This window comes from Salminus brasiliensis, chromosome 14 (assembly GCF_030463535.1).
Source record: "Salminus brasiliensis chromosome 14, fSalBra1.hap2, whole genome shotgun sequence".
NCBI lineage: Eukaryota > Metazoa > Chordata > Actinopteri > Characiformes > Bryconidae > Salminus > Salminus brasiliensis.
In genome coordinates this window covers 1,757,296-1,814,795 of record NC_132891.1, presented here as the reverse complement: position 1 = coordinate 1,814,795, position 57,500 = coordinate 1,757,296, and the positions used below count along the sequence as shown (strand labels likewise).

The 57,500-nt window shown below is 39.1% G+C and overlaps 2 protein-coding genes across 2 annotated transcripts in view; both read right to left on the bottom strand.

The window, feature by feature from the left end:
- LOC140577441 (cadherin-like protein 26) overlaps nt 1-9,506 on the bottom strand; it is a 16,353-nt gene extending 6,847 nt beyond the window's left edge. Inside the window, exons 1-6 of the mRNA XM_072697425.1 lie at nt 9,495-9,506; nt 4,512-4,610; nt 3,321-3,470; nt 2,449-2,587; nt 1,816-1,988; nt 1,566-1,697 (exon numbers count right to left, since the gene is read on the bottom strand). Coding sequence (XP_072553526.1) covers nt 1,566-1,697; nt 1,816-1,988; nt 2,449-2,587; nt 3,321-3,470; nt 4,512-4,610; nt 9,495-9,506 — 705 coding nt within the window. The remainder of the gene's footprint in view (nt 1-1,565; nt 1,698-1,815; nt 1,989-2,448; nt 2,588-3,320; nt 3,471-4,511; nt 4,611-9,494) is intronic.
- An 11,641-nt stretch (nt 9,507-21,147) lies between these two features.
- cdh26.2 (cadherin 26, tandem duplicate 2) lies at nt 21,148-47,417 on the bottom strand. Its single transcript, XM_072697424.1, has 18 exons — nt 47,334-47,417; nt 46,995-47,051; nt 40,918-41,034; nt 36,739-36,885; nt 34,708-34,852; nt 34,440-34,618; nt 34,217-34,348; nt 32,665-32,847; nt 29,243-29,562; nt 28,145-28,287; nt 26,848-27,072; nt 26,244-26,465; nt 25,636-25,757; nt 24,769-24,876; nt 22,984-23,046; nt 22,855-22,896; nt 22,633-22,713; nt 21,148-21,846 (listed from the first exon to the last, which is right to left on the bottom strand). The coding sequence occupies exons 1-18, from the start codon at nt 47,415-47,417 to the stop codon at nt 21,643-21,645; spliced, it is 2,574 nt and encodes an 857-aa protein (XP_072553525.1). The 3' UTR covers nt 21,148-21,642.
- Nucleotides 47,418-57,500: the final 10,083 nt, after the last annotated feature.

Below are 57,500 nucleotides of genomic sequence, written 5' to 3'. Positions count from 1 at the left end.
TTGTTAATTTGTTTATAAACAGCTTAATCATCATTAATAAGCAGTTATAACACAAATATATATAAAATATATAAAAGTGATCTGGCTTTTACTAGACAGTCATCTCTACTGTTAAAGCTCAGATGTTTGCTGGTTCTTCTCTATCGGTCAGTGTTAAACCTCTGAGCTTCAGCAGAACTTTCTGAATAGGTTTCTACCATAAAACCTCAACCATGGTCAACCATGGTAACAAATGGTCTTTGACCATTTATTAATGCCGTAATAACACTCACAAACACATGAAAGCGTCTTATCATAAACTGCTAAACACATTTGCATTTATTAATAGGTTATTCATGCCTCTAAACACCTACAGGGGTCTCAATGTAAAGCCTAAACAATAATTAGCAGTTATTAAAGAGCTATAACAAACTTTAAACACCAAGAATGGACTTTTTGTAAAATGTCACTTTAGCATTTATTAAAACACATGTGTATAATAAACCACATCAGCATTTATGAATAAGTTATTAACACTTATAAACACCAAACGTGGTAAAATGCATCAATATTTATTGAGTCTATTAGTGCATATAAACACTAACACTGTAAATAGTAAATAAATGTATCTGCATTTATTAATAGATTATTCATTTTAAATAAAAAACAAACAAAAAAGGTCTTGTTGTAAAGTGTAAAAAGTTATTAACACTTATTAACCCCAGCAATGTTTTTATTGTAAGATCAGCATTTCTTAACAATTTATTAATATTTATAAACACTGGAGTGATTCTTAATGTTAAGTGTAAATCACCTCAGTATTTATTGAATTTGTTAATGTTTATAAACAACTGATTTAAAGGCTCGTTTAAAGACTCATCAGCGTTAGTTAATGAGCTCCAAACATGAAGATCAGCACTGCTGAAACAGTGAGGCTCAGCAGTATCTCTCAGAGCTCAGACTGTGAGAGTAGTTTTTTCATATGTTAATGAGCTGATCAGATGATCATTAGTGAGTAATTGAAGCTCCTGTTGGGGTTCAGCTGTAGTCAGGTATTAACAGAGCTCTGCTGAAGCTGACAGCTGGAACACTGACTGATGGAGAACCCACAGTAGATCAGGAACCTGCAGCTTCTGAGCTTCAACAGTATGGAGGAACATCCATAGATCACTGTTGTCCTTTTATTGATGTGGTAGAACTGAGTATTAATGATTTTAATCATTAAAGATTTTTAACCATTAGTAACATTCATATTTTTGAAACCATTTATAAGCTGTGTATAAGCTGTGTATAAGCCGTGTATAAGCTGTTTATAAGCTGTGTATAAGCTGTGTATAAGCTGTTTATAAGCTGTTTATAAGCTGTGTATAAGCTGTTTATAAGCTGTGTATAAGCTGTTTATAAGCTGTGTATAAGCTGTGTATAAGCTGTTTATAAGCTGTTTATAAACTGTGTATAAGCTGTTTATAAGCTGTGTATAAGCTGTTTATAAACTGTGTATAAGCTGTTTATAAGCTGTGTATAAGCTGTTTATAAGTTATTATATATGTTATAAGTGGTGTTCTGGACTATGTAATTGGACTCACCGGTCTAACAGACAGCTCTGGTTTGTGGTCATTGTTGTCAATAATGTTGACTATGACTGTAGCTGTGCTGGACAGCTGCACGCTTTCCCCATGATCCTTTGCTTCCACCAGTATAGTGTAACTCTGGGCCTCCTTCATTGAAATGATAAAAATGGCATAAATAAATAAATGTATAAATGTATTTAATTACACACATGAACACAATCTTTACTATATGAAACAAAGTGAAAAGGTCAGACTCTGAACTGACCTCATAGTCCAGACACCCCCTGAATGAGATGCGTCCAGTGTTGCTCTGCTGTTGGATGAAGAAGTCCAGGTTTGACGTGGGTGGAGAAACAGAAGTAATGGTGAAGGTGAAGAGTCCGTTTCTTGTGCCGATGTCGTCCTGATCCACAGCACGCACTGTCAGCAAGTCTGTACCTGCAGAAAACACATAAACTATGTGTGGAAAGACAATCTCCAGATCAGCAGCTTCACAGGACGAGGAAAACCTTTTGAACTTTCGATGGAAGCCAAAATAAAAAGATTTTATTTATAAGAGTCATGTTGGAGCATTTCTATTGGTCCGTTCATCAGGAAATTCTAAACAACTGCAGATTCACATTATGGAGAAAAGAGAAAAACAGCAGAAATGGAGATAGAAGGTTTTTGTTAGACAGCAGTGAAATGCCAGCTTGTTTGGCCATAAGATTTGAACTCCACATTTCAAAGCGGTGTTACTCAATTTCACTCGATTTGTTCATTTATTTAAAGAAAAGATGTTTTCAGTAGAAAGAACATTTTAGAGATAGAAGCTTTCGCTTGACGCGTAAATCGGTTCTGACAGGATATTAGAAATTCACACTCTGAGGTTCTCAGGGTAAAACTGTGGGTTCTTTACCTTGTGGTGTTGATTCTTTGACGCTGGTCTCGTATTTCTCTTGATCAAACTCAGGAACGTTATCATTAATATCCAGAACCTGAATTTCCACTCCCAGTCTCGTGTGCACGTTATCAGAGCTGAAGCAGTCCAGTCTGAGCTACAAATACACACACACACACACACACACACACACACACACACACACACACACACACACACACAAATGCTGACATTTGTATTTTTGAGCATTTACTCTTTTTTAAATCTGTTAAGTAAACTTATTTAAACTTTACTAAAACTTTCATTTTGTTAATCAACTTTATATATAAACTGATACCATATACATTTTTTATATTATCATCCAAACAATAGAATGTATTTCAGATGATTCCAACAAAATCATATATCAGATGGTGTGCAATGTATAAAAATGTTGATGTATATTTATCAGGATGTTTGTTATGTGATCACAATTTCTTAAATCATAAAGCAGTGTAGAAATGATTTTTTATTATTACAAATAACATTTTGGAATAAATCACTAGATAATAAAAAGTATATATTTGCAAAAAATGTTTATTTTTGTCATTGAAAATAGTGAATATGTTTAGTTTTAATTTAAGTTAATTTAAAGATGTGATTTACAGACGCACAGAGATAGGAATAAATTCTATATAAAATGATTCTATAGTATTTTTGATGAGCATTTTTTAATGGTCAAAGTATCTGTTCTGTTTAGAACCCATTTAGAACCCTTTATTACAGAACCTTTGAAGAACCCATGAGGCTTTAATAAGGGTCTAATGACTTAACTGCTCACTTAATTAAGTTTAATAGAGAATTCTTAAATGTGAACGGTTTTGAAACAGAGGATCATCAGAAAGCTTTACCATAAAGTTCTTGTACTCCTCGTAGTCCACTTTCTCATTGACCTCGATAAGTGCTCGGTTCTTGTCAATGTGAAAAACTCCCACTGGCTCTTTATCGATGCCAGGTCCGGAGGCAGTGCATCCAAGAAGGGATTCCTTCTCCATGTTTAGCTGAGAACCAAAAAAACACAGAAGAACATTATTCTCCACAGAGTTCTTAAAGCTATCCCACATGAGAACCACATTTGATTCCCTAAAGAACCTCCCAGTGTATATTTCTCAGTGATGTGTGTGAATGTAAAGAGCCTTCAAACTGGTAAAGAACCTTTTTATCAAATGACAGGTTCTGTTTGTCGAATTGTCCCCTGTTTCTTTCAATTTGGTACTACCAATTAACCCACCCGCTCTTAGCTCCCCCTAGCACTAGCAAAATACAAAAAGGAGTGACTGCATTTGGGCGTGGCCAAAGACCCCAGTGTGAAGGAAGGAGCTGAGTCTGCAGGTGGATGGAAGCAGACGGTCATACAGGTCTACCAGCAGTGGCAGAAACCCCAGCCTATAGGAAGTCCTCTTCAGGATTCAGACAGGTACCGGCGGCGGGTTTCACAGCTTGTGAATGAAGATCGATTCACTTCCAGATGAGAACTGCTTCTAGAGGTCAGAGCAGGTTCTTCACCTCCAACATCTGAAAGAGCTCTCCACAGAGAATTGCAGACCATCAATACAAGCAAGAGGCCTTCGCTCACTTCTGCTCGAGAATGAGGAGAACGTCCTGTAGGCTGGGGTTTCTGCTACTGCTGGTAGACCCGTATGACCGTCTGCTTCCATCCACCTGCAGACTCAGCTCCTTCCTTCACACTGGGGTCTTTGGCCATCGCTCCTTTTAGCCAATCAGTAACTGCATCTGCTTTGTGATCCATTTCCACACACTTATACACGCACTTATGTCCACTCTCTGACCAGCTTATGACATTTACATATTTACACACAGAAACACAAATATATCAGACTGGTAAAAATATATATATACTTCAAAAATTCAAGTGTCTGAGGTCTACATGAAAAAGTAGGGACTTAAAACTACTCCTGAAAGTGTAAGTAAGTAAAAAAACACAAAACATGTAATTTAATTGCTTACAAAGTACAAATCTTCCAAAATAACACTTAAGGACAGTAGGGAGGTAATGTCCAGCCCTGGAGAAGCTAACCTACCTGTGCCAGAGTGTGGGGGAGGGCCCCGCTGTACTCCTCCTCCAGAGTAAAGTTCATGGGGTAAAAATCCACTATCCAGCCTGCATCTGCAGTCCACACCTGCTGGACAAACACCACCACACTCAGAGCTCAGTACACCACGCATTAACTTTATTTAAATATTTAAGTAAACCACATCTGTTTACCCAGTAATAAAGATGTGGAGGACTGTGAACACATTGAATATCCTTATAGTATTCATAAACAGCTTTTTGCAGGGGTGGCTTAGCGGTTAGAGCTCCGGCCTATTGATGACAGGGTTGTGGGTTCGATATCCGGGCTCGGCAAGCTGCCACTGTTGATACGTGCACCTTTACTTGTACTATTTACAGAATAAATCAATGCTTTAATTAGATTGAATTGACAAGATTGAATTTTTGTATTGTATTGTAAACTATTGGAAAATTTACATGTGATTACATATGACATATTATATGTTTATAAAAATATAGATGTGAATGCATTAAAAAATAATCTTATGGTGATTTTTTCTGAATTTGTCCCGAATCTAAGGAAAGGCTCACCCTTCAGCTGAGTCTCCGTCTCTCTGTCTACAGTAAAGCACTGTTTTTATCGAGACCAGGAACGGTTTGAATGTATTGTGACACAGTTGGCACCAATAATAAACACGTGCCACCCACAATGCATCTGGCATAGGGGTGACGGATACTAATAAGGGTGGTTTTGATTTCAGGTAGAATGTGCTGTTCCGTCACATATCATACATATTATTTTTATTTTAGTTTCCAAGTATTAATTCAACACAAATAATTACTATAAGTATTATTACTATTATTGCTATTATTATTATTAGTTATTAGTATTACTGTTTACTAATATTTCTTATTGATATTACCATTATTACTACATTATTTCTGCTCATTGTATTGTTACTACTATTTATTTTACTACTACTACTATTATTCCAATTATTATTATTATTATTATTATTATTATTATTATTATTATTATTATTATGACCACTAATACCTTTACTGTTAGTATTATAAAATGTACTTTTAGTAGTATAACTATTATTACTACTGAGATTATTGCTAATTCTAGTGTTACTACTATTTACTCTTTTACTACTATTATTATTATTATTATTATTATTATTATTATTATTATTATTACTGCCTTAACTGTTACCATTAAAACATTTATGTTTAGCATTATTACTATTATTACTATGAATACCATTACTATTGTTATTACTATTACTATTATGAGTGCTATTACTGTTACATTTACTACTTTTACCATTACTATAAATGTTACTATTACTGTAGCATTACTAATACTATTAATAATAATAAAATAAAATAACATAAAAAATAATAAAATAAAATAAAATAAAATAATAATATAAACTATATGCAAATTACATTGTGAGAGTTTAAGAAAAGTTAATCTTGAAAAAATACACATTTGGAAAACTCTGGACAGACTTTTAAAAATGCCCAGGTATGTGATTTAATCACTGGTATATTTCATTACATTTAAAGCAATGATTATAGCAATCCCAAAGTTTAATGGGGTCAGTTTTAAAGAATATCCAGAGTCCAGCATTTCTGAATGTATGTTTATGTTCTAAATAACTTATATACAGTCTGCAGAGTACTTTATTAAAATATTAATGACTTGGGGAACAAAATCTGCAATACAAGAACTTTGTAGCTTTATACACAGAAACTGTGTATAAAATGTGCAGAAAATAGGTTCATGATGTTGAGTCCTATTCTATTGGCAGTACTTCTGTTCTACAGGGACTAGACAATCTGTGTGTGTGCATTTGTACATCTGTGTCAGCAGTGGGTGCAGCTTAAAGTAGCTGAATGCATTTATTAAAAGAAGTGTCCACAGACATTTGGACATATAGTGTATATATAATATTATTAATTGGAAATAAAAATACTGTAGTTTCAGTAGGTATGACATCAAACAAGCAACGATGTTTACAAATGGGATAAATTATTCTATAATATTCATATCATTTTTAAATAGACGTATGAAAAATACTAAATAAGCTGAATTGACTTTTCTAAATACTTCATTGGTCTGATTTGTATTGGGAATGAGTCACAGAATTCATAAAGGTTGATAATCATGCTCATGCAACTGATGCAGAGCGTGAACATGAAGCGGGTTTGAGTTGAGTGAACACTAAACTGCAATAAAGCGCTGCAGTATGAAATGCTACGGTATGTTTGTGTTATAAATGTAAGTGTTATATATATATGTATGTGTTATATATATATATATATATGTTATATATGTATGTATTATATATATATATATATATATATATATATATATATATATATATATATATATATATATATATATATGTATGTGTTATATATACGGGATAAGAGGTCTATACTCACAGTTAGAATGAAGACGATGATGCAGATATTAGTCTTCCTCATTCTGGAGTCGTCGGTGTATCTCTAGTCCTGTAGCTCCTGTTGTGATTTGATGCCAGACTCCAGACTCGCAGCCTTTAAGGTAGTGGGCGGGAGGTTTAAGGAATTTTTTCAGATGAAATCCAGCAGAACAGATTCATTCCATTCCCTCAGACATGATCTCTTAAAGACGAGAGTGGGAGGTACGATTGTGTTGGTTTCTGTTTCTCAGGTATTGTGTCTTCTCATGTTGCACGATATGTTTTGAGTAAAACAATATACATTTAAGCTGGAATTTAGTGTTTATTTAAAGTTTAGTTTAATTTTTAATTAAGAGTTTGAATCTGCCATAGAACATTTTCCGTAAAAAATGTAACATGCACACCCAAGGATAAGGATCTGTGCAGAAAAGTATTTGCCTTCCTTATGTTTTGCATATTTGTCTGTAAATGGCTTCAGAAGCTCATTAACCCTTTAAAAAACTCATGTCCCGCCGGTGGGCTGAAAATGTTATTACAAACCTCTGCTACCAAGAAATAGCTCCACCAATTTGTAAAGAAGTCCCTGTAGTTACTGAGTAATACACCTTAGAGTGTAATAAGGTGCTAGAAATTAAGGAGCTAGAAATGTACTATAAACTAAAAAAAAAACATCAGAGAACCCAAAACAGAACATTGAAAGTATTGAAGTTGATAAACAGCAAAATAACTAGACCATATTTAGCAGTAGCAACAATTGCAACCAGATGTTCCCTACAACTATTTAGCTCCAAAAAGGAGATTTTGGCCCACTTTTCTAAGTGGAATTGAATTCCACCACAATTTAAGGCTTTTGAAATGAAGTACCAGCTTAAAGTTCAGTATCTCAAAGGCATTCAAATCAGCACTTTGAGAAGACCACTGCAAAACCTTCGTCCTGTTCATTGTAAGCCGTTCAGATGGTAGGCTTGCTCTGAATGTGCTCTGGATCATCGTCCTGCTGCCTAACCCAACTACATTTGAGCTTGAAGATTAAATTCACAAACACAAACATCCACAAAATAATTCACTCCAGAGTGTAGCGCTCCATGCACACTGGCTGAATCCCAAATTGCCTTTTTCTCAGACATGTACTATATGTCCAAATGTTTACAGACATCTCTTCTAATAAATGCATTCAGCTACTTCAAGTTGCACATAGTGCTGACATAGTTGTGCAAATGCATACACAGATTGTCTAGTCCCTGTAGGGAGGAGAAAGACTGCCAATAGAATTGGACTCTCTGGAGCAGATATATATCATGAAGCTATTGACGCCATGCTGCCTAATGCCAGGCGTGGGCTAGATAGGTATAGAGCATCCCAGCATCAAGCTGTGGAGCAGTGGAAGAGCTGTGTTCTCTGGAATGATGGTGGAGGAGCTCCATCCAGTACTTTTAGGATGAGACCAAAATCTAGTAGAAAGCCTTCTTCTCTGGACAGTAGAGACAGTTACTCCATTAAAAGCAGAGTAAACTCTTTTTAATAGTCTTGATTTCAGAAGAAACTATGAAGGAGGCATGGAAACAGTTTTACTGATCCGTGTGTAATCTGTAGCTGTTGGGGAAATATGTGTGCGCCTCATAAAGTTGAGAGCTGGTATGAGGAAACGGGTGAGGTTGTTTCTGTGTGGGCCTGAATTCTGTTTAAGGATTAAAGTCCATTAATGGCAGTGCAGGATTTCAGAGAATGGCTTCCAGTGTAACAGTAAAGTTATCCTGGAGTGGCACCTTCCTTAACCCTTTACACCAAAGCAAGAAGCAGGAGGATGTCTCAGAATAATTCGGAAAAGTATTCGGACACAGGCGGTCATCAGCTGTCTGCTCTATTAGGCTGACTGAAGTTCCCCCACTACATGTAGCCCATACAGACCACTCACTGCCCAGCACAGACCCCACCACTACATGTAGCCCATACAGACCACTCACTGCACAGCACAGACCCCACCACTACATGTAGCCCATACAGACCACTCACTGCACAGCAGTGTACTGTCCTGTGGAAAAGTGCAACTAGATGTGACCCAGGTGAGAACAGGTCAAGTTCTAATGGACAGGCTTAGCGCTGTTTGGAGCAGATTATCTTCACAACAACTTTTCCAGACACCCTACTCCCTACATAGTGCACTGCAATGGTATCTTCTGTAGCCAAACCGTGCATTATACACCCTAAACAAAAGTATTCAGACACCTGCTCATTCATTTTGTCTAAAGATTCCTCTCTAGACACACATATACCCTAATTCCATCATCACTCTAACCCCTGTCTCTCAGCAGTGAGAGGGTTCTACAGTAGAAGCTCCAGATCTGATCAGAACAGATAAAGCAGCTGAACATGAATCCAGTAAAAAGGAGAAACAAGAGCTTCTCATTCTGAAGAAAGAAAGTAGTGAGATCTTGTCGGTGAGCTAGTCTGAAGAACAGAGCTCGGTTCCTCCAGGGTTCTCCTGGACGCCCCCCAGTCCAGCCAGCACAGCGTGGAGGATGTGTTCACCTCCATCAGCAGCAGCAGCAGCTCACCTGATTTACCATCACTCTAACTCTAAATAAAACAATTAGTCACATTCTCCACAGAGACACAGTTCTAAACGTTTAATACATAATTACTGTTTATTTACTGAATTTAACAGCTTGTGGGATGTGCAAAAGCAGCAGCACATTAAATACATTATGTTTATTAAAATAATGGAGCGGATTTTTACTTTCTGGACCTGGATTTTCCATCTCTACACATAGGCACAGTACACCAGACTGTATGTGTCTATGTCTTAAAAGAAGACACTTACAGAGCTGAACAATAGGTGGTGCTCTAACTCTCTGAACCCACCAGAGTTTCAGGTTTAGGTCATTTTGCACACAAATCACAATCCCAAAATGAATGAACTTTAATTGCCATCCGTTCACAAGAAAGGATCCAACAAACAAAGCTGACCTCTGCACCTTTCACTCTGTGGACAGTGGAGAGGTGAGAGTACAGGGGGTGGAGGACTGCAGGGAGCTGCTCTGTAAAACAGGTCTGGTGAGTTCTTCAGAAGCTGGACCATCTGATCTTCATTTCACTGGAAGAAAGTGGAGAAAGCAGAGATCATCTTAACTCCAGTAGAGCTGACGCTTATCACAGCCTGCAGGGCCAGTGATTAGATCCTCCAGCAAAAGTGTTGATCCTGCTGTAGAATAATGACTGCAGGAAAGCTGAGCTCTGTCCTTCTCTGTTTGGATCTTCTCTGTTAGTGGGAAAATGATACCCTGCAGCTCCAGAGTGAGAGCAAAAATTCAATCCAGGAGCTGAACCAACACATCACACCCAACGTAAACCTAGAAAAGAGAATCAGGAGGTAAAAAATACTGTCACTGATAGATCTCAGTAGAAGTAGTTAGACATTTACATTTACTGCGTTTAGCAGAAGCTCTTCTCCAGATCGACTTACAGAAGAGCTTCACTGTTTACTGAAGAAAAACCTCAGCTAGTTTAAACAGACTAAAATTCAGATCCTCTAATCTTAGACTCTACTAAACACAAGTCAATATGCAGACCATAGTACTCTTCTCTTCGCCTGAGTCCTCTCAGAAGAGGAGGGTCTTCAGTCTGGGTTTGAAGACAGCAAGCGTTGGACTCTGCTGTTCGGACACCCAGGGGAAGACCTAATGCTGGGTGGTATGACACCATTCATTCAATGCACTGTTTCTTACATCCCATAATACTGTTAGCATTGTGTTGCTAGTGACAGCAGACCAGAACAGGACCCCCGGGCTGTTTTCATGTCCACCTGATTTAAAGTAAACCCCCTCGCTTCTGCCGGCAAACTCACAATTAACAGAGGAGAGACAGACCTTAGAGGTCGTCAACCAGCAGAGTCTGAGAGGGATTCTCACTACAAAGTACGCCTGGTTCGGATTGCTGTACCCAGTAGTTCTGACTGGGCCAGTACAAACCCCGGAAAACGGGAGGGAGCTGTACAGTCATTCTGCAACTGGAACAGCAGCGTGGTGTGTAATGGGTAATGCATTCTGGGATATTTGGCTGTGTCAAGTCCACACAAGTCACATCGTGATGCATCCTCGATAACACGGGAAGAACCAGAACACATACGGGCATTCGGACTGTGCGTGGTGTACTGCACCAGGCTGCAACTGATGATGTTTCACAGGAACTCAAGAACAGACAAGTCCAGACAAGAAGGCCTGTGAGACACCTCAGCTACAATCACTCTTTCCACACACACACACACACACACACACACACGCACACACACACACACACGCACACACGCACACTTACTTACGTATGAAGTTATGCAAATGCTACAGTAATGTTGAGGAACTAAAGTAAAACTGAACTTTGACCAAATTTCTTTAATTCTGTAATTTTTGGGGATTAGTACGACCCAACAAATATAAAAACTAAATCTAGTCTTTGTACAGGAAGTCGTTTTTGCAAAAAAAACTAAACAAAACAAAAAACACCTGACTGAAACTGACAAAGTATAAAACTGTTTATTCAAACTGTAAACATGAGGATACAAACATAAATGTAAACTGTTGATTTCCAGCCCTAAACATGGCTATACAATTCTGCAAATATTACTTTGATTGCAAAGTTATAAGTAAATAACTGACGAATAAATGTTTTCATTGGAAAAAATATAATATTTATTTAATATTTATATAATATCTAAAATGCATCAAAGTAGAGGTAGAAAGTATGATAAAGTCAAATGAAAGCACAAATAAATAAATAACTTGACAAACTGTACCCAAGTTAAACACACCACATCACATATGAAACCAAAAATGCACAAAAACACGTATCTACAATTACATTGAGCATTTGTTCTGCTTTTGACGTTGAAACTCTGCCTGTAATTATAAAAAGAAGCACAACCAGTGACGTAATATAATCCCAGTGTCCTCAAACCAGCACTTTGTCTTCATAGATGTTGTAGCTTCTTATCATTGCTAAAATTAGTCATAAATCAAGTTTAAGATTAAAAAGTTTATTGTCATATGCACAGCAGAAACAAGCACTTCCTCCATTTCCCCACATAATCTTATAAATGTCAATATAAACAGAGAGAAACAGAATAAGTATAATGACAAATATATATATAAACACAATAAATGTATGTTATATGAAGCTAGAGATATTAATATTGTACATAAATTAACTGGTTTCAAACATAAGACCTAAGAATTTGACCTGGCCCAGGCTTCTGTCTGGACTAGCTGTAGAAACGTTTGATTCCTGACATCTTGTTTACAATCAATTAAGTGTAACATAGTCATGTGACCACTAGATGGTACGGGCAGTTTCTCAATATGAGGCCAAAGTTTTAAAAAAGGAAGTATGATGGTGCAGAGAAGCAGACATGTAATGTCCCACTATGAGGACGCAGGGTCTCGAGAGGTTAAGCGTTTTTATTTCTTGAAGTTCGGCTCATAAATTTTCATCAGATGTGTTGTGAAGAGAGCAGCAATGACAGGTTATTATTTAGCTCTGAAACGTCTGATACACACTTTAGTTGTTATATATGTGTATTAGTAGAAAATGAAGACCCATATTATCCTGTATAGATAGACCTACTGTTTCTTAAAGGATTCAAGTTTTTTTTTCAAGTTTAGTCAATTTAACTGACAAAAAGAAATATAATATGAATAAATTAAAATACCACGAAACCATATGAAATAAAAAAAATATATAATAATAATAAAATAAAATAATTGTGATATACATTTTTGGACGTACCACCCAGCCCTAGTTAGAAGAGTTACAAATAGAACAGTTTCACTCTGTAAACAATAAAAAATAAGAATAAAAATAAAAATAAAAACATAATTTTGTAACAACTAATTTAACTGAGCTTATAAACTCGACACTAACAATAACAACCACATAAAACACAACAAAAAACAACAATAATACAAGAACAACAACAATTACAACATTAAAAACAATAAAAGAAAAAACAAACAACCAAAAAAGCAACAGTTCTGCTACAACTGCTATATTTTATTATAAGACTTTAGAAGAATTTTTATTATAGATAAACTAGGTCAAATATAGATAAAATAGAATTATAGATAAAATAGAATTATATAATAGATTCTATAATAGTATATAGTTACTATATAAAACAAATAGTTAATTATATAAAACATTTATAGAATTTAGTAATAATATATATGATATATATAGAATATTATTATTTTACACTCAATCTCACTTTAGAAATAAATTAGAATAAATTTCTCTTCAGGCCTTTGAATCACAGATCTTCACTGTATTTATTACAATGGCTCTCCCTCCTGGTCTGATAGAGTACTGCACAGGGACAAAGTGTATATACTGTATGTACTTCTTTTTACTGTGCTACTACACACTAAGACCCCGCCCCCTGTCCCAGCTGGCTACAGTATTCTCTCTCTCTACTGTATTAGATTAGCGTTAAACCTGTTCTGTGATTAAATATCAAGCTTTTGTTTACAGCAATGTTCCAGATTTAGTCTTGAACAGGTAAGACTAACAGCGAGAAGATCAGATCTGTATCCACCTGCAGTTTTAATGAAGCTGCTCCCTGAACGACGGCGGGGTGCAAGTTCAGTGCACCTGAAAGAGAGGCCCTTCAGGTGTGGTCTTCTATGGAAACACAGGTGAATGGCTGAGGCTTGTTTTTGGTCGCTATCAGGTTTCGTGTGTTTCACATAATGCTGGTATTGTTGTGTAGCATGCTGGGTATGCAAAGCAGCAGTGTGGGCGTGGTCTGGAGGCTTTGTTGTGGTTGTGTTTGAAGGTTGTTGACAACATTTCTGCTCAAATCTTCATGTGTTGGCATTCAGTCGCTGTCACGCAAAACCTTCCATCTCCATTTTTTCTGTTTCCACTTTTTGACACAGTGTCAATCTGGATTTGTATCAGAATTGTATCAGAATGTCATGGTGAACAGACCAATAGAAATGCTCCTAAATGACGTGGAATAAACATTTCAATTGACAGTTAAGAATGTTTTTTTCAGCCTCCAGTAAAGCTGCTGTTTTGGAGATATGAGGTTTTTATGTGTACACAGAACCTAAAGTTATACTAACTTAAAAAACGCACACGACAGAGGAATGACGGTTTGACGTTTGTAGATAAAAATCAAAGTAAAAGTTGCAGGTTTGTTTATTTTAGTGCATTAAAATGACAATTACAGGTAAATTTTATGAAATATTCAGACATTAGACCAATTCTTCCTCTTTACCCACAAGGACACACTAACAAGAGTGCTGCTTTATGTTCTCACATACCTTTAACATTTCATATGTCATCAGCTTGATTGCCACTATAGACAGAATCACCAGAGATGACAGTAAGTAATGGCAGTACTGCCCAGCTCCAGCTGTCCCATCCTGGTCCCGCCTGACCCGGCTCTTCACTACTCTCCTGCCCGCTGTCCTGCTCTGGGGCCTCTGGGGCATTGATTCATCCTCACCTCACTGCAGGACTTCTGACTGTTTACCTGCCGGACTTTTATTATTCTGACCCGGTGTGGACCTGAGGAGGACCAGTTCCTCTTCTAAATCTTGGTTCTTCTTAGGGTTCCTTCCTCTCGAGGAAGTTTTCCCTGCCACTAGCTGCTCAAAAGAGGCTTGAACCCAGATCTCTGTAAAGCTGCTTTGTAACAACACTTGTTGGAAAAAGTCTCTAGAAATAAAACTGAATGGAATTGAGTAAGTGGTGTCGCTAAGCTAAATTAAAAAGCAGAATTAAATTATATATATACAGTGGGGAAAAAAAGTATTTAGTCAGTCACCAATTGTGCAAGTTCTCCCACTTAAAAAGATGAGAGAGGCTGTAATTGACATCATAGGTAGACCTCAACATCTCAACAAACTGAGAAAAATAAATTCTGAAAATCACATTTTTAAAGAATTTATTTGTAAATAATGGTGGAAAATAAGTATTTGGTCAATAACAAAAGTTCATCTCAATACTTTGTTATATATCCTTTGTTGGCAATGACAGAGGTCAAACGTTTTCTGTAAGTCTTCACAAGGTTGGCTCACACCGTTGCTGGTATGTTGGCCCATTCCTCCATGCAGATCTCCTCTAGAGCAGTGATGTTTTGGGGCTGTCGGCGGGCAACACAGACCTTCAACTCCCTCCAAAGGTTTTCTATGGGGTTGAGATCTGGAGACTGGCTAGGCCACCCCAGGACCTTGAAACGCTTCTTAGGAAGTCACTCCTTTGTTGCCCTGGCAGTCATGCTGAAAGACCCAGCCACGTTTCATCTTTAATGCCCTTGCTGATGGAAGGAGGTTTGCACTCAAAATCTCACAATACACGGCCCCATTCATTCTTACTGATGCCTTGCCTATTGCAGATTCAGTCTTTGGGCCCCATGAAAAGATATATCACTCCAGCAATTCTGCCAAAATACTCAATTAATGCATTTTTAGGGCCCCTGTTACTCACAGGCCCTTATAACCACCCTAAACACCACCCCAGCCCCCTGTCCAGACCCTGGCTATAGCAAAACAGGGCGGTGACATCAAAAGAACTTTAAAATAAATAAATTAGACTGTTTTTTTAGACTGAATAAACTCATAAAGAGGGTCGGCTCTGTCCTGGGAAGCTTCTTAGACCCAGTGCAGGTGGTGGGAGACAGGAGGATGACAGCCATGCTGGAGAACAGCTCCCACCCCATGCATGAGACTCTGGCAGCACTGGGCAGCTCCTCTAGTGACCGGCTGCTTCACCCCAAGTGTGTGAAGGAGGGGTATCACAGGTCCTTCCTTCCTGCTGCCGTCAGACTCCACAACCAGCACTGCTCCCACAGACCACATACACACACACTTAAACTACACACACACACACACTTAAACTACATACACACACACTTAAACTACACACACAGACACTTAAACTACACACATACACACACACACACTTAACTACACACACACACACTTAAACTACACACACACACACACTTAACTACACACACACACACTTAAACTACACACATACACACACACTTAAACTACACACACACTTAAACTACACACATACACACACACTTAAACTACACACACACACTTAACTACACACACACACTTAAACTACACACACACACTTAAACTACACACATACACACACACTTAAACTACACACACACACACACTTAAACTACACACATACACACACACTTAACTACACACACATGTTCAGGGAACAGAGGTCCCTCAATGTAAAAATACTATGTGCAGTACCCCCCCCATTACCTGCAAATAATCTGTAAATAATACTGTTATTGCTTTTTTACTTCTATTATTTATATTGTGTTTATGTTGGTAATTTATCTACGTTTTTGCATCTGAGTGTTTTACTGTCCCTTTTTGCTGACACTGAGAATTTCCTCACTGTGGGACTAATAAAAGATTATCTTATCTTATCTTATCTTATATCTGCTCCTGTTTCTAGTTAAGGACGTTACGGGTAGGGATAGAGAATTATAAATATTATACATCTTTTAAAATTCAGTTTTAAATGATGTTGGTTGATTAAAAGAAGTATTGAAGAAATGACCATTACCATTTTCTATGATTTTATAGAACATTTTAAAATATAAATAATCAGTTTACTCTTCTAAATAATAATAATAATAATAATAATAATAATAATAATAATAATAATAATAATAAAGATAATAAAAATAGTTTACAAAAATAATTTAAAAAAGCAACACAGTGAATATATACAAATTGCACTCAAGTATTTGTCATTTTTGTATGAGGCCCAATACAGAGCAGCCAATCAGAACAGGCCTAATGTAAATATACTGGACCTAAAGGCACAGTAATAAAAATGAGTTCTACAGGAAATTGAATAGTGACTGTTTTTGAAGCTCAGCTTTGGAAATTAAATACTATCAAATTCCTGATGTAAATCAAATGAGGCACTAGATGTGCAGTTCTGAGTTCTCTGGAGATAACGTCAAAACGAGCCTGTGTGGAAAGTCTCGGGGTATGACAGGATTACAGTGAAACAGTGTGAGAGGGTTCTACAGGTCTGCCCTGAGGAAAACCCTCAGGGAGCTACGGTGGCTTTGCTGAGAGATGGGCTTCAAACTGTCTGAACACAGACGTTCCCACCCTGCCCTCACTGCAGCCGCACTGAGCTGAGCTGGAACACGACCATATAATAACAGCTGAACAGCTTCAAATTAGACCCAGAACACTTACAATGCATGGCCAAATGTTTGTGGACACCCCTTCTAATGAAAGCATTCAGCTACTTTAAGCGGCACCACCCACAGACGTGCAAAAGCACACACACAGCTTGTCTAGTCCCTGTAGGTTCAGCTCACACTTTAAACCCAGAGTTTTGTCTGCCGGTCTGTCTGCCGGTCTGTCTACCTGTCTACCTGCGTGCCTCCGTGAGTACTGTCTGCCCCTCTACAAGGGTGCAGCACTGAACCACTCTTTGGGGTAGCTCTAATGCAGAGCCCAGCAGGTGTGATCAGCAGTAATCAGAACTGGGGCTTCTGGGAAATGGAGTTTCTCCCAGCTGCTCCCAGCTGCTTTATTTCTAAACAGCCTTGGGCTCCTTGACCAGCAGTGTGGATTGAACCCTTCGAGTATGTTTTGCAACAATAAGGTTGTGAAGGTCTTCAGAGAGCTCACTGGTTTCACCCATCATGAGATGTTTCTTGTGTGGCACCTTGGTAATGAGGCACCTTTATTTAGGTCATGGTCTTTAAGTCATACTGATCAAAAGTAAAACAATGAAATAGATCTCTTTATGTGTAATTAATGTCAAATATATGATTGGTGATTGGACCAGCTGCATACCCTCCTACCACTGCTACCTGTTTAATGACCATGTTAAACCTAAATGGACTCTTAACTATCTGCACTATTAATATTATTACCATTATTAACTATCTGTCGTATCTGGTTTGGTATTTTATCAATAATTTATAAATAGTTCTGATCAGAGGAGGATGGGTCGGGTTCCTCTTGTGAGTCTTGGTTCCTCCCAAGGTTTCTTCCTCCAGCTCTGAGGGAGGTTTCTTCTTGTCACTGTCACTGTTGGTTTGCTCACTGGGGGTCTTTGATCCTTCATGTCTTACGTTATTTCTCTAATTATGTAAAGCTCCTTTGTGACAATAACAGTTGTAAAAAGCTACACAAATATATTTTACTTGATTTAATATGAGCAGTTTCTCAGAGAGCTAAACCACAAACCAACAGCAAGCCGACCAGTGATCAAGTTTATTGATAAGTCCACTTTTCTACATTACCCACAAACACATGCCACATATATACACTTTATAATCCCAAAGCTTCAGCAGTCCAGCAGTCTGTCCATACTTCAGTCTGAGCTGGACTTTGATGAAAAAAAAAAACACTATTCGCACTGGTTGTAGACGCAAGTTTGTAGAAGAATCTCAAGACGCTCAGAAGCTCAGAAATGTAGAAGGCTTTCTTTCAGCACAGCAGGACTCTGGAATAGTTCCTTATACATTTTCACAAATACAGTCTCAACACAAAACAATCACCCGTACACACACTACTGACCTTACAGCTCTACTCAACCCACTGCCCCCATAGCAACCCATCACACAACTCTACACACTTAAAAAAAAAAACAACAGTCATGAAAGGGTTCTTTACCCAACGGCCTAGATAACATCACGTCTGGTACCTAAAAAACAGCCAGATGTGTGAGTGTGAAGAACAGTCTTAGTATTTAAAGCTTCTAAACTCAGTGTGGAGGTTCTTGGATGGTCTCTGGAGTCTCTACATCACGTACAATTCTTTAAATTACCAATCGTTATTCACACTCAGCCCTTTTTATCTATCTATTTACACTATATGCACAAAGTATTGAGACACATTCACTATTGGATTCACTATTGAATTGGGTGCAGCTGAAAGTAGCTGAATGCATTCATTAGATGAGGTGTCCACAAACTTTTAATTCACGTATAGTGCAGATCTGTCTGTATGGATGTTTTTTTGGAATGTTCTTCATTCAGATATTGTCCACATGAATGAAATATTCCTATATTACATATTAAATCACACCAACATGAGTCTGTCTTTTAGTTCACATACTTATGGTAATAGTACAATCAACATGTGGTTTCTAACCCCCCCCCCCCCCCCCCCCCCCGAGAGACCAGCTTCTCACAACTCCAACCCAAATAAAACGCCCCATTCAGCCAATCGAGCACTTCTGAAGGACGTGACTAGTTGGATCTAGTGGAGTGGATTATGCCTGGATCCAAACCTAGTGGTTTGGAAGGGAGCTCTCCAGGTGCAAGGCTGGAAGCCAGCGATCTAAATGTAGCCTCAAACGTAAAACATAGTCCCTGAGTTCCGGTAATGTACCTTAAAAGTTTGTTGTACTCAATGGCTACGATAAAAGATATAGTACAGTTATATTCCCTAACTAAAGACCCCTGAGGGTTTCACACCACTGACAGTGTGGTACCTTTTTCTCTGGAAGGGAATCATGGTGGAAATCATGAACACACCTGAGTCAAATTGAATCTATTATTTTTTTCAGTTCGTCTATTTACATGATTTGAGAAAGCTAAACTGAGGTATCCGTCCAACAATCAGTACATCCAATCAGGATAGCCGCTGTATTCCAGTCTACCGCAAGCTCACAGCAAACATCTAGGCTGCTCACACAGAGGAAAAGAAGGAGATGAAACTGCCGGTACAACTTAATTACTCAAATTCAATTAACACCCCACCCTAATTCACCCTTCCACATACATCCACATTTACAACACCTCAACACCACCTTCTCAGGTCATTCTCAGCCACAGTGAGACCGTCCTCCAGGAGTATTGGCATTCTTGGTCAACATAAGGTCTTAAAACAAATATTTAATTACCCTGCCTTCCAAAATTCAGAGGGGAGGATGGATTTAGAGACAGGCTGTTCTTAAAAATTTACTTTAAAACTACATTCTTAAAAATAAAAGTGCATGAATTTGTCGCGGTATTAGATACAGTGAAATGTGTCCTTCACATTTGACCCCTCTATGGTGGTGAACACACACACTAGTAAACTTGGGGCAGTAAGCACACACACACACTCCCGGGTATCAAACCCACAACCCTGTCATCAATAGCCCTTAGCTCAGACCGTTGAGCCAGCAATATCCACAATAAATTGGTTATTTGAGTGAAGTCAGAAAAGAGACACTTTTGGTTCTATAAAGATGTCAAGAACATTTTGACTGTTTAAAGAAGTGTATATAAAGGTTCTTTAAGCCATTTTTGACAAAAGTCTTCTAAAAGCCTGAGGTTTTCCTCTGAAAGTTTGACTTAATTTCGCATGATAGAGGCAAAGCAAAGAGGAAAGAGGCCAGTCTCCCTGTTTGATTGACAAAAGAAGGTAAGACAGAAAGTAAACTTTAAACACACTTTAAATAATAATATACAGTAGTATATGTTTTATATATTTAATAATTACATAAATACTGTTGTTTTCTTTTAGTGAAAATGTATTTAAATTTAATTTTATATATCAAATAGTTTTGTGTAGTTTTGCAAAGTGTATTAAAACAACTTCTACAGCAATGCATTCCTAGAAGTAAGTATTCCTAGAAATGTGTTATTTTGGTAAGATAGGAACTAGCAGTATATTTCAGATCAGATATATAAATATATTTAATGTGTAATTTTAGTACATTTCTAATATACTCTGTGTATAATCGTTCTGTAGTTGTGATACTTATTATGTATTATGTATTTTTTTTATTTCACTGTTCACAGTTGTGAAAGTGAAGTGGGCCAATATAGTGTTGGGAGTCTTGCCCAGGGATGGGCAATGTTGGTGTAGCGCAGCACCGTCACCCAGAGTGGGAATTGAACCCTAGTCTCCAACATGGTGTGGTAGCTCAGTGGCAGGTAGAGGTGTTATCTGTTGCACCACACCAATCACCAACTCCAAGTGCATTGATTATTGGTGTAGCTACAATTATGTACACTTTAGTGCATCATTGAGTCTAATTTTTTATTAGGGGTAGCTAATCTTATAAACTGCACATGGCTTGTATTGTAAGACTAAAGTTGTTAAACTTAATAATGGATCCAGATACAAGCTCAGACACTTCTTGGACCTTAGACTTGAAGCATCCATCATTTCAGTGTATCTTAGGTGACCTTTGAAAATGCTAAAGTTCAGACCTGTATTAACAATGCCAATAACTGTGGAGGACAGTGTACCTGTAACAGTTCTTCTGTCTTTCTACACTTAGATTGCTTTTCTGTCTTATTTAAATTCTTTGCTATTCAATATAAAAAAAGATTAAAACACTCTTTTTGTGCAACTTTACCGATAGTTGCAGGTCAGAGTTACTGAATATACAACATTCAGTCTCTGGCTTCATATTAATGCCATTACCAGTGCCTACGACTGAAACTATGACACATAGACACTCCTCAAAACCTCCTGCCTCCACAAAAAACAGGTTTTTCGGCATCTGTATTATTAGCTCAGAGACTAGAAATACTAATAGAAAATTGCAGATGAGACAACCATGTCCTCTTTATGCAACATCCTGTAGTGCTTTCTCAATTCCAGGAACATCTCTGTGTCATTCCCATTAAAATGAAACACAATTACGTGACATTTTTTTAAGCTTTAAGATGGCCTGTTTTCAGTGAAACTATGACCGTAAGTCAGGCCTGCATATGGTCGCCAGTTTGTTGAATCGTATATCCAGGTTTGTGAGAAGGTCTGGGTGGAATTCGTTCTCAGTAATGGAGATGGCATCCAGTTGAGGATCAAGCATGGGTTCTCCTTCATACGCATAGCAACGGGGCTCATAATCACCTAACTCTTCTCCTGCGGCCTGGAGTCGGAGCAGCTTCTGTAGAGGAAGAAAATAGAGTCAAGCTCAGGCTTTGAGAAACACTCAGAGCTTTCTAGACTGTCTCTGCTGTCCAGGGAGGAAGGCTTTCTACAAGAGTTTGGAGGCGCATTGCTGTGAGGATTTGACTGCATTTAGAGAGAGAGCATTGGTGAGGTCAGGGTGTTTGATTATCACTACCCCTGGCCCCCCAACTCATCCCAATCAAAAGTACTGGATGGAGGTCCACCACCATCATTCCAGAGAACACAGTTCTTCCACTGCTCCACAGCTCCTCAATGCTGGGGGGCTTTATACCCCTCTAGCCCACGCCTGGCATTATTAGGCAGCATGGAACCAATAGGGTCATGATGTTGATCTGCTCCAGAGGGTCCTAGTCTATTGAACCAGCGAAGCAATTTGTAGGCAAGGAGTGTGCTTTACATAAATAGGAAAATACAATAGTATACAATATATATATATATATATATATATATATATATATATATATATATATATATATATATATATATATTATAATAATTATACAGCAACATCTCATGGCCCAGTTCCCAATTGGGATGCTTGTTCTATCATATATCGATAAAGTAGTTCTTGGCTGGCCCAACAGTTTTACGCAGCACTGTATCTGATCAAACCACAGCTATGTCAATTATTAAATAATAAATCAATGAAATTGTAGACTTTATTAATGTGAATGTTACACTTGATATGGACCTGTTATAAAATGCTACTCCTGCTTTTCATGAGATAAAGCGGTTCTTATTAGAGTAAGAGCAGGACTACCTGACTGATCTGAGTCAGCAGGCCTTGTCTGAGTTGAAAGTCATCCACAGTGTAAGAGGAGTAGTTTCTGTCCATTGACTCCTGCAGAGCACAGACAAAAACAGTCAGCTTCAGACTGGACTAAACTATAAGATCTGGATGATCAAAGACTTGTAAAGCATATCTGAATCAGGTGGTAAACCAATAAACCAACACCAGACACATTCAGATGTGGAGGCTCACCGTCACTGTGCGGTGACTCCTTTGCGAGCGTCTTGTGGAGTTCTGAAATGCGGATGCAAGAGAAACAGGTGGTCAGTAAAAAAACCCAAACTTCCAGAGAAACAGAGATTCAGAAGATGTAATATTCACCCGGTGCAGAGATCTCCTCAGCATCTGCTCCCTGTAGAAGGAGCTGTCTTGAACAGTCATGGTCTGCAGAAGAGAATTCAATTCAATTCAATTTAATTCAATTCAATTCAATTCAATTCAATTCAATTCAATTCAATTCAATTCAATTCAATTTAATTTGATTTATTTTGGCTTTTTACAACAAATGTCACAAAGCAGCTTCACAGAGATCCAGATCCAAGCCTCTTTTGAGCAAGCAAGGAACAACTCCCTCGGGTCGAGAGGAAGAAACCTTGAGAGCAACCAAGACTATCTAGCTCCACAGACTTTCTAGGAGTACCGTAGATGTTAATAATGCTCAACATTCTCTGCTCTCCATTAAATCCTCTCAGAACTAACTCTCTCTCTTTTTACCTTCTCCCAGTAAATGGCCACCCAGCCCGACCTGCTGGAAGACTGCCCGCTGAGGTCCCCTCTACCTGCGTCAGACCAGCTGGCCCCCCAACCACCACCACCTATACCAGACCAGCTGCACACCCTCCTACCACTGCTACCTGTCTAATGACCATGTCCAAACCTAAATGGACTCGTAACTATCTGCACTATTAATATCACCACTATTACCTATCTACACCATGATTATTATATTATGATTATGATCAGAGCAGTTCAACAGTTTAGATGGTTTGGTAACTTTTATCAATAATCTATAAATAGTTCTGATCAGAGGAGGATGGGTTGGGTCCCCCTTGTGAGTCTTGGTTCCTCTCAAGGTTTCTTCCTCCAGCTCTGAGGGAGGTTCTCCTTGCCACTGTAGCCTTTGGTGCTCACTGGGGGTCTTTGATCCTTCATGTCTTATGTTATTTCTTTATTTTCTGTCTTTTATTAATTACTAATTATGTAAAGCTGCTTTGTGACGACAACAGTTGTAAAAAGCTACACAAATAAATTTGACTTGACTTGACTAATAATGCTGCATTCAGTTTGAACTGGAATGTCAGAGTAGGAAATTTTAACTGGAAGGCCCCAACAAGTCAGGGTTCCTACTCGCCTCACCAAACCCTGAGGCCCCAAAATTCACACAGTACTGTTCAACTCCTATCTGTGGACATGTTTCCATGACATGACCTGAGACAATGCTTACTATGCTAACCTGGGACATAAAAAGTTGATCATATTTTGTTTCAGTTTTCCACAAAACACCAGTAAAGGACTGTCAAACCAGTTGCAATCAACTCAAAAGTCTTTAGCCTGTTTTTTGGAAATGTTTTGAAATTGAAATGGGAGTGTGACATCATTCCCAGCTCCGACATCAGATTTCCGAGGTAAATGGAACACTGCAAAAGTCATGTCCTCTACAGAGACGCACTTCTGTACATTTCTGTTCCACTGTTTCACAGCTCATAGGTTCAGGATGTTGATCTGCTCCAGAGAGTCCTATTCTATTGGCAGTACTTCTTCTCTACAGGGACTAGACAAGCTGTGTGTGTGCATTTGCACATCTGTGTCAGCAATGGGTGCAGCTTAAAGTAGCTGAATGCATCATTAGAAGGGGTGTCCACAAACATTTGGACATATAGAGTATGGCATTAAATTCTAACTGTCTGTTGAGCTATAATATATTAGCTTTTTCTGTCAATTTCTTGGATCTACTCTTTAGGAAGGCATTCTCTAACATCTCCACCCTGGTTTCAGTTCTCAGTGACGTAGAATACTACGGACTAAGGACTGAAGCTACTGAGGACTGGTAAAAATAATGAAAATCTGTGGATCTGTGAAATGGTCATGAGGAGTATCATCACATACGCTTTGTTGTTGCATGAGGTTCTGCTTAGTAACTCCACTGTATTCTGCGTAGTGGGAGATGCCGTTTATGGCCTGGTTGCCGTCCACTTGGCTTAATTTGGCCGGAACCTTTATAAAGCAATAATAAACAAAGCATATTATTAATCTGACTTTTTCTAACCAAGGACAGTAAAATCTTATTGGTATGGTTAGTCATAATGTGATCACTGTGTTATTGTTACATTTCTCCATTTATATAATAATAAAATAAATATTATGCAAATAAAAAACCCAAATAAAATAAATAAAATACAGATAAAATGTGTATAGCATATTTGTGTTTGTATAGCTGATCTTCACATAAATCTAGTAATGAGATGAGATGTCTGTTATAACTGTGTACTTACACATCACCACTACATACAATAACAATGTAATTATTGGAGAGATAATCACTAATAAATAAGAATTACAATACTACGGCTTCCATAATTACATGTGTATCAACTTCAGTTTTTATTTTTTTTATTTTTTTGCAATTACACAAGTGTATCTACCGAATTATATATTTATAATTATACTTATAGCTCTAATTAAGTAATATAAATAATTAGTCTTTATATACACGTATATAACCATATAAAACTATTACTAATAATACGAAGAATATTCCAGTCAAAACTGGAGATACGTAAACTGTGCTGCTTTAATTCCGATAGAATTCAATATAACAGTTATTATATGGTTATTATTATGTTACTACACAGTTAGATGAATAAATTATTATAACTGTTTTTTTTATAAACACAATGTCAAGCTTTCCCTAAGCAGATATGTCTGCTCTTTGCTGGTAACAGGTACCAGGCTGTATAATGAGTGTTTTATTACCTTGCAGTCAGTTCCTGGCGTCTCGATATTGGATTCGAGGAGACGCCAGCCAGGGCCATCATCTGTCAGGATCATTTTCCTCTCTTGTTTGCAGGAGATCAGAAAAGCCATGAGAAGGATAGCTGTATAAAAAGGACATAGGTAGAATGGTCAGTCCCAGAATCAGTAAAGTTAAAATACAGAAGAAACTGAACATAAACTGTAAGGTTGACCTCATTTTTGTGCAGTTTATCACCAGCCTGTGTCATTACAGAACACTAGTATACCAAAATTACATTTATTTATATTTTATTTATTTGTTTTGATGTAAATGTCTAATATATAGATTATTCTGCTCGATGCAGAGTGAATAAATAAATATTTATTTTACAGAGACTATTCATATTCCCATAATAATGAACTATCTGGTCTTATGAACCTCTTGAGTTTCTAAGTTAAAGTGAGGAAATCCTCAATATAAAACCTAAATATAAAACATTAAAGAAATAAGTAAGTAAATTGTAAAATTCTGCAAGTTTAAGAGCTTTTTTCTGTCAAATTGAAATAAAATAACTTTACAGTAAAGCTGCAGTGACTAATCAAGCACAGGGTCTACATCTGAGTCATACCTAGCAGCAGGAGGAGTGCAAAGATTATAATCCCAATGGCACTGCTGCCCACCTGGGCAGTGGAGGTCCTTTTTAGATGGCAGTTGGGCATGGCGACACAATCACAGACAGTGACCGACAGGTTCTGGGTCAAGCTGAGGCCCTGGCTGTCAGATACTTTGACCAGGAGCTCATGGTAGCCCGAATGGACAATGCTCTCTTTCACCAGGTTTACAGTGATTCCTTTAGAAAGATCAAAGGGATACAGGGACACAATTTTCATTCTGATTTTTTATTGACATATTTTTACTTTTGCTATTTTACAAAATATCTATAAATAAATTTCATGTTCATGTCTTTTTTTTTTATAGCACAGGTCATGGACTTAATTTTTTTTTTAAGTTGCAGGATGTGGTTCTAAACCACATTCATACTGAGTTCAATAAAATAATATAAAGTAAAATAAACTTTACATTTTAATTTAAAAATCATAATTAATCATAATTTTCTTTGTTTCATTTTTGATCTGACCAGTCAGGCCCTAGATAAGCTCACTCAAAGTTCATAATAACTGTCGGGATTTTGTATTAATGTACAGAAATGTATATCATTAGATCAACTCTACCGTGGGAAGGATCAATCCTCCACTTCCCCTTCACGTCCCCCAGGAGTTCGTAGGTGAAGGGGCCGCTGAAAGGAGGCAGATCCAGATCTTCAGCAGTGATGTTGGTCATGGTGGGCTTGTCAGACAAACACATTCCCAATGAATTCACTGTAAGTATGGGCTGGTTATCATTCTGGTCCCCAACTTGGATGATCAGGGTTCCCGTACCCGTCATTGGAGGCGCACCTGGACATTAGAACAGCATAAGTGAAGTTAGAATGAAACAAAGCAGTAAAAAAAGACTTCACATTTATTTCTGTAAATCCCTAAAGACTACAGACACTGTACATTCATTAGTCAGAAGCCGATCTGCACCAAGAGCCCTTCCAGCTTCAAGTAGGGCTCGGCTCGACCCGCCATCCTTTAAGATCCACAGAAGACGAGCGTCCAGACTTTTTACTGTCCTGCACCGAAGTGGTGGAACGAACTTCCCCTGGGTGTCTGAACAGCAGAGTCCAACGCTCGCTGTCCTCAAACCCAGACTGAAGACCCTCCTCTTCTGAGAGTACTCAGGCGAAGAGAAGAGTACTATGGTCACCTTATTGACTTTAGTTTGGTAGAGTCTAAGATTAGAGGAGCTTTGAATTCTAGTCTATTTAAACTAGCTGAGATTCTTCATGAGTAAATAGTGAACTTTTATAAGTCGCTCTGGAGCGTCTGCTCAATGCCTTAAATGTAAATGTAAATTCATACTGGATTAAAATCACTCCACAGTTACTACTGTCAGACTGTAAAACTACACACACTGCAGATTCATACTGGATTAAAAGCACTCCACATGTCTTGCTTTTAGACAATAAAAACTACACACAGTCCAGATTCATACATAAATATGCCCATCAGACTGTAAAATAACAGACACTGCAGATTCATACTGGATTTAAAATGACTTCATAAATGTGCCCATCAGACTGTAAAGACTACAGACACTGCAGATTCATACTGGATTTAAAATGACTTCATAAATATGCCCATCAGACTGTAAAACTACAGAAACTGCAGATTCATACTGGATTTAAATATGCCCATCAGACTGTAAAGACTACAGACACTGCAGATTCATACTGGATTAAAAGTGACTTCATAAATATGCCCATCAGACTGTAAAGACTACAGACACTGCAGATTCATACTGGATTAAAAGTGACTTCATAAATGTGCCCATCAGACTGTAAAGACTACAGACACTGCAGATTCATACTGGATTAAAATCACAGACCTTGTTAATCTCAGGTTAGAATGATGCAGCTCCGCTTACCATTATCCATAACATAGAGAATCACAGGGTAGGAACTGTTCTTCACATGAGATGATTCTCTGTCTATAACATTTGCTGTGAACACTTCACCCGTATTCGGGTCTACGGTAATCCAGTTTTCTACATCTTCTCCTTTGAAAAACCTGATAGAGCAAGAGTGAGAGAGAGTCAAATGAGGGCTGTATTCAATCATACATACACCAAACGTACATATAACACAAACTACATTGATCACCTTTTACAGGCCCCAGGAAATTACTGTTACATTTAGTTAAATACACTGTATGGACAAAAGTATTGGGACACCTCCACATTCCATGAACAGGAGATAGTAAAATTTCACAAGACGTCCCATTCTAATCCACATGCCGTATTAATAAGGAGCTGGTCCTCCTCTGCAGCTCTACCAGCAGCAGCAGCAGGTCTGGAGCTCTGCTGCAGTTAGTTGGAGGCTTTTCTGCACTCTGCTCTGAGCTCAGCACTCGGCCCTGACCCCGCTCTGTAACTTTACGTGGTCTGACAGACACTCGGTGGCTGAGCTGCTCTCTGTGAGCTGTTCCTCCTAAACTCTTCCACTGTTCAATAATAACACCACTCACAGCTGATGGAGGAAGATCTAGGAGGGAGGAAATTTCACCAGCTGACTTGTTGTTGGTGGTGCAGCGGTGTCTCCTATTACATACAGAACCACGCTGGAGTTCAGTGAGCTCTTCAGAACCTCCCGTTCTTTCACTGATGTGTGGAGGAAAGACAGACTGCAGGACTAGAAGCTGGATTTGAGACACCTGTGGTAATTGGACTGAATCAGACACCTGGATTTAATCATTAAGAGGTGACCCAATACTTTTGTCCATATGATGTAATTGCTCCAGAGAGCCCTATTCTATTAACACTTCTACTTCTCTAAAGGCACTACAAATGCTGTGCATTTGCACATCTGTGTCAGCAATGGGTGTGACTTAATGTATCCGAATGCATTCATTAGAAGGGGTGTCCACAAACATTTGGACAGTGTAACTTTTAAGAATCCCAAATCGTGCAACTCTTATCTCACGTACACCTGTCCCTCAGAGTGGAGAGTAACATGGTGCCTCTTACCGAAAAGTGCTGGCGAACGTCTTATCAGGGTCCACAGCTTTCAGAGTGCACAGGTGGGTTCCTAGCTTCGTGTTCTCCATGATCCCCTCTTTCCTGACAGGCGGTACGAACTCAGGAGGGTCGTTCACATCCTCCACACCAACGGTGACCGGATACAACTTGGGGGAGTTTGCCAGACTCCCGTAGGACCCTTCAGTAGCTGTCTTAACATTCCATAGCCCTTGTTTAGGACGTCCCGTGACCTCACAGGAGAAGTAGGGTGCTATGTTTTCCACGCTGACTGAGATGTTCCTCGACGTTTGCTCCTCATAATCCATCGCCTGTGTGTTTGGGAAGAAACATATGGAAAAAATAAGTTCATGAACATGAAGTTCATCATTCAGTGATTTCTTTAAGATGTTTTTTTTTCTATGAACTAATCTTGGGATGTGCAGTTGTTTAGAAAGACTAAACTTCCTGACTTCCTGACTTCAATTATTGTAGTATCATCCTTCTCAGATCTGCTCCGAGCTTCTTGGACTTTTCCATTGTACTTTGTGTTGGTCAATCCAACCCTTTTCTGTTGCACACAGAAGCTGCCAGCTGTAGTCCATCATCGTCTCTGGACTCCATGTACCACGGTGCCTTGAGGTTTGTTATAGGCCGCAAAGCCTTCACTCGCCACTGCACCGTACATGGCAGAGTTGACCCTCATTGGCTGCACGTCGCCTTTCGCACTGGTATACATCAATATTAATGTGATTTTATCTCAAGAACCTAGAGTACTTATTCGGCAAGCGTTCCTTTGTGCATTTCACACCTGCGACTTTCACGGAATTCACTGCAGAGCTCTCTGAATCTGGAGGAGCTCGTTTCTCTTGGAACATTCAGAAATCTTATAAGGAATCTGGAATCAGTCTCTTATCGCTCCTGCTTTCACTATTGATTAACTAGGTTGTGTTTTGTAGGCTTTACTGTTGTTTGTATGTTTTGCTGTCTGTTTTAAATGTTGAAACTGATGTTTTAGGCTGCTGTCTTGGCCAGGCTTCCTCTGGAAAAGAGATCACTGTATCTCAACGGGACCGACTTGGTTAAATAATAAATTTGTCAGGTTAAAGGACACATTGCTAATGAGTCTAAGTGACTGTTGTCAGGTCTGCGTCATCACGCCCGCCCCCGGGGCGGACTTCAGCCGTGGCCCGCAGGCTCCCTTAAAGACTTTTGTTGAGTTTCAGTTGTAGTTTGATTCAATGTGTCGGTTCAGTGTTCTGTTCATGTTCATATGTTTGGTTCAGTTCAGGTGTTGTCTCACATGTTTCTGGTTTTGTTAAGTATGTCATGTCTTGTTTTGTTAATGTGTTTTACCTGAGGCTGGGGGTACTTAAGGAGTTCGGATACTAGCAGTTCAGGTCCACTAGCGGACCTTGCTTCTTTCGTCGAGTTTTGCGAGTTGCTTTCGCTCGCTCCCTGGATCTATCCGTGACTCTCGCTCCAGCTAGGCAAGAGTTGGCCTAGCCGTTTATGGTTCTGCGGCTGGTTCCCCAGCTCTCTCCCCCCAGTTTGTGTAATCTCTGTGTGGTTCACGCTTGTCCTTAGATTCCCCTGAAATCTTCCCAGTCACTGCCTGGTAGGTAGTTATGTGTTGTTTAAAGTTCTCCCTCTCCAGCTCACCCAGCTCAGTTCCCAGAGGTCCCCCGGCCTCAGGTGTGCTTTTGTGTTCGCCCGTTTTAGTTGTCAAGTTTACGTTGTTTTACTATTCAGTCACTTTAGTTGCTGCATTGCTTGCTTTCGTTTACCTTCTGTGTTGCACCCCTTTTCTGTTAATAAAGTGCTTGCATTGGCTCCATCTCTGCAAGTGTTTGTCCCTCTGTGTCTGGCCTAACCAGCCATGACAACTGTATGAATATTTTTGACCTATTTTGACCCTGTTCTGATTCACAAAACCAATGAAAACCAAGTAAATATTGTGCACCAAATTCATGTTTTTGTCTAATAAGGATGTATGTTGTCAGTCATATCATTTAAAACTCAATACTGTCATGATGAGTGCATGCAAACTTCCCACCACAAATCTATATACAAATTTGCATAAGCTGCAAGCAGAACGAAGGCCTCGCAGGTATGCACAACATTGACGGTGCCATGCTCAACAGCTTCAACATGCGTACCAGTGCTGCCAGGCTGGCTACAAGTCTTAGAGGATGAATCAGAGGACAAAGTTGATCTGCACCAAGAGCCCTTCCAGCTTCAAGTACGGCTCGGCTCGACCCTTCATCCTTTAAGATCCACGGAAGAGCGTCCAGACTTTTTTCTGTCCTGCACCGAAGTGGTGGAACGAACTTCCCCTGGGTGTCCGAACGCTCACTGTCTTCAAACCCAGACTGAAGACCCTCCTCTTCTGAGAGTACTCAGGCGAAGAGAAGAGTATTATTGTCTCCATATTGACTTGTGTTTAGTAGAGTCTAAGATTAGAGGATCTTCTGGATTCTAGCCTATAGAAATTAGCTAAGGAGTGAACAGTGAAGTACTTCTTTAAGCCGCTCTGGAGAAGAGCGTCTGCTAAATGCTCTAAATGTAAATGTATATACAAATTAGAGTATATACTATTGTTTTAGGATAAATAATAAACATATATGTCATTATGCTGGCTCTTATTTAACCACAGTGTGATCATCCTGATTAAATGAAGGATAGAAATATATTAAATTTAATAACCGTCATCCCAAGAAGTCATAGCTTCATTACACAACTCTTAAATAAGCTCTTGTACCGGTTGGGGTTATGTACAGACAGATGGTTTTAATAACTTGAGCTGATCTTGGCCTGACTCTGAAGCTCTGGCTTATTAGAAGTGTACAGCCTCAGGAGGCAACCAGTCCATTTGGCCTCAGTTTAGAGATGACTCACAAGTATGTCTAATGGGTGTCTAATGGGTGTCATCTATAAAAACATCCATATTGAACATGTGGGATGTGTAACTACACGACTGTGTGATGTAGATGGAATTTGTCTTTAAACTATCCATGCAGTGATGCACACACACACACACACATGCCATTGCTGCAACGCTTAGGTAGTAGTGAGGGTGAAGGGCCTTGCTCAAGAACCCAACAGTGGCAGCTTGCCAAGCCCAGGTATCGAACCCACAACCCTGTCATTAACAGCCTGGAGCTCTAACCGCTGCTGATCCACCACTGCTCCACTTAATTATTAATAATTCACTGTAATGACCAAATAATCTATAGCAGTTAATGAATAACTGTTTTATTATTTATGAACTAATTATTTATTCATTATTCATTATCCCAATTAAAACTCAGATATACACCTTGTGACTTTGTCTTCAGGTTGAGTAAACTCAAAAAATACAAAAGTTGGTAACTGAGCTTATGTTTATTAATTTATTTTTTAAATAAAAAAAAGAAATGTGAAAATTTAAATACCTTTATGACTGTCAGTATTCCTTCATTCGTCTTCGGGTCCGTCTCTATTTTAAAATACTTTTCTTTATCGCCGTGAATTTTGTATTTAGCTTTCCAGGCGTCTGAACCCGGGCTGTCTTTATCCATTACTTGCAATCGCAGGACTTCTACATTACTCTCCCGCTCCTTTATCTTTCCAGGGCCCTGAAGAAACAATCATCCATCAACAATCAGGTATTAATAATGGTAGTCCATAGTAGAGCTACAGTCTCTCATTAGACTGAATATTAATAACGCTCTAAATATAGATATTGTGATATACACTGAGGAGGCGGAGCTACAGTCTCTCATTAGACTGAATATTAATAACGCTCTAAATATAGATATTGTGAAATACACTGAGGAGGTGGAGCTACAGTCTCTCATTAGGGTGAATATTAATAACGCTCTAAATGTAGGTATTGTGATATACACTGAGGAGGAGGAGCTACAGTCTCTCATTAGGGTGAATATTAATAACGCTCTAAATGTAGGTATTGGGATATACACTGAGGAGGAGGAGCTACAGTCTCTCATTAGGGTGAATATTAATAACGCTCTAAATGTAGGTATTGTGATATACACTGAGGAGTTGGAGCTACAGTCTCTCATTAGGGTAAATATTAATAACGCTCTAAATGTAGGTATTGGGATATACACTGAGGAGGAGGAGCTACAGTCTCTCATTAGGGTGAATATTAATAACGCTCTAAATGTAGGTATTGGGATATACACTGAGGAGGAGGCGGAGCTACAGTCTCTCATTAGGGTGAATATTAATAACACTCTAAATGTAGGTATTGTGATATACACTGAGGAGGAGGAGCTACAGTCTCTCATTAGGGTGAATATTAATAACGCTCTAAATGTAGGTATTGTGATATACACTGAGGAGGAGGAGCTACAGTCTCTCATTAGGGTGAATATTAATAACGCTCTAAATGTAGGTATTGTGATATACACTGAGGAGGCGGAGCTACAGTCTCTCATTAGGGTGAATATTAATAACGCTCTAAATGTAGGTATTGTGATATACACTGAGAAGTTGGAGCTACAGTCTCTCATTAGGGTGAATATTAATAACCCTCTAAATGTAGGTATTGGGATATACACTGAGGAGGCGGAGCTACAGTCTCTCATTAGGGTGAATATTAATAACGCTCTAAATGTAGGTATTGTGATATACACTGAGGAGTTGGAGCTACAGTCTCTCATTAGGGTGAATATTAATAACGCTCTAAATGTAGGTATTGGGATATACACTGAGGAGGCGGAGCTACAGTCTCTCATTAGGGTGAATATTAATAACGCTCTAAATGTAAGTATTGTGATATACACTGAGGAGGAGGCGGAGCTACAGTCTCTCATTAGGGTGAATATTAATAACACTCTAAATGTAGGTATTGTGATATACACTGAGGAGTTGGAGCTACAGTCTCTCATTAGGGTGAATATTAATAAAGCTCTAAATGTAGGCATTGTGATATACACTGAGGAGGCGGAGCTACAGTCTCTGAACTGTTCTAGTACTCACTGTTTGACCAGTGATCACTGGGAGGTGATTGTTTTTGTCGTTGATGTCGATGGTTACGGTGCTCGTGCTGGAGAGCTGGACTTTATCTCCGTTGTCTTTGGCTTCAACCAGGATGGTGTATTTCTTTGCTTTCTGGACAAACAAATATAGAACTTTGTAAGACGTACAGTAGAAAGAAGTGCGTCAGTGAGGTCGTACATCTTAACAGATGAAGCACATTTACCTCATAGTCCAAACAGCCCCGGAAAAATATATTTCCTGTGAGTGACGTAGTAGTTGGCTCAAGGTAAAACTCTGCATTGTCAGTTATCGGCGTTACAGAGACGATTCTGAAGGAAAAGGTTCCATTAGGAGTCTGTCCATCATCCTTATCTGTGGCCGTCAATACTAACAACCGTTGACCTGTTGAGATTCACATGACCATTAAGACGACATTCGTATCTCAGCATTGGGACTCAGATTGCTGACTGAACAGTGTACAGACAGATCACCCTGAGCTGCAGACTCGTCCACAGTGATATTATAGAGGTGACGATTGAAGACTGGGGGGTGGTCGTTGATGTCCAGGATCTTGATTTCAACCCCAAGCCTTGTGTCCACTTCATTATTGGATACATTTCTTGCTTCAAATGTTAACTACAAAGGGCAGAACACATTGTATTTAATTATGTTACGTTATAATTTTATAAACCTACTAAAATATCATTGGGCCGCTAATTTTGAAACCTTGGAAGTCCTCAGTACACTTTCTTATACCTCTGTAATGTGATAAAGGGCATCACTGGATAAGTAAACTCCTTTAAATACGTCCCTCCACTCTTTAATACTTATATCATCACTGTCACAAAAAACTTGTATATCCATTTTCAATATTTGCATGTTGTGATATTCATGATGAATGAACCACCAGAATAAACTCTGAAGAACATTCTGCTTTGAAATAACATCAAGGTCCCTATCTTCACTATCTTCCACCCCGCCTGCAGTCTAGCAGCACTGCTTGTGAATATCTCTACGCTGATGGGCGCGGTGGTCTCAAAATGAGGGGTGTTCAGGTCAGTTTCTGGAGTATCGCTGTGTATCTCAGCAGTGGAAAACACAACAGGAGCTCCACTGACTGAAAACAGTCTAGACAGATGTTCGTTCGTCAACAGTCAGACGTTTGTTCGTTGCAACCCGCCAAGGTCAGACTGACCGCACCTGGCTCTTAAAGGGAGAGAGACACACTGATTGGTTTATTACTGCGCGTTATGCCCAAACCAAACACACCCATGATTCATTAAGAGACTCAGTACACGACTTTTGCTCATTTCGAGACGCACAAGGTGAACTTTTCCCGACGTTACCATAGCAAAGACACACCGACACGCCCCCTGAATCGGTCGTCTAAAGATCGCTACAATAGGGCTCCAGTGAACTGTTTGACTTGTTTCTTGTGTAGTATATTCGTTGGCTTTGCAGATGTAGAAAAGAAAGGGGGCCCCGTTTCTTGACCAAATCTACACAAATTGAACAGACATAAGATGCTGTTTAGATTTGGACATCCCGTTGGGCAGACGTGTCAGTGAGTTAAACGCTGTCCAGATGTGGCCATGGACCACTTAGGTAATGGGGGAGCTAATGGCTGTTCCCTATGGATGAAATGTAAACATTCCATATATGGCAACATTCCAACAGAATGTGGCGTGAAATAAGGTATAAAAACTCAAGGTATTCCTAAGTCGGGGAGAGAGAGACCGAAGGGCACCCAGAATTGGCAGACTCTCTCCACACTGTTCTTTCGATTGAAATAAAATATATTATTGTTACAACTAAAGATGGTGGCTACAGACTCTCCTTTTTGAATAACAAGTCCATCTCCAGAAGAAGACGAACCGAGACGACACTTGCCTCCACTTCGAAAGCTGATGAAGAGTGTTTAGGGTTGGTATTCAAAGCCTGTATGAATATTAGCTCATTTTACAGAGTTTTCCCTGGAGCTGTGACCCTTATTAACTGCAGAGGGTCCCTGTGATTCAAATGTGACAGGTAGTCACACATAAAATAGGTCAACAGAATTCTTTACAAAATGAACTTTGAATTTGTTTATTGTAACATATTCTATCTGTGTGTGAACAGTGGTCATATTTCAATCATGTAAATGATTAAAGTATATATTAAAATAACAAATACCTGTAAACCGTGTCTTTACTGTAAGTCAGACGGTAATGTTACAACTTTTTAAAAATAACTAATATAAATAATGAAAACAGAAATGAGTGCCATGGCTATCAAAGCTAGCACCCTCTCTTCTCAATCAACAATTATGAGTTGATATTAATCCAGGATGTAAAAACAAATTGACATATTTACCAAAATTGCAAAATTCCATGATGAATAAACAGAAATGCTCCAAAATGACTAAGAATAAAAGCATTTTACATTGACTTCCATTAAATTAATTAATTAAGTTTTTTTCTTCTTCTGCCATTTTAGAGTGTAATCATTTTTAATACCACAATTTTAACGTTTAATGAACATACCTTTAGGATCTGATAGTCCTCATAGCTGATTTTGTTATTCACCCAAATCCCGCCGTCGTCTTTCATGTTTAGAAGGCCTATGGGATCTGAATCCACGCCACTGCCATGGAGTTTGAACTTCACCAAATAATTTCGGTCCAGTTTGATCTGAAATGAAAGCATTTACAGTTGTGGGTCAATAATAAACTTTTTGTAATTCATTCCTGCTATTGTGCACAAATTATCATGCTATATTAAGATACAATATATTGTATAATAAAAAAATATATATCTATGGCAACCATCAGTAGAAACCACATTAGCATCTATTTTAAAATACCCGATCAACACAATAACACTTCCACTACTGATTTATCATGAGTATTGCACAGCAGCACCCCAACAACCACCAGGAATACCACAGCAACTGCATAGCAGCAATCTAGCAACCACCTTGGATCCTATAGCAAGCAGATAAAGTTTCACCTTAGTGATCATGTGGGAACCTCTATAAGCCTGAAACCGCTATACGTCTAGACGTGGGAACCACAATAAGTCTGGATGTGGGAACTACTATGAGTCTGGAAGTGAAAACCACTGTAGGTCTGGGAGTGGGAGCCATTATAAGTCTGGAAGTGGGAACCATAATAAGTGTGGAGGTGGGAACCACTATAAGTCTAGAAGTGTGAACTTCTATAAATCTGCAAGTGTGAACCACCATAAGTCTGGAAGTGGGAACTACTATAAGTCTGGAAGTGGGAATGTGAAAACTACCATAAGTCTGGAAGTGGGAACTACTATAAGTCTGGAAGTGGGCACTACTATAAGTCTGGAAGTGGGAACCACCATAAGTCTGGGAGTGGGAACTACTATAAGTCTGGAAGTGGGAATGTGAAAACTACCATAAGTCTGGAAGTGGGAACTACTATAAGTCTGGAAGTGGGAATGTGAAAACTACCATAAGTCTGGAAGTGGGAATGTGAAAACCCCCATAAGTCTGGAAGTGGAAACTACTATAAGTCTGGAAGTGTGAACTACTATAAGTCTGGAGGTGTGAACTACTATAAGTCTGGAAGTGGGAATGTGAAAACCACCATAAGTCTGGAAGTGGAAACTACTATAAGTCTGGAAGTGTGAACTACTATAAGTCTGGAGGTGTGAACTACTATAAGTCTGGAAGTGTGAACTACTATAAGTCTGGAGGTGTGAACTACTATAAGTCTGGAAGTGGGCACTACTATAAGTCTGGAAGTGGAAACTACTATAAGTCCGGAAGTGGGCACTACTATAAGTCTGGAAGTGGGCACTACTATAAGTCTGGAAGTGGGCACTACTATAAGTCTGGAAGTGGGAACCACCATAAGTCTGGAAGTGTGAACTACTATAAGTCTGGAAGTGGAAACTACTATAAGTCTGGAAGTGGAAACTACTATAAGTCTGGAAGTGGGAATGTGGAAATTACTATAAGTCTGGAAGTGGGCACTACTATAAGTCTGGAAATGGGCACTACTATAAGTCTGGAAGTGGGCACTACTATAAGTCTGGAAGTGGAAACTACTATAAGTCTGGAAGTGGAAACTACTATAAGTCTGGAAGTGGGCACTACTATAAGTCTGGAAGTGGGCACTACTATAAGTCTGGAAGTGGGAACTACTATAAGTCTGGAAGTGGAAACTACTATAAGTCTGGAAGTGGGCACTACTATAAGTCTGGAAGTGGGAACTACTATAAGTCTGGAAGTGGAAACTACTATAAGTCCTGAAGTGGGCACTACTATAAGTCTGGAAGTGGGAATGTGGAAATTACTATAAGTCTGGAAGTGGGCACTACTATAAGTCTGGAAATGGGCACTACTATAAGTCTGGAAGTGGGCACTACTATAAGTCTGGAAGTGGGCACTACTATAAGTCTGGAAGTGGGAACCACCATAAGTCTGGAAGTGTGAACTACTATAAGTCTGGAAGTGGAAATTACTATAAGTCTGGAAGTGGAAACTACTATAAGTCTGGAAGTGGGCACTACTATAAGTCTGGAAGTGGGCACTACTATAAGTCTGGAAGTGGAAACTACTATAAGTCTGGAAGTGGAAACTACTATAAGTCTGGAAGTGGGCACTACTATAAGTCTGGAAGTGGGAACTACTATAAGTCTGGAAGTGGGCACTACTATAAGTCTGGAAGTGGGCACTACTATAAGTCTGGAAGTGGGAACTACAATAAGTCTGGAAGTGGGCACTACTATAAGTCCGGAAGTGGGCACTACTATAAGTCTGGAAGTGGGAATGTGGAAACTACTATAAGTCTGGAAGTGGGCACTACTATAAGTCTGGAAGTGGAAACTACTATAAGTCCGGAAGTGGGCACTACTATAAGTCTGGAAGTGGGAATGTGGAAACTACTATAAGTCTGGAAGTGGGAATGTGGAAACTACTATAAGTCTGGAAGTGGGCACTACTATAAGTCCGGAAGTGGGAATGTGGAAACTACTATAAGTCTGGAAGTGGGAACTACTATAAGTCTGGAAGTGGAAACTACTATAAGTCTGGAAGTGGGCACTACTATAAGTCTGGAAGTGGGAATGTGGAAACTACTATAAGTCCGGAAGTGGGCACTACTATAAGTCTGGAAGTGGGAATGTGGAAACTACTATAAGTCTGGAAGTGGGCACTACTATAAGTCTGGAAGTGGGAATGTGGAAACTACTATAAGTCTGGAAGTGGGCACTACTATAAGTCCGGAAGTGGGAATGTGGAAACTACTATAAGTCTGGAAGTGGGAACTACTATAAGTCTGGAAGTGGAAACTACTATAAGTCTGGAAGTGGGCACTACTATAAGTCTGGAAGTGGGAATGTGGAAACTACTATAAGTCCGGAAGTGGGCACTGCTATAAGTCTGGAAGTGGGAATGTGGAAACTACTATAAGTCTGGAAGTGGGCACTACTATAAGTCCGGAAGTGGGAATGTGGAAACTACTATAAGTCTGGAAGTGGGAACTACTATAAGTCTGGAAGTGGAAACTACTATAAGTCTGGAAGTGGGCACTACTATAAGTCTGGAAGTGGGAATGTGGAAACTACTATAAGTCCGGAAGTGGGCACTACTATAAGTCTGGAAGTGGGAATGTGGAAACTACTATAAGTCTGGAAGTGGGCACTACTATAAGTCTGGAAGTGGGAATGTGGAAACTACTATAAGTCTGGAAGTGGGCACTACTATAAGTCCGGAAGTGGGAATGTGGAAACTACTATAAGTCTGGAAGTGGGAACTACTATAAGTCTGGAAGTGGAAACTACTATAAGTCTGGAAGTGGGCACTACTATAAGTCTGGAAGTGGGAATGTGGAAACTACTATAAGTCCGGAAGTGGGCACTGCTATAAGTCTGGAAGTGGGAATGTGGAAACTACTATAAGTCTGGAAGTGGGCACTACTATAAGTCTGGAGGTGGGCACTACTATAAGTCCGGAAGTGGGAATGTGGAAACTACTATAAGTCTGGAAGTGGGAACTACTATAAGTCTGGAAGTGGGCACTACTATAAGTCTGGAAGTGGGAATGTGGAAACTACTATAAGTCTGGAAGTGGGCACTACTATAAGTCCGGAAGTGGGAATGTGGAAACTACTATAAGTCTGGAAGTGGGAACTACTATAAGTCTGGAAGTGGGCACCACTATAAGTCTGGAAGTGGGAACTACTATAAGTCTGGAAGTGGGAACTACTATAAGTCTGGAAGTGGGCACTACTATAAGTCTGGAAATGGAAACTACTATAAGTCTGGAAGTGGGAACTACTATAAGTCTGGAAGTGGGAACTACTATAAGTCTGGAAGTGGGCACTACTATAAGTCGGGAAGTGGGAACCATAATAAGTGTAGAAGTAGGAATGTTGGAGCTACTATTAGTCTATTAGTGGAAACTACTATAAGTCTGGAAGTGGAAACTAATATAAGTCTGGAAGTGGAAACTACTATAAGTCGGGAAGTGGAAACAATTATAAGACTTCAGATGTGCAATTCTTGAGGAATTTCACTTTTCTATTCATTAATGTCATGAGAGTGATTTTTACTACTAGGATCTACACAGAGAACAAGTAGAGAACGATAGCAGGTTCAGTTTTTTCTCCAGGCACAGTTTCTTCATTCCTCTTTTACAGCTTTTACAATGCGCTCACTGAAAGCAGTAGTAAGTAATATGATACTCACCTTTTCAAGCAGGTACGGGAAAGGGCCAGGGTTTTCTTCCTCAATGTTTAAGCTGTCGATAATCCACGCTCTCTTCTGCCTGATCCTGCTCTGGGCTGAAACCACAGACAAAACACACTGACAAGAAGAGAGAGAGAGACATAGAGAGAGAGGTAGAGAGAGATCAGTGTGAGATAATCCAGAAAAAGACTTACAGTAAGAACCAAAGCTAGAGAACGGTTCATCACAACATGAGAACTTTCATTCTGATCCAGATACTCAAAAAATAAAACACTGACCTGAAAGTTGAACACAGAAGAAATATTTTTTGAAATAATTAAATTAAATGTAACTTATTTAAATAAAGCATTGATGTGTGTATATATTGTGCTTGGTACCTGATGTTACTACATTTACACTTGTTGTTGTGTACATCGCACAGCCACTTTATGCATACATTTTTTTATAATTATTATATTTTAAATTCTTACAGATATTTACATACAGTAAGGTGTTTATTTTTTATTAGCTCCTGTGTTATTACAATTGACTATTTTCACCTAATCCTAATCTTAATGCTGCTATAATATGTTACTTCCCCTTTGGGATTAATAAAGTGATCCATCTGCACTATATTAAAAAGGTAAAGGTAAAGGTGCACGTATTTGTCACTGTACACTGTACAGCGAAATGTGTCCTCCGCATTTAACCCATCTGGTAGTGAACACACACTCACACACACACATGTGTTAGGGGCAGTGAGTACACACACACACCCAGAGCGGTGGGCAGCCAACTCCAGCGCCCGGGGAGCAGAGAGGGTAAAGGGCCTTGCTCAAGGGCCCAACAGTGGCAACTTGCCGAGCCCGGGAATCAAAGTATTCGCTCGCCTTCATGCATATGAATTTGAGTGACACCCCATTCTTAATCCATAGGGTTTAATATAATGTCACCATTTACAGCTAGAACAGCCTCAGCTCTTCTGGGAAGGCTTTTCACAAGATTTAGGAGTTTAGTGTTTATGTGAATTTCTGACCGTTCTTCCAGAAGCATATTCGTGAGGTCAGACACTGATGTTGACCGAGAAGATCTGGTTCGCAGTCTCCACTCTAATTAATCCCAAAGCTGTTCTATCAGATGATCAGGACTCAGCCGAAACAGTTCCTACAGCAGAAGACACTCCTACCAAGTTCTTGTCTAAAGGAGTTGAAGGCTTCTTCAAACAGCATTTTGCATTTTTATGAAAGATTTTGTACTCAAAATTTGGCTAGAATTATAATAAATACACACATTTTTAGCTGAAGGTTTTTTATACCCTACATGATCAGCTTCTCTGGTTTTAATATTTGTAGGCAGTGTGTTTAGGGAAATGAACATTAACGTTATATTTTATAAACCATGAACAACATTTCCCATAAATTAAAATAAAACAATTTGCTATTTAGAGCATTTATTTATTCATTTTTCATTTATTTATTTATTTATTTGCAGAAATGACAACTGCTCAAAAACAGCTGCTCAAATAATGCAGAGAAATGATTATAATAATTATAATGTAAAGAAGTTATTATTCAGATTTAATCACAGTGCTAATATCTGAACTCTGAGATCATTCAGAATCACTATGCTGAAATAACCTTGAAGGCCAATCACAGCTCTCCTGTCTCGGCCGGCTCTTCACTAGTCTCTCACACTGCTGTTGGGACTTTCATAGTCTGTAAATTCAGAGAACTCAGCTCTGTTTGATGAAATGTCTGGAATAAACGGCTGCCGGACTCGTAGAGATGCAGATTTAATAAATATAATGAAGTGGTGTTTTCTTTTTTCCTGAGCTGTAAACACTAAAGGTGCTAAAATGGTTCTTTAAGTCAAACATGTTTGGTTCTATAAAGAACCATGTTTTTAATAGTGATGCACCTGAAGAACCTAGTTATTCGTTTTTAATAATTTGCTGAATCGTGCTCGATATGTGAAGTGGCACAGACTGGTCTATGATTTCAGGTGGGAGGTAAGTCCCGGCTCAGCCCCATTCTGAGATAAATAAGAGGGAAACTGCAGAGTGAACAAGTTCCATCAGGCAGAGAGGTCTAGTGGATGTTCTTACACAATGTTTGACACAGTAGGTGTTCTCAGCCTGACTGTTTGTTTCTCACCGTCAGTAGCTACATGCATCCATCACTGCTGAATGTGTTGATTCCAGTCCATCAACTCTTATTGTTGTAAAGGGTGTGGCTTCAAATTTGATCACTTACACAGCATTAAGACTACAGACAGTATGTGACAGTAGTCTGTTAAAGCCACATGACAGTATAGACAGTATAGACAGTATAGTATATTGACATCTAAAAGTTTGTGGACACCCCTTCTAATAGATAAATTAAGCTACTTTAAGCTGCACCCATTGCTGACACAGATGTGCAAATGCACACACTTACATAGCTTGTCTAGACCCTGTAGAGAAGAAGTACTGCCAATAGAATAGGACCATCTGGAGCAGATTAACATCATGACTCTATTGGCTCCATGCTGCCTAATGCCAGGTGTGGGCTAGAGGGGTATAAAGCTGTTATTTCTATTTACTGAAATTTGCTTTTATTCTTTTTTCCTTTAGTTTAATACTGTAAATAATCTGTGTTCTGTGTTTTTTTGTTACTTGTCATACGTGTTGCTCTCACCAAGACAAATTCCTTGTATGTGCAACATACTTGGTGAAATAAAGAGATTCTGATTCTGATTCTGATTCTGATTTTTATTCATTGTCACAACTGCTGTTGTATTTACTAATGTTATTAAACCTCTTTATTATAATTATTATTTTTTTTTATCTCTACTTTGGAGTCTTTGTTTTAGCAAGCCTAATTTGTAGTGGCTCTCAACTACATTGTAAACGAAAGTCCCACTCCAAGTAAACCTGAGCTTAAATAAACGATGATAAATGATGATGATTAAGAAAGGGAATGTTAACCTACCAAGATCAAGACTCATTTACATATTAAACAGATTAAAGAGTAAACATAGATGAATTTAAAGGGTCCTGTCATTAAAAATTAAATTTATTCAATTTGTAATATATAAATAAGAGTTTATATTTTATCACCACACAGTTCATATAATCCAATCATAGTCCGAATTTAGTATTCAGTGTTTTGGTAATGTCACAACAGATCACAAAATAGAAATACACCCCCTTTTACAACCGCTTGGCTCCACCCCTTCATGAAGTAGTTTATTGCTGCTATTGAGTCTTGGCTGCTTTTTGAATGCATGTATTAAATCACAATCACAAGTCTTAGCGAGAGATTGGACAATGTTGGTGTAAAACATGAATTATGAAATTTTTGGTTCCTAATCCCACACAGAAGCCATGGGTGGTTTAAGCAGGCTGAAGTCGCTGCAGTTGAGCCAAAGGCGAATAATTCAAGTTTTTCAGGGTCAACATTTTGGCAGTGGGAGTGGTGGTTGTTTTAGCTTTGTGCGCTAAATCAAACAACGCTGACTGCAGAACGCTTTACATTCTGAGAAGCACCTGAGGATAAAAGCAGACAGGTGGTATTCAGAGTGTTTTATGCTTTACATTTTTCTTTTGACAAGGGTAAAGTCACGCCCATCCAAATTAACCCCCTAACTCTGCGTCCTGTGCGTGTCTTATGTACAGTACAGAAGTACAGTTCTGCTACAGAAGGGTTTTTACACCACAAAAGAGGCTCTTCAGCGTTCTTGGCTTCTCGTTAAGTGTTAAGGAGCCTTAGCATTGTATGGAGGTTCTTTAAACCTCAGAAAGATGACTGCACACTCATTTACAGTGTACAGCAAAGCTTGGCTCCTCAAAGCTGTGGGCAAGAACATCTGAGAACATCTGCTTAAGAAGATACAGTCACATAGAACCTCTACGTTCAGCGACTTTCTTGTTCTTATCCGAGTGTAAATTTCCAGCTAACTTGTCCGTGTGGGGCCTGTATCCGGAGCCATGTTGAGATTAGGGTGGGTTGTAACGATGGAACCCAATGATGGGGAAGTCCTACTGGGTCCCAGTAACAACGTATAGTACAAACCCACTGGCATACCCACCTGGAACCCACCTAGTTCACTCACATGAGCATGCTGGATAGGTTGTTCAATGCATTTAGCTTTGTTGACCAGATAGAACCTCAACTAACAGTATGTACCAGCAGACCAGCGGCACACTCCCACCACTGCTACCTGTCTAATGACCATGCTAAAACCTGCTAAATGGAGTCTTAACTATCTGCCACTACTAATATCACCACTATTACCCATCATTCCTCTCATTACTCTGACCAGCACTGCTGTGACTATATTAAGCTCTTCTACACCATGATTATTATATTATGATTATGAATATGTTGTACACCTGAGCAGGAGAACAGTTTAGGTGATTTGGTGACTTTTACTTTGACGTTTTGATCAGAGGAGGACAAGTTGGGTCAAAACCTTGTGGGTTGTGGGTTCAATTCCCGGGCTCGGCAAGCTGCCACTGTTGGGCCCTTGAGCAAGCATGCATATACTTGTATTTTTTGTATTTATTGTACAAAAAGTTTACTTTTATATTGTACAAAATGTACTATTAAAGTATTTTTATTAATAAAAAAGGATTAGTATAAGTATTATTAGTATTATTACTAATAAAAAGTATTATTATGTGTATTCTTTTTTCATATTATTTATATTATTTTTATTATTTGTTTGTTGTCTTTGCACTTTTTGTCATTTTTTTTACTATCACTGCACCAGAGCACCAGTTTATTTAATGACAGTATAGCTGATTTTAAGTTAAATTGAATTGATTAAGATTAGCTTCTGTATTAGACTGGAATGCGTAACTATACTTAAACCAAAGGGATCCTGTGAAGTCTGGGACATTATGAAGTCAACTGTTGATTACATGGATTGCTAAAAAAAAGTTTATGAAATTTGCCAATTAACAATCCTAGCACCCAACGGGGGTCCAAATGTCCAAATTAGAATAAGAGTTATGAAATGATTAATTAACGGTTTATATTTTAGGGAAATAAACCCAGTTCGGTTGCTGTAGGGGTATTTTTTTTTAATCTGCCACAGTTTACAGTATGTGGAGTAATTCAATAATCAGTTGCCAAACCATATTTAAGCAATCATTCTTTTTTTTAAGTCACGAATAAAGACTTAATTGCACATAATTATTATATATTACATAATTATATGTGCTGGGGGTGTTTGGCGATCTATCAAATATTCGTGTTGCTTGCTTAATCTACTTTTCAATCAGATAAAGTGTGTGAGTAACTAACCCCAAACCTGTGACATGAACAAACTTTTACACTTAAAAACTTGGAAATATCAAAGAGACTAATTTCCATCATTACTTTGAGCTCCATAAACGGGTGAGTTTACAGTAAAACACGGCTGATGTTACTAAACACAAACATGTAGAGCCTCCTAAACCTGTCCTCCAGTACAAGTATGGAAATAATGACAGCAGTAAAAGCATTTTATATATCTGTACAACTAAAGTAGCAAAACATACACTATACGTCCAAAAGTTTGCGGACATGCCTTTTAATGAATGCATTCAGCCACTGTAAGTTGCACCAATTGCTGACACAGATGTGCAAATGCACACATGCACACACTTGTACACAGCTTGTCAATAGAATAGAACTTTCCAGAACAGATTAGCATCATGACCCTATTGGCACCATGCTGCCTAATAATGCCAGGCGTGGGCTAGAGGGGTATAAAGCCCCCCAGCATTGAGGAGCTGTGAAGCAGTGGAAGAACTGTGTTCTCTGGAGTGATGGTGGTGGAGTTCCATCCAGTACTTTTGGGATGAGTTGGGGATGATGAGGTGGGGTGGGGACCATCCAACATCCTGACCTAATTAATATTCTTGTCATTGAATGCAATCAAATCCTCACAGCAATCCTTCTCTAAAATCTAGTAGAATCTAGTAGAAAGTCCTCCCTGGACAGTAGAGACAGGATAAACTCTTTTAATACTTTTGATTTCAGAAGAAACAGAGAACAAGCAGGTGTCCAAATACTTTTGTCCATATAGTGGAACTACAGTAGAAGAACATAAGTCCAAGTGTTAGACTTTACTCTCCTCTGTTTGGACTCAGAGTGAGAGGAGTGATCTACAGTAAAGCAGTCCAGAAGCTGAGCCAACACAACACCATGAACGTACACCCAGATAAGAGAATCAGGAGCTCAAGGAACCGAAGAGGAACCAAGGTGAAAGTAGATTCCTCACTATCAGACAGTAGAAGCGAAAGTAGCAGCATTTTTAACCATTCAGGGAAGAACACTCCCTGAGGATCACGTAACTGAGCACACTGACCTTCTGGATTTGCTTGACTTTGTAAGATGATCTCAACTAGACAATATTACAAAGCACAGGTCTTAGTCCAGCTCCAGTATCCAGAGACCACAGATACTCACCATTGTGAGGACAAGTGTGAGAGTTAGACTCCTCATCTTGCTGCCGAGGGTCTCGTGTGAGCACTGGGCAGAGAAACCTGTCATTTCCTCCTGTGGTTTTCTCTTATAGTCAGGGGGAGGAGGGCCAGTATTGTAATGAAGGAGGCCTGGCCCCAACTGACGTGACATCATCAAGTTCAGGATGCAAACTCATAACAGGTAGAGTGGAGGTGTGGGTGTGTTTTAACAGTGTGTGTGTGTGTGTTGGGGGTAGGATTAGTGTTAGGTTTAAACAACCTTCGTAACTTTCAATGGAAGTCAGCTGCTTCCAAATAATTTTGGAGCATTTCAATTGGTCCATTCATCAGGAAATTCTGATACAGTATGGAGAACAGACAGATTTTACATTATGAAGAAAAGTAAAAAACAATAATATGGATATTTAAGGATTCCTCCAACTACAGTGAGATACAGATAACTTTTATTAGCCATGAGAATGACCTGCATGCTATACTGGACAGTATACAGTGCTCCAATCAGGGACAACTGGTGAACCAGCCACAGGCCCATTGGTGCCCAAGGCTAACTGATGCTCATGGAGGTCCCACCTCACAACCTACAGGACCTAAGGAATCTGCTGCTAATGTTAGTCTTGCTGCCAGATACCACAGCAGGACACCTTCAGAGGTCTTGTGGAGTGGAGCAATACTAGGCAGGCGGTCTTGTCACTAGTCTACTCCATATTATATGGACATGGATCTACACCACACTAAATCACCTGTCTAGTATTGAGTAGGTCCCAGAGCGCGGCCGATTAGTAAACAGCTCTGATCAGTGCATGGACTTCACAGCACCTCTAAAGGTGTCTTGTGGTGTCTGGCACCAAGACTAGCGTCAGCAGTAGATCCTGTAAGTTGTGAGGTGGGCGGGGCCTCCATGAGCATCAATGAGCCTGGGGCGCCCATGACCTTGTCGGTGGTTCACTGGTTGTCCTTCCTTGAAGCACTTTTGGTAGGTACTGACCACTGCATACCAGGAGGAACAGCCCACAAGACCTGCCTGATGTTTTGGAGTCTAGAACATCACCGTTCTAGTCAGTTCTTGTCAAAGTTGTTTCCTGCTTCAACACCTTCATAAATGAACTGTTCACCTGCTGCCTATTATATCCAGCCCATGCTGTTAACAGAATAAGATCCTTGAGGATCCATTGGAGGTTCTTCACATGAAACTGACCAATCAAACTGTGCTCCATTAAACCCATGGGTGATGTTTTGCTTCTGTCCTACAGCAAATCAGTCCACACCAGTGGAGGTGTTGAATGCCAGCAAAAGGCATTCATAAGAAGGTGTGTGAGTTTTGTGTGAAAACATTTCATCATTTTGAATTTCATCATCTCACACTTTTGCTTACTTGTTTGACGAAACAGAATCTGCTCAGGGTGGAGCTCAAAGGTGAGTTCTGCAGAATTGAATTGAAAAAACATTTAGTCACTGAACAGACAATGGTGTGTCTTGTCTTTGTGTCCTTCTTGAGAATGACCATATAAAAGTCTTCTAACAGAAATATCATCTCAGAGGGAAAGCCCTCAGGCCTTCAGCTACAAACCCACCATTCCAGAGTAAAGCATTTCAACAGCAGGGTTCTCACCAATGCAAATGTTCTTCTTCAAGAAAGAAAAGGTTCTCAATACAGCTCTGCTAATAAAAGGTCTCAGTTTTACTTTGGGGCAGAGGTCTCCAAATCTGGATCTTCAGTCCAGTTTCCACTACATGGACAATCAATCACATTAACTTTTTGCTGAACTTTCAATATTCTCATGAGCCTAAAACCTGGTGAGCATTCTAAAAAACCTTCATTCTGAAGAAGGTTCTCAAAAACCTCCATCCTGGAGAGCATTCTCAGAAACCTTCATCCTGGAGAGCATTCTCAAAAACCTCCATCCTGGAGAGCATTCTCAAAAACCTTCATCCTGGGGAGCATTCTCAAAAACCTCCTCACAGCAGAGTGGAGACTGTCACTGGAGGAGCAGGTTAACTCCTAAACTGTTGAGCAGTGTTCACCAGTAGTCTTAAAATAAAAGTGAATTTTGCTTATCAGTCTAAATCTCCAGCCGGACCCAGTTATGATATCATAAGGCATGCTGATTCACCAGCTCAGAACAGGCTGGACAAGCTTGTGCAAAAGACCGAATTTGCATATATCTGACTATAGGGCGTTCCACCAAAGCTAGCCTCTTTTGTTCAAGACTGAATTCACATGCATAGCTTTATTTATCAACTCTAATTTTGTTCAGAATTGGTTGATTCACCTTCATAGGAGTTGGTGTTCCGCATCTGTATGTCTTGTGAACGTGCCTGGGCCCTAAAATGACCCGCATGAAATCAAACATAGGTCTGATCCCTGGGTCAACATTAGCATTAACACTGGACGACACCAGAAGTAAAGTAGACCATTCTGCAAAACCAGCAGCAATCTAAAAAAATAGCAGCAATGTGGAGCATCCCTTTCATAAAATGCCCAACAGGATCTGGCTATAATTATAATAATAATAATAATAATAATAATATAAGTGTTACAAAAGCGTACACCATTTGCCCTTCATAACACCACACAGTCGGGGCCCTGATTGGCTCCGATTGGCTCAGAGAGTCAGAGAAAGCACAATTGGCCGTGTTTTCACATTTACATCGATATGTATCCAGGAACGTCCAGCTAACTGAGGCTCAAATCAAATCTCCCCCTCTTAGAAGATAAAACCTCATATCTGAGAGCACAGAGTCCAGTCAGTCTTGACTTGTGAGTGTTTTGACCGTTTACAGGCCCCCTTAGTAGACTTACTCATCTGAGGTTTGCTTGCTTTCCGTTTTCCGTCTTTAGTCTAGTTTCCACTCCGAGACTTTTTAATCCTTAGTAGGTATGACACTAGATGGACAATCAATCACATGAACTGTTTGCTGACCTTTCAGTATTCTCATGAATCTACAACATGGTGAGGATTCTGAAAAACCTTAATTCTGAAGAAGGTTCTCAAAAACCTCCATCCTGGAGAACATTCTCAAAGACCTCCATCCTGGAGAGCATTCTCGAAAACCTCCATCCTGGAGAGCATTCTCGAAAACCTCCATCCTGGAGAGCATACTCAAAAACCTTCATCCTGGAGAGCATTCTCAAAAACCTCCTCACAGCAATGCTACAACATCTAGTCTAAAGTCTTCTTAGAAGAGTAGAGGCTGTCACTGCTGTAAAGAGGGACAATCTTCTGGCTAATGGCCTTCATTTCAGAGGAACTACTAGAGAAGGAGCTGGAGGTGCAGGTTAACTCCTAAACTGTTGAGCAGTGTTCACCAGTAGTCTTAAAATAAAAGTGAATTTTGCTTATCAGTCTAAATCTCCAGCCGGACCCAGTTATGATATCATACGGCATGCTGATTCACCAGCTCAGAACAGGCTGGAAAGCATTCTGAAAAGCCTTCATTCTGAAGATGGTTCTCAAAAACCTCCATCCTGGAGAGCAGCAATGCTACAACGTCTAGTCTAAAGTCTTAGAAGAGTAAAGGCTGTCAGAAAAACTACTGGAGAAGCTGTTTACAGCCCCCCTTGTAGACTGGCTCATTTGAGTTTTAATTGCTTTCCGTTTTAATTGAACTAAATTCGCAGCTACGGTGGGCTTGTTTTTTGAACACCTCAAATACACTAAATGGACAAAAGTATTGGGACACTTGCACATTTTTTGCTTCTTTTGAAATCAAGAAATCAAGGGTATTAAAAAGAGTTTCTCCTGCTTTTGGAGTAACTGTCTCTACTGCCCAAAACCATGCTGTAAAAGAAGATAAAACCTCATATCTGTGATCAGTGATCTTATGAGTGTTTTCAGAGCTCCCACACGTTTCGGTAACTGAATTCTGGAATTGCAGCAATCCACTGGCAGGGCTGAAACATGTCTCAGCAAGAACAACCCTGCTGTGATCACTGTTACATAGTGAGGGGAGGTTTTTTCCATGTCTGAGGGCCTTTCCAACAACCTCAGTTTGTGTCTCTTTGGGTAATTGTCTCTTAGGGTGTGTTTGAAGTTGGTTTTGGATCAGTATCCAGTTTTAGAAGCCATTATCTTTTCTTGTCTTTTTAAATATAGTTTGACATTTGTATTCAGGATTTGCTGGTATTTCGTGGAATCTGTTCTTTCTGACACCTATGCAACATTGTAAAATGGCACTGGCAGCAACACAACCTGAGACATCCACCCTCATGCTTCACAGTAGGCAGTGTGTTCTTTTCATGAAATGTAGTTCTTTTCTAAAGGGTTTCTAAAGGGTTCTAAACTCTAGTAAAAGCAAAAAAAAGTTTTACAATGAAAACCTCAAATACACTAAATGGACAAAAGTATTGGGACACTTGTACCTTTTTTTTGCTTCTTTTGAAATCAGGAAATCAAGGGTATTAAAAAGAGTTTCTCCTGCTTTTTTGGAGTAACTGTCTACTGCCCAAAACCATGCTGTAGTATCCACTCAAATGTTCAAAGGAGAACTTTTTTTGCAGTGCAAACTATCAAATTAACATATTTCTATTCAGTTGCACCATAAAGACCAACTACAGAAGCTGAAGCACAAAGACAATAATAGATAATAGATAATATTAATCGTATAGTCACAGAAACGTTCCACAACCAGCAGAGAAACATCAGCTCAAAGTAAAACCCCTCAGGCCCATCAGCCACAAACCCACCATTCCAGAGTGAAGCATTTTAACAGCAGGGTTCTTCTCACTTGTGCAGCTGTGCATCAGCGTACACATGAAACCCAGCCTTTCTGCAGCTCTCCTTCAGGCTAAACATCCCTCAGGCAGACCTGCTGCTGGAAGATCTCCTTTACTTCAGGGTGATCCAGGCCTTCATGCACATCTTGCACAATCTCCAATAGAATGGGGCGCTCTGGAGCAGCCGTGACCACACAACCCTAAGGTCACTGTGCCCAATGCCAAGCATGGGCTAGAGGGGTATAAAGCCAGCATTGAGCTGAGGGGTTCTCTGGAGTGATGATGGTGCTCCATCCAATATCTTTGGGATGAGTTGGAGTGGCAGAACTAATCATCCAACATCAGAACCCGACCTTAATGATGCTCTCGCTCTTGTGGGTCTAAATTTAATCACAGCAATGTTCCAACATCTAGTGTAAAGCCTTCCCAGAAGAGGACAAACTCCAGGCTAGTCTTGATTTCAGTAGGAAGGTTGAAAGAGCAGGTGTCCACATACTTTTAGACACTACAGTGTATTTAAATGGTGATTTTTGCAGTAGGTTGTGTTTTTACAGTAGTAGAGTTTGTTTTGTGTTATGGTCATGTGACACCTGCATTGTCTAGTGTTTTTCTGAGCAAACGAGTTGGACGACCTCCACTCAGCACCTCGAGGGAAAAGGTTACAACAGGTTTTGTTTAATTGCACATAATATGCCCAAAAAGTAAGCTTTTTTTGGATGAGCTTCTAATGACTATACATCATGAGGCTTGTTGTTGACAGATATTTTATCTTAACCTCTGAACAGTTGCATTGCAAAATACCAACAACCAGCATCCTGCACATATGCAATTAGCCTTCAGCTAAGCACTGTCAGCACTGTGAAGGGAACAAACACGTCCACATATTTGTGGACACCACTTCTAATCAATGCAATTAGCTACTTTTAAGTTCCACCCTTTGATGGGGTGGTGAACCTCACCCAACATCCTGACCTCATCAACTCTCTTGTGGCTAAATGCAATCAAATCCTCACAGGAATGTTCATCTAGAATCTAGTAGAAAGTCTTCTTCTATGGACAGTAGAGACAGTTACTCCAACAGAAGCAGGAGAAACTCTTTTAAAAAGCCTTGATTTCAGAAGAAACAGTGAATGAGAAGATGTCCCAATACTTTTGTCCATATCATGTTAGCCAGTGTTACAACATTATCCAGTCTTAGCATTAGCATTAGCTGTTGGTTACATAACCTTGCTTTAATTTTAGGAGAATACAAAGGAATTTCTTTTGATACTTAAGGCAGTTGATACAAATGTATATACAATAAATAAAAACTTTATTTAAAGAGGACTTACCTAACGGCTTAATGATGAAGGTAGAAACCACTCTAAACCCCTTAGAAACCAGGTAGCAACACCTTAGGAACCACCAGAGATACCATAGCCACTAGATGGCAACACCTTAGGAACCACCAGAGATACCACTGCAACCAGGTAGCAACACCCTAAGGCCACCAGAGATACCATGGCCACTGGATGGCAACACCTTAGGAACCACCAGAGATACCACTGCAACCAGGTAGCAACACCCTAAGGCCACCAGAGATACCATGGCCACTAGATGGCAACATCTTAGGAACCACCATAGATACCATAGCCACTAGATGGCAATACCTTAGGAACCACCAGAGATACCACTGCAACCAGGTAGCAACACCCTAGGACCACCAGAGATACCATGGCCACTAGATGGCAACACCTTAGGAACCTCCAAAGATACCATAGCCAACAGGTAACAACACTCTAGGAACCACCAGAGATACCATATCAACCAGGTAGCAACACTTTAAGTGTAGTTGCGCTGTACTGAATTGCATTTTTTATTATGTAATTACATAATCACACAGATTTAGCATTGCATGCTATTAATGCTGCATGCTGGCATTTAAGAGATGTTGCTCAATGTGGGACCACAGGAACCCTAATTTATAAGTGTATGGAATAACTGTGAGCAATTTTTGGATGAGTATCACTATATATGTAGCTTTATATAACTTTATACATATATATACATATATATATATATGAAATGAAGAGACAAGCCTACATGATCAGTTTCTCTGGTTTTAATATTTATAGGCAGTGTGTTTAGAGAAATGAACATTAGCGTTGTATTTAATAGACCATGGACAATATTTCCCCTAAATTCTAAATAAAAATATTTACTATTTAGAGCATTTATTTATTTATTTACAGAAATGACAACTGCTCAAAAACAGCTGCTCAAATAATGCAAAACAATGATGATAATAATTCTAATAAAAGAAGTTATTATTCAGATTTAAACACAGTACTAATCTGAACTTTGAGATGCAGATTTAATAAAAAATAATTAAGTGTTTTCCAGAGCTGTATATATATATATATATATATATATATATATATATATATATATATATATATATACAGCTCTGGACACCCTGGTAATAAAGTGATCAGTTCAGTATCAGTCCAGGCCGAGGTGTTTATAAGGTCATTTGTTTGAGTTAAGATGATCTGTGAAAGTAAGGACGACACGAGTCAGCGTTTGGTAATAATATCTTAATCCACTATGAAAACGTTTGTACAACAATGTGTGTGTTGTTTGAACAAAGAATATCAGAGACCTGTCCACCTTAATGTGGAGTTAACTGAACAGTGTGTGAGCAGGAGAATCACTTTCTGATCACTTACTGATTAAAGTTCAATTAAATCTCATTAAAGACGTCCAGGTTAGAAAACACTAAATCACTTAAAAACACACAATCATTTTACAGTGCAATTTATATCCTCCAAAAAACAACAAACAAAAAAAGTAAATGAAGAAACAGTGCATGCAATACTGCCACCTACCAGGGTCTCTGAGTACTACAGCTCAGGGTAAAATTCAGTGAAAACACAGGTGAAATTGAGTGTCTTGAAATTTCCAAAACAATGACAAATAATACATCACCCTCCAAACCCCAGCTAACACAGTTCTGCCTCCAGGTGAAGCACCATGTGATGTACCCCCTCTCAGAAAAAGGCAATGCTGAATGATGCTAATTAACTTTAATAAAAAATAAATGAACAAATGAATGAATAGTGCAAAAACTAATGAACACAAGCATTAATAATGCTGACATTATTAGTGTATAATTCATGTCTTAATGTAATTACCTGTATTGATGTGAACTAATTTTCATAAATGTAACAAATCTATGAGTGAACTTTAAAATGCTAACTTCAGTTTATTAATGCAAACTTAGTAAGATTATTAAAGCTAATAGTAAAATTCATACTATTTTATCTGTTTGTTAATGGTAACTTTGTAAGATTAATAACGCTAGCATATTAACTGTATTAACACTAATGTTTTAACATTATTAATGCTCACTTATTCACTTTGTTAATGCTGGTGTCCATTAACTGTATTAACAGCTAGTCAACTTTTTAATTACTCAATAATAATTACTCAAAAACTCAATAAAGATAATAAATTCATGCATTAATAAAGATTTAGCTCAGATTTAGGTTTACTGATAATTCAATTTAATTTATTAAAGTTAATAATAAAAAGTTAAAGTTACTTTGTTAATGAACCCATTTATTAGTAATGTTATTTTTTATTATCATTATTAATGGTTGGTTCATTATATATATATATATATATATATATATATATATATATATATATATATATATATATATATATATATGTTTTTTTCCCAAATATATGAAATATTGGGATGAAAAACTGTCCAAAAGTCTGGAGTCAGAATGTCAGTGTATCACTTTACCTGATCTAGAGTGATGAGTGATCTTCAGACACTCCTTCAGTACCAACACTCTCCACTCAGTCATAGTGCAGCTCTGTCAGTACTCACCCAGATTACTGAACCCGGCCCAAAGCTGGGTCACCCAACCCTGTCCAGAGGATGTCCATCTCTAACCACGTATTTCATAACCAGATCATCTCCAACTGATCATATCCAACATCAGACACGAGTGGGAAGTCCTCGGCTCTTATGAACAGTCCACAGTGAGAACCAGTGCTCAGAATTACAGTTATATAAAACCAGGGTTGACAGCTGTGACCCTTTCAGGGCTTCAGTAGCTGGAATCCGCAGACACCCATGAGCAACAAGATCCACGCGTTACATGAAAACCATCTCCTATTGTTTCCATAAACCCTCTCAGCTCATGCATGTCTTATAAAGCCGTTAGAAAAAGGTACAAAAAAGGCAAAAACTAAGGTATAAAATTCCACTTTCCTCGCCCTCTCTCACAACTTCACTTTCTTCTCCTCCATCGCTTTCCGGCAAATCCCGTCCAGAGGTTGGAACTTTGGGCCCAGGTTGTTGAGGAACTCCAGGCTGTTGTCTTCCTCACCGCTGAAGGAGAGCGTGTCCAGAGATGGACACTTACTGCCAATTCCCTCAAAGGCGTACTCGCGTGGGTGGCACTGAGGAAAGTCCAGCTGGTCCTCCGGAAGTTCATACAGCTTCTGCAGGGACAAACAGCAGCAGATAGCATAAACAAGCGTCCGGACACTCCTCCAGCTATTCCTCTTCAACCTCCACACTGATTAGACTGATTAAACTCATAAACAGCCATCAGAAGTACAGCTTCACCATGGTTACTCTATACACAGCTATTTCCATGGTAACACTAGTAACATCTGTTGCTAAGGTTATGTTACATCCATTTCCGTGGTTAATTTACATTTACTTTGATTGGACCAGACCTGTTGGGAAGTTGTAGTGTTAAGAGGTTTAAGCGTTGGACTGTTCAGTGGTATTAAACATGTACTCAGTTACACCCAGTAAAATCTAGTACACCATTTAATCCCCAAGTAGGGTTTAGCTGGAGACTTTAGGGAAATTACAGAATGTCTTTAGTTCGTATTTCAGATTTAGACTGATTTGATTTACCAGACTGATAAACATCCATCTGAAGTACAGCTTCGCCATGGTTACTCTACAGCTTCCACAATTCCATAGTAAAACTAGTAACATCTGTTAAAGGTAAAGGTGTAAAGGTGCACGTATTTGTCACTGTACAGTCCACAGTAAAATGTGTCCTCCGCATTTAACCCATCTGGTAGTGAACACACACTCACACACACACATGTGTTAGGGGCAGTGAGTACACACACACACCCAGAGTGGTGGGCAGCCAACTCCAGCGCCCGGGGAGCAGAGAGGGTAAAGGGCCTTGCTCAAGGGCCCAACAGTGGCAGCTTGCCGAGCCCGGGAATCGAACCCACAACCTTGTTATCACCTTGTTACTAAGGTTATGTTACATCCATTTCCATGGTTAATTTACACCAGTTTCTGTGGTTGCTATTAGATTTAGACTTTCATGGTTAAGCTGCGTCCATGTCCACACTTACATTTCTATTTCTATTTAATCTATTGTAATTAGTTTATTATATATATAT

Coding starts and splice junctions, on each gene's coding strand:
- cdh26.2 (XM_072697424.1), bottom strand. CDS start 47,417: ATGACAGGTTTCTCTGCCCAGTGCTCACACGAGACCCTCGGCAGCAAG. Junction 41,035..46,994: donor CTGAGTCCAAACAGAGGAGA/GTAAAGTCTAAC, acceptor TCTTCTTGTCAG/TGTGTTTTGTCTGTGGTTTC. Junction 34,853..36,738: donor AGGACTATCAGATCCTAAAG/GTATGTTCATTA, acceptor TGCCCTTTGTAG/TTAACATTTGAAGCAAGAAA.